Source organism: Pempheris klunzingeri, chromosome 1, assembly GCF_042242105.1.
Source record: "Pempheris klunzingeri isolate RE-2024b chromosome 1, fPemKlu1.hap1, whole genome shotgun sequence".
NCBI classification, from domain to species: Eukaryota; Metazoa; Chordata; class Actinopteri; order Acropomatiformes; family Pempheridae; genus Pempheris; species Pempheris klunzingeri.
In genome coordinates, this window is record NC_092012.1 from 20269128 (window position 1) to 20340813 (window position 71686).

General features: G+C 42.8%; 4 protein-coding genes across 5 annotated transcripts in view; 2 read left to right on the forward strand and 2 right to left on the reverse strand.

Moving 5' to 3' along the window:
• The window catches only part of ppm1g (protein phosphatase, Mg2+/Mn2+ dependent, 1G), a 9744-nt gene extending 7441 nt beyond the window's left edge, over positions 1–2303 (reverse strand). For both annotated transcript variants that reach the window (XM_070830960.1, XM_070830951.1), the window contains exons 1-6: positions 2177–2303; positions 1768–1904; positions 1088–1157; positions 693–778; positions 287–416; positions 1–105 (exon numbers count right to left, since the gene is read on the reverse strand). The exon at positions 1–105 is cut by the window's left edge and continues 7 nt beyond it. In XM_070830960.1, coding sequence (XP_070687061.1) covers positions 1–105; positions 287–416; positions 693–778; positions 1088–1157; positions 1768–1878 — 502 coding nt within the window. In that variant the 5' untranslated portion in view covers positions 1879–1904; positions 2177–2303. The remainder of the gene's footprint in view (positions 106–286; positions 417–692; positions 779–1087; positions 1158–1767; positions 1905–2176) is intronic.
• A 1757-nt stretch (positions 2304–4060) lies between these two features.
• Positions 4061–5203, forward strand: mis12 (MIS12 kinetochore complex component). The gene is made up of 2 exons (XM_070834331.1): positions 4061–4481; positions 4651–5203. Exons 1-2 carry the CDS (start codon positions 4062–4064, stop codon positions 4918–4920), a joined length of 690 nt encoding a protein of 229 aa, XP_070690432.1. The 5' UTR covers position 4061; the 3' UTR covers positions 4921–5203.
• A 17753-nt stretch (positions 5204–22956) lies between these two features.
• Positions 22957–31208, reverse strand: dld (deltaD). Its single transcript, XM_070832361.1, has 12 exons — positions 30954–31208; positions 30453–30758; positions 29668–29728; positions 28544–28801; positions 27040–27100; positions 26770–26900; positions 26481–26650; positions 26166–26382; positions 25883–26056; positions 25056–25782; positions 24688–24943; positions 22957–24573 (listed from the first exon to the last, which is right to left on the reverse strand). The coding sequence occupies exons 1-12, from the start codon at positions 31005–31007 to the stop codon at positions 24568–24570; spliced, it is 2421 nt and encodes an 806-aa protein (XP_070688462.1). The 5' UTR covers positions 31008–31208; the 3' UTR covers positions 22957–24567.
• Positions 31209–38293: 7085 nt separating this feature from the next.
• fam120b (family with sequence similarity 120 member B) lies at positions 38294–54969 on the forward strand. Its single transcript, XM_070834487.1, has 15 exons — positions 38294–38353; positions 38711–38848; positions 39722–39912; positions 40212–40345; positions 40461–40583; positions 40777–40968; positions 41252–41522; positions 41608–41791; positions 42009–42110; positions 42558–42730; positions 45199–45291; positions 48897–49103; positions 49320–49467; positions 53855–54152; positions 54243–54969. Exons 2-15 carry the CDS (start codon positions 38713–38715, stop codon positions 54271–54273), a joined length of 2283 nt encoding a protein of 760 aa, XP_070690588.1. The 5' UTR covers positions 38294–38353; positions 38711–38712; the 3' UTR covers positions 54274–54969.
• Positions 54970–71686: the final 16717 nt, after the last annotated feature.

Below are 71686 nucleotides of genomic sequence, written 5' to 3' on the forward strand. Positions count from 1 at the left end.
CAGCTGCATGCTTGACAGCGTTACGGTTCTGGCCATAGCGCACCAGCAGTTCCTCTATGGTCATTGTGGCTTCCTCATGGAGCAAAGCTGCCTCCTCTGTCTCCACTGAAATGAGGGAAGAAACATACTCATTCAGAAGCTGTCATTATTATAAGGATTTGACATCATGTTTTTAATCTAATAGGAGAGCACAAGCATGCACTTTAGAATGCCTTGTATTTGTTGTGTTCTCATAGCTTTGGGTTTTATTCCATTCTTTTTTTCATACTGTTTGGGGTGTACTCACAGTCGTCCTCCTCTGCCACCTTTTCAGTGGGTGGCTCCTCAGTGGGCCGTCCTGCAATCTGGATCAGCTCCTTAATGACGTCCTCTCTGGTTATTCTACCGTCGATGGCCAAGAAGGCATCCTCCAGAGCCTGGAAACAACATGTAAAAAGGTGCTTCAGCAGAAGTCAAGTGACATGGCGCAACACTGGGTTCAAGATTGATGCGATTCATGTTGCAGATCTGATCACAGGGTGTTAGTCAGTACTGTGGAACATAAGTGGTGACCACACTCTCACAATACATTCTCTAATTCAAACCAATTTGTAACTACACCACAGCTGAGGGGGGCACCATTATTCATAAGGCTCTCTGCTCTGTTAAACTAGTTGAAGACAGGTCATGCTGTGGCTCCTGTGGCCTTTTACCTTTTGCAGCTTGCCGTCTTTGTAGGTCTTCTGCTCCTTGATGATGTCAGGAAGGTACTTTGAACAGTACAGCGCCACCTCTTCACCTAAACGGAAATGGCAGGTCATATAAACTGTACTTAATGTGTACACATAGTTCTCAGTGGGGTGTGTAAAACAAAGATCAAAAAGGGGAAGAGTGGTTGTGTCTCTGGCTGCTGTTTGTGATGTCAAATGTGCACTTTGAGTGAAACTGTTTTGGGGAAGGGAATTGTTGTGCATTGTCAATGTTAGAATGAGGTTAACATTTCGCTAAGTCACAAAATCCTATTCAGCTAGTGTTTAAATAATCTAAATAGCACAATCCTACAAAACAATATAAGTAGAAGACTGTATGTGTTGTGAGTGTGTGTTACCTCCATGTCCATCATAAACTGAAAACATGGCTGTCTCCTCATCAAACTCTGGGATACAATTGTGAGCATCCTGTGACAACAGAAAAATGCACATTACCATTCAGACAACACGGCAGTTTGGTGGGATTAGAAATTAAAAGTGGAGACCAAAGTTTCCATTCTCCAGATACTGATGAGCCTTGAGTTATGATCACACAAGTCCTTCCATTTCTTGGCTGACTAAACTACTCACATGTATGCATTAAGTAACCCATTCTACCCATTGTTCTGTTGAGAGCTGGTGTAGAACAGCTAGCTGGCCGATACGGAAGCAAACGAGACAAAGACACGAGATCTGCAAATGCTGTCAGCCACAGTACTTTCTCCACAAGAGTCAAACAGCAGACACCAATTACATGCTCTTGAATGTTGCGGGGGATCGATTACAATGTAACTCCGCATGCTAAAAACACCCTGCGGATGAATGATGAATTTCACCCATGAGTGCAGCTGATCCTCGGGGGAAAAGCTAGTTTAAAGTGTGACGTACTCTGGAAGGACGCCAACCAGCTCCACAGAAAACAAACCTATACAGAGAAAAGTCTCATGTCCCTCTTTATTCCGCCGTCACCACCTGAGGCACATTTTCTCTTCGTGGCGTTAAAGAAACACAGCGTGCTGTCTTTCATTTTCCGCCTCACCTCCATGGAGACACGCCAGCCCTGCATGGCTGAGAACCCGTAGCTCATCTTGCTGTTGCCGCCATCAGAAGAGATCTTGGCCGTGTTCGGTTGCGACAGATAAGCCCCCATGGTTGTCGGTTTCTATGGCTTTACACCTGGAGAGAAGACGGAATATTTCAGCTTCACAAAAACGCACATACGCAATTAACCCGGTGCATTTGGTCACAGTTAAACTGCGTTTACCAGCCGGGCTAGTTACTGTTGCTAGCTAGCTAACGTTAGCAACACCACAACAAAAAGTAGACGCACCAGCTAGCTAACATCAGCATGCTAACAGGAGCGAACCCGGCTGAAGTTCCAGCCGTAACCTCTGCTCCCCGCCATGTTGTAAAAAGAGCGAACGCCACACGGCTGACGGTCCACTTACCTATTGTGACAGAGCAGGATGAGCTTATAGACGGGCCCCAGAGAGAGAGATTCACATAGGAAAGGTTACACGTGTGGAAGCAAAAGCCGCTATCAACATAGAGCAGAGAGAGGCACGAGCCGCGGAAGAAGAGAAGGCGCGCGCATGTCCCTTTCGTTCCCTCTAGGGGGCGTGTCCGACACATGACGTCACGGTGTTTAGTTAGTTAGTTAGTTCCATTGATTTACTATTACTTTAATGACTTACTTACTTTATTGTTACACTTTTTAAGTCAACGCACAAACCTATATGTACTGCATGACACGTACAAGTACTACAGGCGATGTATGAATCGTACAAGGACTGCATTAACATATATGTACTGCATGAAACATGCAGAGACTATAAAACATACAAGTATTGCATTAAACACACAGGTGCTGAGAAAATATACAGGTAATGCATGAAAATGACATGTGCTGCGCAAAACATATAGGGACTTCATAAACATACAGGTGCTGCATGAAACGTAAAGGTGCTGATTAAACAGACAGGTACTGCATAGAAAATACACATGCTGAATGAAACAAATAGGAAATAACCCCAGTTTTAACCTGTAAAACAAATACACCTGTTAAAAATAAAGTACATCCCCGTAGGCACTACACGTTGCGTGAAAATAAAGTCTAAACATCTGTCTTGATGCAGCACATTTACTTTTGGACTACTATCTCTGCACATAGCACATATTTTTATACTTCATACGTGAACTCTTGCTTCATACATGAACATATTTCACATATTCCTGCAAAAACTGCACAGCACTTTCATTCTACACTTGCTGTATTCTAAATGATTCTATGCTTCTATTTAATAGTAATGGAAACAGAAATAATAATTTCTTGACTTGCAGTGGGTGATTTTCTTCTTACTTTCTTATTTTGTCCTACTATGTCTAATGTTATGCACCAAAATATCAAAGCAAATTCCTTGTGTGAGAAGACTTGGCAATAAACCAATTCTGGTTCTGGTGATATTCTGTCTTTCATGTTGTCAACAGACCCTGTGGAAAGACCGAAACCAGCATTAAAATGTCCATAACAAGTCTGTGGAGCCAAAGCCTGATACAGCTTATTCCTGCCAAACTCCTAAAAACACATAAATGAGTGACGCAATGCAGTGGGTGAGATGTTTGTTCATTATAATAAAAATGGACACTGCAGGTTATTGAATTGTTGGTGCAGTGGGCCTAAATACCTGTTCACATAGCTGAAAGTAGCCTGTAACAAATGCACTATTTTTCTTTTAGAGTAATAATAGATTTTTATTTTCAGGAAGAATAAATGTTTTTGTTCCCGTGTGCCACAAACAGGAAGGAGGGGGAGGCTATTAGGACAAGGTGAGGGACACAACCTTGCCACATAGTATTCTGGTTATTTGTTTTGCATGGAAACCTCAAATTTGTTACTAAAAATCAGCCTACCATGTAAATATGTTGTCTCAAAATCATACACAGGTTTTATCCCACCAACCATTTTCCTCTGACATACAAGAGTCACATTTGTGTTCATTGCAGTTTTTTTAAGACACCCAGAAAATGTTGGTGCCCTGAATCTGCAGATTTAGTTCATTGAGTTTCTGAAAGATGTCACTGAGGTATGCAAGTCTCATGAGGAAGTTGTCATCATTAAACTTGTGGGGAAGTTCATTAGCCTCCTCCTCCAAGCCCCCCCTGTTATAACGCCACCGCCCCAGTTTGGGAACCACTGTATTAATGTAATATAGTGGGGTAGCTGTCCTAGTCACACTGTGTACCACTTGGCGGCGGTAATGAGCCATGTCGTTGTTTGTCAACGCATAAAATATATCACAAGAAGAAGAAAACAATCGACGTCATCGATTCAACATGGCGCGGGAAACCGGAGAAGAAATGGAGATGGAGGCCCGAGGAGAAGTCGGCGAAGAGGCGGGCTGTCTCTCTCCCGCTACTTTAAAACTGTACGAGACACAGTTTTTCGGCTTCACCCCGCAGACCTGTATGTTGCGGGTCTACAGCGCCTTCCAGGACTGTCTGTACGACATTTTACCCGTCGTGGAGAAGGTGTGTGTGAGGCAGCTAAGCAAAGGCGAGTCTGACGGGGCGGAGGAGCTGCTCCGGGCCCGGGCCCGGGAGTGCAGCCGGAAGCTGCAGCAGTTCCTCGAAGAGCGGTTCAAGCAGCTGTCGGAGCGGATGGAGGCGCTGCTGGTCAACCGCTGCTTCTCCGTGCCGCCAAATGTCCTGCTGCCCGAGGACAAGTCACACCACAACCACCGCCAAGACCTACAGGTGGGTGGAGGAGGAGAAGCCACTGTCATGAGAGTTAAACAGGAGCTCTGCAGCAGTGACAGAGCTACACATCCCACTGTTCACCAATATGGATGTGAACACTTCCAGATTAAAGCTGCTGTAGAAAACTAACCTGTCTGTGGTCTGTCTGTGTCCCTGCTCCATCCAGGAGGTGCTGAGGATGGAGTCATCCCTTGCTGACCTCCAGAGAACCTACGAAGCGGAAGTCTGTGCCAGACAGGCCCTGCTGGCTGAGCTTGAGGAGCAGAGGGAGGTGCAGAAACAGCTGGATGGGGTCCTGATGTGGGTCAGAGAGCTCCAGGCGGCCTGGGTGAAGGAAGGTAACGGCAGCTTCCATGAAAGTTTCCGGCTGGTGACGGAGTCCGTAAAGAAGCTTCAGGAGGCAGTCGGGGAGGTCTGCACCAAGGCGCCTCATTGACCTGAACTCAAACACTTTAGTGGTTTATTCTGCTTTTACTGTGACTGATGGAGAAAAGAGAATTCAGAAGACATCAGTAGCAGTAAGGTTGACATAAAACAGTTTCTAGCTTTCACCTTGTGTGTAGATACTCAATCACCAATGAGTTAATGCTCCAAACTATGTAAATATTGTGAAACATGCCAACATTACTGTTCCTCAAGCACGGGGTTTCTTTTGAGACCTTTTAGCCAAATTAAAAAGATTTTCTTGACAGTAAATTGATTAAGAATGATGTCAGAACATGTGCGTCAATGGCTTTGTGAATATTTATCATAATTTAATCCCAATAAAACATACCTTTTGAAAAGACAGAACAGTAATACTGACTAACAATGTGAATAACAGAAAGGATTGATGTGTTTCTGTGTCTGTTCTGAGGTGGTTCAAACTCAACTCCATTTTCTCAACTTTTTTGGTTGTATTTTGATGGTGGTAATGTCTTTGCCATGGCCACTGCACTGGACTGTTGAGGTGTCCTAAAGGTTCCCAGCAGAGGGCGCTCTCTGCATGTTCGCATCACTCACCCTGCACAATCCATTCTCACTAGGTGTGTGGGACTGTTGTGTTTGGATGACTGATACTCAGTGTGCTGAAACATACATGTAGATGCCAATTTATTCAGTACACAAAGCTTAAACTATTGCAGTCTAATGCAGGAGTCCTGCTTTAAATCTTCTCTATGTGAACGGTATAAGTTCAGATTTTGTTGAAACTGTTACAGTAAACTCTATGATCATTTTGTAGGATGTAGTTTGTGGTGCAGCTAACCTGTAGTAAGGTAGCGTTATTTAGCCGACCCTTATTGGGAAGGACAAAATAATATAATGCATTACAATTCAACAGCACCACAAACCTTAATGAACATTGCAGATATTGTAGGACAGTTGTATTATACAGTCTGTGATTAGACAGTTCGTTGTAGCCAGTTGGATCCAATAAGATGAATATAACATTTTAAGCAAATTACAGATGGTTGGTGTTGGAACTGTGCAAAAATCAAAGCATGTAACACTGATGGAACATATGGAGCACATTTAATTTGTCTCCAAAGCAGTTTTTAGTAAGAGTTTCCTTGAGGGTTTGTCCAATACCTTTTGAATTATTGTAGCAGTTATTTTGAATTCTAATTAACTGGTTAACTGCACGCACTTGGCCGTACATTGTGAAAAACCAGTTTGGGGTTTGATATGAAATTAGTAGTAACACCATAACTATTGGTTCATACTGTACAACATACGACACCACTCTTGACGGAAACCAACCAATGTCCGAAGAGTAATAATAAAACCTACAGTCACATGTCACAGGTGTAAACAATAAGATTAATGGCTGGATTCCATTTAGCTGCTTCAGTTTCAGGACTTGAATGGAGCACAGCCATGGTTAATGTTATCAATAACACCTGTGTCTTTAGTAATGTGACGAGTCAGATTGTCTGCTGTGAAAAAGGCCTAATGGCAAGTTATTGATGACTCGTGCTGGAGTGGTCTGAGGAGTTTGTGGATGTTGTGATGTTTTGCCGTTACTCTGCGGCACCATTCCAGTCTAACTCCAGTGAGTCCAAGCTGACTGCAGCTGCTGCCACCACCCACCACGAAGGAGCAGCATCTGCACATCACAATCATTTCATGTATCATCGTTTTATTTGACTTCAGTGATGTTTTTGTGCTGATCTCTTTAACTTTTCTCATCACTAACGATGGAAATAATTCTGGGTTTTTCCGTAGCTACATGAATGAGACCACTGGGGGGCGCTAGTGTTTTTTTTAAAAAAAGGATTTATCCATTTGTCTTGTGCAGTATGATGCATGTCTCCACTTCATCGTGGCTGTTTCAAAATGTATGTACAGAGGGGAAACAGCAGACTGAAAAATGACTTTTGAGAAACAATGAACCGTTAATTATTTTCTGAGTGGTAAAGTTACATTTATTTTCAGGCTGTAGAACTGAAAGATACTGTTACAACCTCCAAGCTCCTGCCTCAGATGGGCTAGTGAATATAAGTCTAATAGTATCAATAAAAACATGGTTTACAATCGATTTTCCACATCAAAAATAATCAAGCATGATCTTGATGGCCTCTGTTTAATAATCATGTGAGTAAAAATGCTCCATAAGCTTTTGGTGTAATTGGTAACTAGCTGGAGACGGAACCTGGTCGTTGTTGCTGATGTCAGATTCACAGCTCCAACAACAACAAGAGGTCCAGAGTAAACAGTAAACATTTGTTTAGAGAGCGAGAGTGTGTGTGTGTGTGTGTGTGTGCCACCTGTAGACCAGTGCCTCTTGAGCAACAAGAATAATGACCTTACAAATGCTGTAAGTGCATTTTGCTTGGAGCAGTTTTTTGTTTGTATTGCAGTTAAAATGACAAAAGAAGAAGGAATCACCATTTGCATTTGCTCATCAACCATTTGGTTGTAAAACCCATCCAGTCACTATGTAATACGGTTCTAAAGAGTGGTTTTTCTCTGCTGTTTGAAATGAGCCGAAGGGACAAAAACATTGTACTCAGTGTTGTGAGAACAATGAGGCACTGATATCATATTTCATATTTTTCCTTTGGCTTGGAAATATTATTTAAAAATCCAGCCCTGGAGCTTTGGATCAGACTGTGGTTTCTCTGATAGAGCTGTTTTTACACAGACAGCCTCCAAATGGTCTTTGCTGAATATATCATGCATCATGTCAGAATAAGAAGTTCACGGGGACTCTGTAAAAGTCTGACCTTCAGTTGTTGTGTGGTAAAACACTGTAGACTTTTCTAATCTGTCTGCTCTTACAATTGTCCTTCCACAAGTTTTGAACAGAACTTGAGAAATTATGTAAAGATGAATGTGATTTGACGACCCTGGTGCTAATGGGTAGAATACACTACCATAAAAACTGTTATCATAAACATACGTCTCAAGTAGATTGTTTAGGGAATATATTGTATCTTGGCATATACTATATATAAAACATGAATTTCCTACACTGAACACAACTTTTATTGATTACTGACCACTTTACCATTCACATGTCTACCCTTGGACCAGTGGAGCCGTTATGATGGGATGGCTGTTTTGCCTGTTTACTGTTGATTTGACCAATCAGAGACACTCAGGCACCTTGTATAATGTGTTTAAATTGATCTTATGAGGACAAAAAGGAAGGGAGTTGCAGAGTTGCAACAGTTTCTCTGGAGATTCTAACCCGAGGCTGTGGAGTATATTTAATGGAGATGACTCTCTTGCTTTCATGTCTTTGGCACTCAAAATGAATCTTGTCAGCTTCTGCTCAGAAGCTCCTCTTCTGTGTCTGTAGTAACTAGGTGTGTGAAAACAGCTGCCCTGTCTGAGTGTGAAGGTAAAATAAATTGTTAAAGTCTGCCCTCCTGGGGTGTGTGTGTGTGTCTGTAAAAACTCCACAGCCTATAAAAGATGTTGTCAAACACTGAAGACACAGCTGTATGCAGCTGTTTGCTGGCTGCACGCACATTAAGTCTGGATCCTGGTGGCAGAGAGAGAAAATAAAGTAATCTGAAAGAAAATGTAGGGTCTAATCAGCAGCAGAGTGAGCCAAACAAGTGTCAGCGAGTGTGTTTAGAAAGTGAAAGTGTTTGTGTTTGAGGGGAGACAGGAGGTCTAAGTGTCTTCATTTTCCAGCAGAGTGCCAAACTTTCACACTGCTGTCCTGAACACGGACCGAGGCTCTGACTCGCTGTCTACATGTGAAAACCATGTGTGTCCACATTTGTATTTTCATGCTGTTTTCCTAACCACCACCACTGGTGCTGAAACAATAAGCAAAAGAAAAATGTCTTCTGCCTCTTCTTTCACCCTGCAAACAGCAAAACTTAGCGTCTCAGCAAGCATCTGATGTAGTTGCCCAAGCCTGCCCCCCCCCCTCTGTAGGCCATGATCACCTGTACTATGTTTTAATACAGATAAACATCGTTTTTTAACACATAAATATAAATGTAGGTTTAAAACAATACCTGTGCTGTGTGATTGGCCATAATGACTTTTGAAATGAGTGATCACAGGTGATTGAGTTGTCTTCTTAACCTCACTGCCACACAGCCCTCAACCAGATGAAGGCCTTCAACCATAGTCCACTTAGTTGTCATTTCCAGAGCTTTTAAGTGCATCTCAACGGTCTTTCTCAGTGGATGGAGTTTACTTCTGTGTCAACATGTGGTCTGAGTTTGGAACTTTAAACAAACTAACTTTAAACTAACTAACTCAAACGTGTTTGAAACATATTAAGGCCCACACGATCATTTCTCAATAGCTCAATTTTCAAACTAAAATACACAGTCTGCTTTTTCTGGGCCATCCGCTCTGGAGATGCTGTCTTAAAGGTGCTCTGTGGGACTTTTTAAACACAGAAATGTTTCCAGTGTTTCTTACTGTGTGTCCTTGAAGTCTACCGAATGTGTTCCTCTAAAAACATTTGCAAAGCTGATTTATTTTTATATTTTAGTTTCTACATCGTTTGCATTCGTCTTAAGTAGCAAGCAGTCTTGTTTCACTACCTTTGTGGGCACATGTGTGAGTTACCACCAACAACTGGCCTGAAACTGGCAGCATGATTATTCATTAAGTCGCCCATGTGCTCATGCAGCCTCATGCTCTATACAAACAAAATGTGGCCCCACTCCTAAAAACATAGCTCCATGGTGCTACTCGTGGCCAAAAACAGCACAGGGTGCCTTTAAAGTCCAGCTTTGAGTGTGAAAAACATGGATTTAAAGCCTAAAAGGAGGGAAAATGTTCAAATGTATCCAGCATAGTGTTGACGTGCTCTGAGCTGCTGTGTGCCTTTGTGTAAAATGGTTCATATTTGTGTATCAGTGTGCTAAAGATTCGATCTGCGTGTGTGTTTGTGTTTGTGTGAGCTCATGTGTACCTGTAGGAATTTGTGTGAGGTGTGTGAGCGTGTGAACCTATATGTGTGTGTGTGAGTGAAGACAGCATATGGACAGTGCCCTCCCTTCCTGTTGGGAGGGGAACAACGTGGCTCTCTGTGAACCACAGCTTGACCTCTGACCTCTTAGGATCACACACACACAAAGAGAGAGACACACACACATAAACCCAGATACCTACACATATACGTCCACACTCAGCCGGCCAGCTGTCCCCACTGACTGACTGTCCCACACGAAGACGGAGCGGAGAGGAGGTGAGAGTGACAGTCAGGCGAGCAGACAGGATTGTTTTCTCAGGCTGTGAGAGTGAGTGTGGAATTCACTCAGGCTTTTTCTAAACCCACGTGTCGCCCAGCAGGGAAACCTACACACAGCAGCAGACCCTCTTCTTTTCCCATTTCTAACATTTCCTCCGACTGTAGGTCGCTGTGATGTCATGAGCAAAGAGGAAAGGAAGGAAAACCTCCTCACCTTAAACAGCTGTGAGAGATCACATCTACTGGCTGCAACCTGAAGCAGGCACCAAAAGTCTTCCTATTCTGTTACTTACTTTTATTTGGCTAATGTGCGGTCTTAACCCTCATTCGCTATGCCGTGCACATTTTAACCACATTCACAAAGCGTTTTCCAATCAGCGGCCCGTGTATGAAGCTGCTCTTGAGGGTGTGACAACATGATGTAATCAAAAGAACATGTTGTAGCTTTCTAGCTCGAGATAAACAATGATCATTGTTTCCTCATAACCCAAAATGTTGTCAATGTTTCTTTCATTAATTCCTTTTTTATTTCTTCTGTCTGCACATTCTGTGTGATGTTATTGTCTCTCAACGTGGCCTGTCAGTGGTGCAGTTTGGCAGCAGTCCTGCATCTGCATCACCAGATATAAGACCAGGAGGAGCAGCAGTAGAGACCTCAAAGTGACCTAAAACACTCTGCACATCTTTGTCAACGCTGCTAACTTTTCCACCTCAGCTGACAGTTAAGATTTACTCTGATTTACTTTTATCTTTGTCCGTCTTTGTTTTTTTTTTGTGTTTCTCATCAATTTTGTGTGTGTGAATGTTGAAAGCTGCAAGACAAGTTATTCATTGTTGTGTTTTTTTGTTGTTGTTGCTAATATCTATGAGATTTCTTGACAGTGTCATTGTTGTAAGAGTTTTGTGTATAAATCAACTGATTTTTTTTAGGTTGTTCTCTCTGGCATTGTGAATATTATTCCCTGATGTTATTACCCAGCCTGTTTATTCGCAATAAGCCATTGTTGCCTGAAACATAAAATGTATCGCTGCGTCTGTGGTGGAAGATTTCTCTCTAATATACCTTCCAGGCAGCATAGGGTACATTTTTATGTGCTTTAATAGATACAAAAACCACTAATAGTTTGGTAAGATAATAAACAAGATCTTTGCATGTGTGAAAATGTTGCAGATATTAATTCAACTTCCATCACTGACTCTTACTTCAGCCTCAGATCATTAACCACAGCATATCCCACACCATGTTTTCTGAACGTCGCGAAAAGTTAGTAAAAACCCATCTAAATGGAAATTCAAACACAAAAACATACCTCCCTCTGTTTGCACACGTATGTGCAGTTCAGCGACACATCAGCCAACGGCGGTGGTGCGATGTCAACCAAGAGGCTTTCAGCTGGTTTGATGGCATTGTTTGCTGTTTACAGAACAAACATGAAAAGACTGACTGTGCCAGTGAGTCAGGATGCTCAAAAACAGGTCAAACGCCTGTGATCACATGAGCGCCAAACCTCTGCATTTTTTTAGAAGCCCCTTTTCTTCGCCACAATGCAGCAACAGACCACCGACTTCAAGTTGACCCACTTTGAAGAGAAAGAAGCATCTATTTTGGGTGCTTGAAAACACCAGTTTAATGAGGACATAAAAACCGCTGTTAACATTTCAGATCTAGCCACAAGTGCTTTTTGCAACTTGAATTTTGCATCAGTGTGGTGCTCACAATACATGCTGGATAATGACTTTGCTTTCAAAGTGGTTGGATAATGCCTTGCTCAACAGCACCTGGATGGTAGATGCTGAGAGAGACCTGCTGAAAAATCTGAACCTGAAACCTTTTGGTTACAGTCAAGCTAACCGCAGCTGCTCCACACATCATCTGCTTATAGTTTCTCTGACTCTTTCTTTTATTGGGCCTGTTGGGTGTTCAAGTTGTACCCTACAGGAAGTTTTTCATTCAGAAAATTAAAAATGTAGACAAAACCTTTTCAGCCTCTAAGCAACAACAACACCAGCTGAAGAATACGTGTGAATCTGAATTTACCCACCTGAAAACATCTGGTCCCCCTCTTTCCCAGTTCACCTGATTTTTCCTCAATTTTTTTCTTCAGTGAATGACAGCTAAACGCAAAACAACAAAAAGAAAAGAAAGGTAGGAGGAAAGTTGCAGAGAAGGAGAAGAGAAGGAAAGGAAGGAGATGATGAAGTAAGAGGAAGAGGAAAAAGAGGTGAAGAGGAGCAGAGCAGCAGCTGGCAGGTGTCAGGAGTCACAAAGGACCATCTGTCCATCGAGTGCCATCTCCACACACACCACACACACAGACACACACACACACATGCTGCATTAAACCCTCTCCCTCACAACATGCCTCAACAGATCCGCTCATTTCCCCTCATCTGTCTATTTTTCTACGTTTAAAACTGCTTATTTTTACACTTTGTTCCTGTCCACTGACCGATTGGCTCACTGGGTTTCTGTCAGTTGGCTGTTTACAGTCACATGAAGGCTTTGAGTTCCAGTCCAGTGTCATTTGTGACTTTGACTCCACAGGTCTCCACCCCATCTCTGTAGCAGAGTCAGACTTTTTGTCTTTATAGTGACAGTCAGGAGGAGCCATCATGGTGACACAACAGAGGCTGTGTGGCAAAGATGGACTCTCAATGTGTGTGTGTGAGTGTGTGTTTGTTTGTGTGTGTGTGGTATGTTACTCCTCTGAACTCTGCAAACTCCATAGGTATTTATGTGACCGGCATGCATACAGGGACACACACACACACTGGGCTGCTCCCTGACCTTTCGCCTCAAACAATCTGTCTCCTGGGAGTTTTAAAGTGTGTGAGGAGCGCTGGAATGACACATGTTAAAACCTCCATACGTGCAATAACGACTATCTCAAGACTGAGTTGACAGCAGAGTGTGAGAGCGAGGAGGTGAGTTGGACATTATGGTTTACGGTGGTGTAACTCACAGACGATAACATGACTACACCACATGGCCTGAGGTATGTAGGCACCTGAACAGGCTGTTGAACATCTGATTCAAAAAAGAAAAAGAAAAACCTGGTCATTAATCTTCCACTATAACAGCCTTACTCCCCTGGTTTCAGGCTATCCAGAGGATTGTATAGTTTTTTATTTTGGTCTATTCTGTACATACAATCCTTTGCATGTCGTGGAAGAGGGATCCCTCTTTCCTCTCTCTCTGGGGCTTCTTCCATTTTCTTCCTTGTTGAAGGTTTTTTTTGGTTGTCTGCATACCTTTTGGCCATATAATATAACTGTGTATGTGACATTATGTCTTAATGTGCCCACTTCAACAGTAAAATCATCAGGTTCCTTCTTAACTCTCTTGCTTGACCTCTGCTTTCTATGTTTTCATGCCGTGCATCATGCCCAAAGGTCTCAGTTCTACTCAGTTTGTCAGTTTGGTGTACGACAGATAAATCAGCTGACTGCTAATCCACCTGGAGTCCTCACCCTGGAGTGTCATTTTGTGGTCAAATTCAGCCATACACACAGTGGATGATGTACTGGTCAGAGTACTCATAATATTTTCTGATAAAAAAGTAATTTCACCTCAGTAAGATTTTCCAGTTTGCTACAACAGGTAACAGAGAAACGTCTCAGCACTTCTGCTGAAGACCACATCTGAAATCTGTTGTTTTTCAGGGCAGGTCGAACACCATCAGGCTCTCTGTCACACCTACTAACCCACTCTGTGCTCTCCTTCTTTCATTCTCCCTCTCACTTCACCCCCCACCCCACCCCCACCCCTCACCTTCCTTCCCCATCCAGCAGACAGAGGGCGGATACTGGCAAGCACTTCCTCTCTCCATGAAGTTACTTCCTGTCTCTGGGAATCCGTTTCCTGTTCGCAGCTACTACAGCAGCACTAAGAGCATTCCTCAGGAGAGTCTCTATCACACACACACACACATTTACATTCAGTGGCTGAGATGCAGACTGGCCTGACTTATAGCTGACACTGTTTTCCTTTGACTCAGAGTCATAGGCTTGTGTTGGCTGAGGTTCCCCTCGTCAGCAGTCCTCGCTTGTGATTTGAATATGTTTGATTCGTAGTTACTCACAATGATGACTCCTTTGCTGTACGTAGGTTATCTTTGAAACAATCTTCAGGTGACAGAGAGCTGACTGGGACTTTATAGGGGAGGATTAGACACTCAAACATCACTTCATTTCACTTGTGGCACAGCCGGATGCTGCACAGGTAAGTGGGCCGGAGAGACCACAGTCCAGAGCGCTCAAGTCACAATCTGGTTTGAGGGAAAAGAGAAAATTAGAAGGACACAGAGAGAAAAACTGACAGTGAAGAGAATGAGTGAGGACAGAGAAAGAAAGATCGAAAAATAATAAACGGTTCTTGGCAGGAAACAGGCATGGTTTCCTGTACATACACACACACACACATACACACACGTTTCTAATCAGTGGCAGTATTATCTGGCCTTACAGGGGGGGAAGTGTTTATATTTGTCTAGTAGGTTGGACCACCTCACAGTGCTGAAAGTGACACACACACACACAATCACACACTAAAACGCACAAACATAATCAGCACAAATGTGCCCGTCAACAGATACTAACGCACACACACACACGCACAATAACAGATGCATACACAGACACATTATCAAAACACTCAAAATGTAAAGTAAATGCATACTGCATGTAAAATATAAACACTGTCATGAACACTCACACGGTCTTCCTCACATCAGGCTCCTCGGCGTGGTGGTGTGGCGACGGTGTGGTTGTTTCGACTGTTGCCTCAGAGTGAGAAGGCTCCTGGTTCGAACAGGCTGAGCAGAGCCTCTCTAAGTTGAGTTTGCATGTTCTCCCCGTGCTTGCCTGGATTTTCTCCAGGTACTCTGACTTCCTCCTACAGCCCCAAAACATGCAGGTTTGGTAAATTGATGAGTGTGAGCATGAATAAATATGTCTGTCAATGAGTCTAATTGAGTGATGTGTTGACAGGCTGTACCCCACCCCTCTCTCAGTGTCAGCTGGGATTGGCTGCAGCCCCCTAGTGACCCTTAAGGATAAGCGATACAGATAACGGATGGATGGATATCTGAGTTTAATTCATCCACGTGTACATAGTTGTTTGAATAGAGAGACAAGGAAAGCTGCACCCTGTGGACCTGACAAAATCCTCCCACCATAAAGAAAAGAATAAACACAGTTGCACTCATGGCTTCTGTTCCTTGGCATCCTTGTTGTCCTTTGATTAAAGATCCTATCTAAACACGTTTTATGATATATAAAATTCTGTGCACGAGATGTTTCCTACTTCACTTCTATTCTTGCTGTAGGTTGCACACTTGACTGTGATACGTATTAATGTTAAACTCAGATTTTGGCACAGAGAAGCTTTCCCCACGGTAGCAGATGAATGGGAAAACTAGTCTTCCAGTGTCAAACTCTAGTGTCACATTATTCTGCACAATGAAGGTTTAATATCCAAGTGAAGTAACAATCAACAAAACCAACATCAGATGCTCTCGTGGCAGCTGGCAGTGAATTCTGGTTTGAATTAGGAATTCTGATGATGCAACAACAAAAACTCTTCTTGCCTTTGTTTGCTCTCTTCCATGCATTTAAACGCAAAGATGTCACTTCAACAAAGATACATATTGTTATACAGAGATGTAGCCAAAACACATTATTTACATCTTTACTACAGAAGAATGCCTCTTTTCTGGCATCTAGTACATTAATGAAGGACTAATGTGTTCCATAGTAAATGACAACTGAATAAGACTTCACTGCAGTCATGCTTTACAGTGCTAGTTGATGCTAATCACATCCTCTCACATCCTGAATAAGATGGAGGGAATGTTTCTTAATCTATTAGCAAGATAACTGTTGTAATGTTAGCTACCACCAATAATAATCACCTTGAAGCAAGAATGTAAAATTGAACATAGACACAAACATTTGCATTGTGACAAGACATAGTGTTTGGATATTACCATGGTAACCATAAATCCAACACCAAACTTTGATGGAGAAACATTGTGTGAATATGGGACCAAGCCAAACTATTGTTTTTTTTGTTGCAACATAGAAAAGAAATATGGCGCATGTAAACTGGGAAATGAACTTGTTTTCATCAAGTGGAACAGACTGTACAAGCCAAGACCTTTGCAGGACAGTGATTAAATGTCAAAGCGCTGTAAATATGTTGTTAGAGGCAGTTGACATGATGTGTTTTGCCTGGTCTGCCTCACTGTCTGTAATCCCTGCCATGATCACATCTAGGATAGAGGTGAGTGTCCTCTTAGAGTTTACATGCCCCATCCAACGAGAAGACAAGTCATCATTTCTTTAAGTATTTGTGTGTGAGGAAACACACCCTACAGGAGGGTTTTTTAAGTCGGCTGCTGGTGTGTTTGTTCATTGTTGGTCCAGCCTCCTCTCTCCCATCTGCTGCTACTCATTAGCATGGAAACAGGACCGGGAGCGTTTTCACACATACACACACTGGCCATTAATCAACAAGTCAGACCAGGGTCCATTCCCACACATACACACCACACAGACGAAAACAAAGACCATACACACACAGACACAGTGCATAATCACAGAAACATCCCAGAGCACACTTTAGGAGATCTCGACCACACCTCTCGTCTCAGCAGATCAGACCTGGCAACTCAAATTATTGTCTATCAGTTCTGGCAACATAGTGATGTCTCAATTGCTTTTTACTTTAAGTGATGACTGTTCCCTTGTGACACCGTCAGAGAACACAGGCAGATTTGTTCCCATCAGCTGTTCCCTTTTTGTATCTTCATGGGATGAATTGGCACAAGTACTATTGTGTGAATTTGTTGTCTAATTTGTCTAGCCACTATGAATGGCCACATTGAAGAGGAGTGTATTCCCATGAACTGATTACCGGGTGTAGATGTGCGTGGTGTGTAAAGGCAAACCGTGTTGCGGACAGTGAAGAACCACTGACTCTGAAGTTAATATGATAACTGATTGTAGATGTAATACAATACAGGGAGTGATTAAAAAAGGAGGTGTATGAGGAAGAAAAACTGGTTAGAAAAAGCCAACACACAAAAGAAGCGCCTGGGTAAAATGGGTAAAACTAGAAACAATAGAAGCTGTAAAGTGATGTAGTTCTCACGTAATTTAAAAGCCTCCCCTCTCATCATCTAAAGTTATCTTTGAGTTAAGGCGCAACATTTAGCGCAACATTTTTTATTTTGGAAAGAAGCGACAAGATGAAATTGGAGATAATACATTTAAATGTATTTAAAACCAGTTTCAATCTTAGTCACTGAATTGTGCATGAACCCAAATGACTGAGGCAGAAAGAGACAGAGGTGCTGCAGCCTGACAGTAAAAGCTTTACCTATTACCAAGAAGAATATCCTGCAGGCTGAGGCAGTGGTTTTTATAGCTTCGCAGTTATTATTTGATCTTGAGTGTCACACACATATGACACACTGCTATTCCCATATTCCCAAAATATAAATACACTATTCAGTAAGTGTCAAAGTTGCGCAGTGTGAAAAAGTTCATCCAAGACGAAGCTTCTTAACCTCTAAAGCTTTGCAGGACCCATCTTTACACACTCATGTTTTATGGACATTCACAGGTTTCTATTTGATGGTTCAGCCAGGAGTTTAAATGTTCTACTCATTGTCAGCTTCAATCAAGTGTTTGAAGATACAGAATAAATACAAATGAATGACTCTTATAGAAAGAGAAATATTCCCTCATCTGGCATTTTGATGATAAGATGATTAAGAATCTTCCATAAGTGTTCAGCTTGTTTGAAATCTAGTCACCGTAAAGGTCAAGGCACAAGATTCCCATCATTTCTGTTGGTGGCAGAAGAAATACTTAAAAAGAAACTTCAATACTTACTTTTACTCAAGTAAGAATAATTTACATAAAGTTTACCTAAGTGACAGAAGTATTACCAGCAAAATGTAAAAGCACTCACAATGCAACACAGCCCCTTTAGAGTGTTAAAGCTCTTGAAAGAATATATGTATTTTTATGTAATGCACACTTGATAATAATAACAACTTATTATCATGTGCAACAAGATAAGCAACCTGAACTCCAGCCTGAGTTCAGTCACATAACTGACAGCACATCTGAGTGAATGCGGGGCCTTAAATCCACAGCAATGTATCGTTTTTAAGTTGATATGATTTGTATGGAAATGACTAAACTTATGATTATGTAACTATTGTCGTGAAATACATGCAGTGAAGTAAAAAGTTCCATATCTCCCTCTGAAACGTGGCGGTGTGTCAGCTGCCTGTGTGGAGTATTGTCATATACTGCAGTTATAATGTTATTTCTACATGCAAACGGACATTTAATTTCAAACTCAAGCATTTACAGGTTTTTACAGGAAATTTAGTGGAGAGCATTGGGAACCTTGTGGTTGTCGGGCAGAAGCCTCATCCCAAAAGTCTCAGGAAATATCCCACACCGCTGCACCAGAGAGACTCGACCACAATAGAGGAGTGCAAAGGTCTGACCGTCCTGCTGTGCTCAGTAGCATCACTTTGTCAAAGCAGGTGAAGCTGCTGTCTCTTCTTACCTGCTTCTAAAGAGCTGAATACAAATCCAACTCATCAAAGAGAGAGAGATAGAGAGACATCTGCTGTCTCTCTCTCTCTCTCCCCTCCTGTGTGGCAACATCTGCTTCCTCCGCTGCTCTTTCCCATCATGCAGTGGGCGTGTCCTTTGTGTTGCCCCTCAGCTTCATTGTTCTAGCCAATCATTGTCCTCGCCAGGCTGTTCCCACGATGCACCAGTAATGACCAGAAGGCGCTGATGGTAGCTGGTGTCTCTGAAGGAATGGCTCTGTCTTTACAACCGCTTTAACCCCCTGGGAGAAATGACAATAAACAACATTAAACCAAAAACAATGATCCAACATCTTCTTAAAGAGAGAGAAATGTGCAGTGTTTTGATTGTGTGGACCTCCAACTACACAAACCTACGTGCTAAGCAGAAAATACACGTACATTAACGTTTAGGAATTTAATAGAGTCATGTTTACAGATATTAACAGAGTCAGTGGAGAGAGACAATTGGGGAAAGAGGAAGAAAGAGGGGGAGAGAGACCAAGTGAAAGAGAGAGATGGAGCTCTGGGAAAAGATCAGAGCCTGGTCCCTGGGGAGCTGCGACAGATGAAGTAGCTGAATAAGCTGTCTGTCATTGTGTGACTCGGGCCGCTGTGGTCACTTCGTTTGTTCAAACTCAACAATGGAGGATGGCTGAGAGAGAAATCTCTGTTTTCCCACAAGATTTAGCCCAAAATCACTAGTCAGTGATGCTTTCTGTGTTTGTGTGGGGATTTGTCCTGGTGACAAATTGAAATGCTAAAAGGCAGAGTGAAGAGTGGAGTAAAGTCAGTGAGTCACTGCTATGATGCTGTTTCTTCTGCCATGACACACACTGCAAACCAGCAAAAAGGTCACAACAGGAGGTGAAGAAAACACTTACAATGTACTTTGTGTTTGAACAAATCAATTTACTTGTAGAAAAGACTATCAAGCATTTACGTTATGTATTCATATATTCAAATTTTAAATCAAAAACTTTATTTATATAAAACCACACAGAAGTCAGAAACGAAGACGATGAATCAAGATTCCTACAACATGACAAGTGTCTTGAAATAAAAAGAATTAAAAAAATTAAATTAAATGTGTGAATACCTCGGATACTATTACAGGTAACATTATTGTGTTACATATTATATACACAGTATAGCCAGAAAAAAAGTACTAATAAGTGAACAACTATAGTACAAATTTTAAAAAAAGGTTATTAATGACCTATTTATACTTTGTTTGATCAAACATTACTCAGAGAAATTTTACTTTGAGGTGTGCTTGGAGAGAATGTCATACAACATCATTTCCTAGATGGTTGTTTTGGTCTTAAGCACCGATACAAACATACAATTCTGCCTCTTTTCTGGCATCCACACTGACGAAGGACGACTGTGTTCCTTAAGAAACAACACCTGAATAAGACTTCACTGCAGTCATGCTTTACGGTGATATCTAGTTGATGTTTGATTCAAATCTCAGTGTGAGCTACAAACAGTTACTTGATGTATCTTTTAGTCATCACTATTGAGCTCACATCCTCAGCAACATGAGAAGATGGAGGGAAGCAAGATGATTACAGTGATGTGAGTTAGCTCACTTCAGTCTAGAAAGCATAATAAAGTTGTGTAAAACACCATTTATTCAACCACTGATAACAGTTAACTCATGAGGTTAATTACATAAAAGTTCATATTTGCACATGACAACAAACTCCAGGCCTCTAGGCCTCTTGACCCCCCCCCCCCCCTGAAATGCTGAAATGACACGAAATGCGTGGTTGAGGAAGACGGGGAACAACTGGACTAAAACCCAGGACGTTGTGGTCCGTGGTCAGCACCTTAAACCCCCTCAGTCATGAGGGTGCCCTAGTTTCTAGTAGCAAAGCATGGTTGTGTGTGTGTGTGTGTGTGTGTGTGTGTGTGACAGGTGACCAGTGTGTAGACAAAAGAAGGGTCAGTGGCCAAGTGTGAGCTCTTTTCTTCCCCCCTTGTTCCCCACTTCCCAGCAATCTCTCTCACACACACACATACATACACACACGCACACACACACACACACACACACACACACACACACACACACACACACACTCACAAACTGATGGACATTGACATGCATGCTTACATACATGAACACACACACACACACACACACACATACACACACACATTCAAACAGCTCTGTGAGAGGAGAGGCGAGGAGAAGAGAGGAGGGTGTGAATGGACAGATTAATCAGATTATAGCAGAGACACACTTAAACAGCCTGTTCTCTGGATTAGCTACGGTCCTGCCTACTCCCTGTCAGAATGAAAAGTGTGTGAGAGGAGAGAAAGAGGGGGGAAACTTTAAGAGACAATATATTGTCCGATGCAAATGTATAATTTGTGTATTTGTGTATATTCAATATTCAATATTTTGTGCTGCTTTTGATATTGGTGGTATTATACATCAGTCATGTTGGTGTCACAACATCACGGAGTTTCTAGATCCTGTTATGTAGATTATTGTACAACTTAAATATCAGTAAGAGCTATGAAGAAGACGGAAACTGGCTAAACAAGAGTTCAGCCACTTTTCTTTATAGAGGACTATAGAAAAGAAAACCACAACCATGTGAATATATGACTGATCTAATACACTCTTACATATATTTTGCCATGAAGAGGTTTCGATTTCCCCATCAAAAGTTCAAAGAGTGCTGTTCTTTATGTGCAGCGGTGCAGCATATGGCAGCCAGTGACCAGGGCTTTGTCTGACTATTGACACCAGAGAGATGCGGAGAGGGAGGATGTGAGTGTGTGCGACTGTTCGGGGCCGGAGGACAGCCTAACAACAACAAAGGACCAGCTTTAAGCCTGTCTCCTGTGATTTTCCAACTCAGCGAAAACCTATTGTGGCACTGAAAAAAAGTTAAGTTAAAAAGCTTAGCATGGTATGTGCTAACAACTGCCTGCCGCTTGTGTAATACAAGCAAATACTTTTGAGCAGTCACAGTCGCAGTCTTTGGAAGGGCAACAGTCTCTGTGTCTACGACCAGCGGGCAGGTCACTGCTGCAACATGTTGTCCGTAAAATCAGCAGCCATGTGGAGGAAACTTGACTTTTATATAAAGTGACTCTGAATGAATCTATGAAGAATGAATAGATAAACTTACTACTTTCTTTTATTTTTTTCCCTCATTATGTGACTCTAACTTTCATGCAAGGCCATGACCTGTGTGTGTGTGTGTGTGTGTGTGTGTGTGTGTGTGTGTGTGTTAATGTACTCCATGTTGACACTTAATACAGTTGGTTCTCTGTAACTGCAGTGAATTTCTGATCATCTGTCATCCAATTTCACCGTCTTGTGTGCGTGTGTGTTTATATGAGACTGCGAACCAGATGAGTTTCTTTGATGACTACTTCTACACTCCCATTGGTATCTAAATACACACACACACACACACACACACAGGGTAGCCAGGCAGGGGCAACCGGGACTATATCCAGACTGGTGGTTTCTCTCTCTGGCTATAAATACCCCTCTGCTTAAAACAAGATCACACGCACTCCAGTGCTGAAACTCATGGACACACTCACTAAAAAAACACTCATTCACAAACACATCAAGACACAGACTAATATAAATACACACATGCAATCATGCACACTTGGACACACACACACACACACACACACACACACACACACACACACACACATACACACACACTCTCTCTCTTTTTCACACACACAAATACTCACACACAAAGAGATGGCTCTGGCCTCAGAGGAGGCTAGCTAAGCGGTCTATGATTATGGGGTGTGTCTTTGTCTCATTTAGTGGTTCCACAAGGAGACAGTCTTCTGCTGCGTCAGACGAACACACACACACACACACACACACACACACATGCAAATACCAACACACTATCACTTAACGACAAATCCCTCTGCTCAGATTTGTTAGATTGCTCTTTAAGGGAAACTGCAAACATAAAAATGGTTGTAAATGAAGCCATTTTTTGATCATGTTTAACTTCTCTGTGTTCTGTGATGATGCAAACCTCCCTCTGCCACCCCCTCAATACAGATACAAGCATTAGTTGTGCACACTACATGTGAACCCCCACTAGTGTAAGGTGAAGCCACTACGCAAGGCAAAGTAACCACATATAAATATAAATATTACATCACTCAACACCAGATGTGCTATATTTCATTCCTCTTTTATTTTGGAAAAATATTGCGCTGTTTTCCAGTAATAAAAATGACAGGCTCTGTACATACGACTCTTCTCTTAAATACAACACAGTCACAGGGGTCTCAAGTGCCTAACTCATACATACATACATACATACATACTTACATACATACATTATCTGCCAAATAAAAACAATTCAACTTAAATTACAACAGGTTTAACAAAAAAATCACAACAGAACGGAACACAAATAATTACATAAATTAAAAGAATACATCTTTCTTTAGATAACAAATAAAATAAAAACAAATGATCCTAACCAATGGCAGGCAGGGTGATGGTGTCCTTCAATTGGCTAATAGTGGAAGACTGGGAGTGAAGGGAGTGGGAGTGGGCAGTGCATACATTTGACACCACACACTGGCATCAGCTCTTCTGTACACTCATACACACACACACACTCACACACACACCTCCATAGTGCAATGAGGTCTTGGCAGTTAAGACTAGTCATTTATAACTCAGCTTACTTGGAAACACAACATCAACATCAGAGGTCAATTTTGTACTAAGCAACTTTTTTGGGTAATTTTATTAATAAATTGAGGCTTAAGGAGCTGCCAGGAAAAATCTACATAACTGAATAACTACACTTCCCTCATGTTTGTCTGATTTGCTCCACTGTCTTTTGCTCATTCTCTCATGCTGATTGTTGTGTTTCATAAGTTGCCCTGCCCAAAACATTGCCCTGTGTAACACAACCTTCAGGGGTCAGGGGGCCAGTATGGCCCAACAGGATCCATGTTGGATCGATCTGCAGTCACTACTGGAGTCATCAGTTCTCTATTTTCTGCTGAGAACCAGCTCAGCCAACAATGTCTCTGTCAGTGCTGCAGGGTTCAAGATGCACGGCTGCTGGAGAAGTCCCACTGTTTTAAATTTGGTTTGGTTTTGTCAGGAAAGCCGAATTGCGATTTTTTGAATGAATTCTTAACAGGACAGCAGCAGCAGTACTAATGATGTACAGGGATTTATACTGTTTTCTACGATTTCATCCTTTACCCTGCAGCACTGCACAGAACATGAACTGTCCAATATCCACGACAGCTTTTACACTGCATTGTAAAACCACAGCATATAACAGTACTACAACAGTACGTCAAAAGATCTCAGTACTCCAAAGGTACTACACGGTTCATTCAATCAGTACTCCACAGTACTACAATATCATCGGTCAACATCCAAGTCAATACTCCATAGTTTCTCAGGAGAAAAGAGTTCATCCTGGCATGAGCAGTAACCATTCGACTGCATGAGTACTCATTCAGCACTGTTTCTGTACAAAGTTTGTACTGGTGCTACCACTGTCTTCTGGTACTTCATCAGCGTGTGAAAAATGTCCAGTATTCATCCAAAGTACTACTGTAGTACTAAGTCCTTGCCAAGTCTGTACTGACTCCACGCTGGCTCAGTAGCACCCTGGCTCAAAGTCCTCCGGTAAATCCGGGAACAGCAGCAAACAGCAGGAGTAAAACCTCCTGGAGACAAGCTGAGCTCTACTGCTCAGGGCTGGTGTGTGTGGACCACCGTCAACCAGAGGAATTCTGGTCCGAGCTGATCTGGTCTGGACTGGTATCATACCTGTGAAACACAAAGAAAAAGTCGGTGTTTAGTGTGATTTTACATGTGTGTTAGGGGAAGTTACAGTTATTCTGTGTATTTGCCAGGCAGATAATCCTATTTGTGTGAACTCACCTCTGTAGCGATGATACATTCATCTTTTTGGTCCGACATGACGTAGACGGACTGGTATTTGGTGTCGGTGGTACACTGGTACCTGCTGTCACTGGGACTATTGTATTCAACATCACTGGTTGACTGGTATTTAAGATCACTGGTTGACTGGTATTGAAGATCACTTGCTGCGTGATAGTTCAACTCGCTGCATGACTGATATTTTGCTTCGCTGCAGCATGGTGACTCCTCTTCTTGTTTCTTCTCTGATGCGTCACTGATGAAGAAGAACACAAACAGGTTCAGAACAGAATCACTTCATGGTTGCATTGCTCAGTAGCTGAGTTTAAGATTTCCAAGCAGTGTACATATTTCAAACAGCTACATACCTGTTTTGCCTCTTCCTGTATCCTTCCTCAGAGTCAGACTCATCCAGCATTTCACATTTAACCTCTGGCTCATCGCGCTCCTCTTCTTTACACAGCGACAGCTCCTCAGGCCGGAGCTCATGGACCAGGTTGTACTCCACACTAGGGTAGCGAGTCTTAAAGCCGTTCTTTTCTGATCCGTTGAGCCCGCTGATTCCACTCAGACCACCCAGTGACCCAGCGAGGTCCGAATGGTAATCCGCCTTCTTGTTGGTGTTTTTAATTGATGTTGTCATCAAAGTGCCCAGTTCCTTGTCACTGCGGAGACAATTGTTGGTGGTGGTCAGGTTGTTCATGGTCTCGTGGCTGTCACTGTGGACACTGTCACCATGGTGACTGTGCCGTTCCTGCAGTTTGACCCGAATGTAGACCACCAGCACTGAGCAGCCGATCAGTATCACAAGAACGAGGAAGATGCCGGCACACACAGCTGTCCAGGGGAATCCACTGTCATCATCCTCGTTGTCTCCAACATTTTCACTCACTGGGGAAGAATATCGATCTGGTCCATCCACCACCGGCGGACCCCTGGGGACCTCTGGTAAGAGGAACTGGCAGTTGTGACCGCCATAGCCGGGCACACAGGCGCACACATAGCGACCGTTACGTTCATGGCAAGTGGCTCCATTGTGGCAGGGGTTGTGATGGCAGCGGGAGATGGGCGAAGTGCAGTTTTCGCCAGTATATCCTGCAGAAGAAGCAGAGTTTAAGAGTCTAGAACAAAACTAAAATATAATAACTACGTAACAATGAATAATGCAGAAGACATATCTATATTACTGTCTTACCTGGAGGGCAGGTACAGGTGTAGTCGTTCGCTCCCTCCTGACATGTCCCACCATTCTGACAAGGGAAGGACAGACAGTATCCAGAGATACTGCTGGTGTCCTCACAGTTAGGACCGGAAAATCCCTCAGGACACTGACAGAGGTAGGAATTCACCAGATCCACACATTCTGCACCTGCAGAGGGATCGAGACAAAGACTGAGGATTAGTCTCCAGATATTTTAATTCTGGGTTTAGTTTTAATTGTTGTGCAGGTAAACTCACACACACAGAAGACAACGTACCGTTTAAACAGGGGTTGGAGGAGCAGTGGTCAATTTTCTTCTCACAGTTGAAGCCAGCGTATCCCATCGGGCACTGACAGAAGTATCCACCTTCAGGGTTGTCAGCGCAGCGCCCGCCGTTGAAGCAAGGCCCATCAGCACAGGTATTGGCACTTAACTCACAGTTGTTGCCATAGAAACCAGGTGGGCAGGTGCACTTATAGCCGTTATCGTTGTCCTATATTGAAAATGAAATAAACAATGGGTACTGGTTACACACAGGCTTGTTGCCATAAATATACTTGATTTTATCACCTTATCTTGAGTGATACTCACAGTGCAGCTGCCTCCGTTGCGACAGGGGTTTCCAGAACATTCGTTGACCTGGATCTCACAGCTGGCACCAGTGTACCCGGGCAGACAGGAGCAAGTGTAGCTGCCCTGGCCGGTGTTAGTACAGGTGGCTCCATTAAGACAGGGCTTATGGTGTGTACAGTAGTTCAGATCTGAAAACATCCACCAAGAAACAACATTTAGAAACAATGCTGGTTAACATGGAATTAAGTGGAGTGATTCAGTTTGGGGGAGGGTCCCAACGAAGTGGTAAATCTCTCGCTAGACTCACCCTGGTTGCAGAAGAGCCCACCCCATCCCTCCTGACAGTTACATTGCCAGGGCTGTTGGCAGGTGCCATGGAGGCAGCCTGGGTAACGGATACAGTCGTCACAGTAACGCCCACTGAAGCCCACGCGACACCTGGGAACACAACATTCATTAAATGCTGCTCATGACAAAAACATAACAGAGAAAATGATCAGAAAAAGTTGCGTTGCGTAGAGATGCTACATTAATCTATTTATGATCAATCTAAGCAATTCCTGGATTTCAAACTTACTTGCACTCTCCAGGTTTATCACAGAAGCCGTGTTCTTCATCACAGCCAGGAAGACAGATTGCTGCAGGGAGGAAGCAAATAGTGACAGGTGAATCATGGGAAATCCAGTGTTGGAAACATGTGTTTGTCCTCCATTAGTCTCCCATTCTTTTCAAACTGCTGCCTGTCTGGTTGGCGCCCTGACCTTTTTAACTGTTTGCCTGTCTTTCAGTCAATCTGGTGGCCTGCGTGTCTTTCCAACTTGTTTACCTGTCTGTCTGTCTACAGTCTCTTTCATTCTCCCTTTCTGATTGAGGCTGAACCAGATTGAGGCTCATGTATCGTGACCAAACCATGCTGCAAAAGTGAGAGAAATCTTGAGCTAGTCAGGTTCATCAGGTCATTCCTGACCACTGGCTAAAATCTCTTGGTCTCTTCAATGCTGCAAACGTTGCTGAAAATGTTTCACAGCTCACAGGGCGCTATGGCAGCTTTGGTCACCAAACAGAGGAACCAGCCAACAAGCCCTCTCCTTTAACATGGTTGGTCTCCAACACAAAAGCGTCCCACACAAAGCCCCCTTTCTCCCCTTGACTGTGGGTCAGAAGTCCCTTTTCTCACCCTTGGCCCCTCTCCTCCTCTCCCCTCCTACTTCTGATTCCCCTCTCCACTGTTCCTCTTCCATCAACCTATCCCCTGTCTTCTCCTCCTCTCTTCTTCCTCTCCTCTTCTACATTCTCCTTTTCCCTCCTCTGCTCCTCCCGTCTCTCCTCACTCCCCCCCTCCTCCCCCCAGGGCCAGCTGGTCTGTGTGGAGCTAACCACCAGACAGCTGCTCCATTGTCTCCTCTCACCGAGCAGCTGCCCCCTCCACAACAATACACAACCCCACTCGGCCAATCACCAGCCCGAGCCACAACAATACAGGACCCCCACTTGGCCAATCGGGGAGGAGGTTTGGGGCTAGGAGGCCCCAGTGGTCTAATGGAAGGCACGCGGCGTGTGAATTACTGAGGAGCCACTGCGGCTCATTAGAATGGAGGCCTCTGGTGCTATGGGATAACTAACTGACGCCTGTTGCACACGGGCCCCGCATTAGGAGGTGGAAAACAGTCCCTGAACAATAAAGACAGGCAAATGATTAACTTTGAAATGTGGTTTAGAAACTTTTCGGAAAGTCTCATGTTAGTTTACAGCTCCTTAGTTTTGACAGTTATATAATCATTGTAAGCTGATAGTGATTCCCCTCCAAGTCAAACTAATGTAAAGCATGCATTATTATTGCTCATGTATCAGAGCAGTGTTGTGAAATCAGACATTCTGTGTAAACATCAGCACCTACTAACGATTACGCTGCTCCTTCAGCTTATCACAAGCAGCTGTCAGTGTATTTAAATATTAACTAGTGTACCACTACAACGATGAACCACTGTTTTCTCTCTCCCTTTTATCCCCCATTTATGACATTTCCTCACATTGCTCTATACAGCCTAAATAGTGCTGGAATAATGAGCAAACCCACTTACGTTCAGTGCAGTACTGTCCCTTCCAGCCAGAGTTGCATATGATCTCCCCCCGCTCGCCGCAGGTGAAGTGGCCAAAAGCATCATCTCGTGGCCGGCAGAAGACAGAGCAGCCGTCGCCGTAGTAGTGTTCATCACACAGAAAGCGGTAGGAGTAACGCAGCTCAGTTCTGCCAGCTGTCTGCATATCCTTGGACCACTCTTCTCCCACAGTGAGGTGACGCTGAGTGGTGATCCTGCTGATCAGACGCTCCGGGTTGTCTGCAAAAGTCAAGGAATGTTAGTACCATTACCACGATGCTAACAGTGTGATGTTCTGCAGAAAAGTCATCAGTATGGTGCATAAAGGGTGTTATGAGAGCAAATAAGAAGGGATGACACCCTGTCAGTGTCATATAATATTAGTTTTTATCTCATTTGCTTACTAGATTTTGGATCTTTGTATTCTTTTCATAATATTTTGTTTTAGGGAGATGGTTTACCACCAGAAAATACTTTTTTATTGTTCTACGGCAGTAAAGTAGTGGATGCTGCTACCTGAATAAAAACTCCTCTTAAAATATGACTTGTGCCTTTTAGAGACAGAGTGTAGTTACATCTGGTGACTGCCAGATTTCTCATTATCTCCAGCACCACCAACAGAGACACACGCACTCCCTTGCTGTGGTCAGTTAGTCATCTTTAGTGCGGTGATAAGAGCAGGACATAAAGATAACAACAGCAAATATCCCATTAAGGAGGCAAATCTTAGCTGGCACCTACAAAAACTGTGGGTGGCCTTCTCCCTATGTAGTGGTGTGTGTGTCACATAGAGAATGTCTTTAAATCAAGTTATATATCATCAAATCTGCAGGTTTTATGAGTTAAAAGTTGTGTTAATGATTGACATTTCAGTTTAGTGTAATGAAATATATGGAAGATCTCTGTATGTAGGAAATAAGTGTATATAATTTGACCTTGATAAGAGTGTCAGCATAATGCTCTAGAACTAAAACACCCATCAGGCTTGTGTGTGTCCAACCTCTGAGCACTAAGTGAAAAAAATGCTACTGAGAGAAAACAAGGCCACTATTAGCCTTCTGGCCTGTGTTTCAGTTACACTGCTGCCTTCTCTGGCTGCCACCCACCTGTTGTCAGGTCGTCCAGGGAGTCAGTGTGCAGAGCTTCAATGATCAGTGAAAACGTCCCCTGAGGAGAGACAGAGAGAGAGTCAACAGCTGCTCAGCCTGGAGGCCTCCCTCCCTCCGCAGAGCAGCGCCGGGCCATTAGGAGGCCTCCCAATAAACTTCACAGCCTAATTCCCGTGTTGATTAGGGGCCTAATAAGGGCTACTACCTGCTCCCTTTTCACACCCCTGCTACTATCACACTCTGACACCGCCGTAAAACCAAACGAGGCGGAATTTCACGCTGCGCTGCCAATGATGTGCCAACTCAGAGGATGTTAAATTTCCCACCACGCCTGGTCGGAGGAGAGAAGCGTTTGGTGAAAACACCCCCCCCCCTCCACAGACACACACACACACACACACACACACACACACACACACACCCTCCTCCCCTCCCCGTTTTATCCCACCAAAGAGCACAGAAATACTACAATAGCCCCTCTCACACAGTGCTGACAAAGACCCTCACAAGTGTTGGGTTTGGGAGCATCTGTTGCGTTTTGCACTCTTCAAAGCTAATATGTCCCACAGGACGAAGTCTATGATAACTTCACAGCCTGCTCATGGTTTTCATTCCTTCTTAAAAATGTGGCATTCATCATAACACGGACACATATTACACCAAAACTATATATAAAACGCAGACAGAGTTAACACCTTTCAATGATCTCGCAAGAAAATTGCAGTGGGGTCCATGGGGGCCATAGATATATTATTCCAAATAAGATGCCTACAAACACTCACCGGCCATGTGAAGCCGAAGGGGAAGTGGATGGGGTTGGTGAAGCTGTCCGCGTTGGTCTCCGGCACCTGGAAGGAGTTGGAGCCGAGGACGGGAGTCACAGCACCCCCGTAGGTGCAGGGGGGCTCTGGGGAGACGTTGGCCTGGTAGTGCTTCAGACAAACCCGAAAGAAAGTCTTGCACTCGCACTGCTGATGTTGGCCCTGCGACTGAGCAGAGCCTCCGGGGCAGCAGTTGGCGTTCCCCGCTACCCCCTTCTTGTTGAGAAACTCCTGCAGCTTCAGCTCAAACACTCCGGAGCACAAAACCTATAACACACACAAACACACACACACACACACACACACACACAATTAGCCCAGTTTGTTAGAGACAGGTAACTTCAGCATGTGTTTGGAAATATCAGCATATTCCAGAAAACTTTTTCAGCCACAAACGTGCGCAAACACACACCGTGCGTAATAACATCCTTTAATATGATCATGTGCTGTTCTTGAACCTACCTGGCAGGTGAGTAGGGAGAGGGTGACAACCAGGAGCAGACACAGGCGTCCCATTGTGTTGACAGCCCTTCAGCAAGCAGTGAAAGCTCCACAGGTCCGTGTAGCCCGGCTCAAACAATCATGGAGAAAGTTGTAAAAGCTTTCCGTTATGTCAGAGTCAAGGTGAACTGTTGACGCGCAGGAGGAAAGATGAGGAGAAACTCTTCCTTTGATGTATCTGTCTTCTGCACCTCTATTTTCCCATACGAGGCACGAGTTTTTGAAAGAAGGGGAAAAAAGTTCAGTGTAAAGTAATCCTCGGCAGAAGGATCCTCTTGGAGAAGCGTGAATGAAATCCCCGATGGAAATATGAGAGAGTTAATTCCAATCAACCGCTGTAGGAGAAAGAGGCAGCTATCTGTAGCCTTGTTTATTTTCCCACTTGATTGATAATGATATGCTGATCCTAAGCCTCCGTCTCTCTCTGCCTCTCTCAGTGGAACAGTGCGTATGTCTGATGGGTCTCCAACCCTGCACAGGGTTTTATACCGGGCCAGCAGGCGAAGGGTAATAAGATGCAAATGAGCCCCTCTGCTCCTCTTCTTCCCCTCCCTCCACCGCCACCACAAGTCCGCCCCGGGGCCATCACAAAGAAAGAGGAGGGGGGGGGGGGTGCACACAACTTTTCTAAACCCGCCCCCCCTTCGCTCTTTCTCTCAAAGGGCCAGACCAAATGGCTAGTGAGCTGTTAAATGTGCAACAACCTCTTGCTTCCCCTGATGCCTCCCTCCTCCACAACACAACACACAGGGCCCATTTACATTCCGACAAATTCTTTAACCTCCACACGAAATCCTCCACATCGCAGCATCAAGTGATTTATATTCGCAGCAGCCAGTCCGACGGTGGCTCCTCATATTTGGGGTTATGGCAAAGCCTTGGCTGGCCCGCTCCCTGCGCGGCCAGCCGGCAGCCAGCCGCCCCAACAGCGTTACAACGACCATCTGCTCCGCCACATTCCTATGGTGTTACCCCTGCCGTGGTTTTCACATGTTCACACCCCCAAAACAAGTCGATCTGTTCCCATTACCTTATCTTAATATCATGGTTACATGTCCGACAACATACCTCTCCAAGTCCGTCTCCATATACTCTTCATAAAATCATATATGATATGGAGCGGCTATACATCCTAACGCACTGGTTCACTGGTAAATAAGATATGTCAGGCAGGGCATTTGATTGATCAATTCCTGTTTTTTCTCTTAAAATAATCATACTAATATCACTTAATAACGTGTCTTTCGTGCCTAGAGTAAGGCTACGCGCATACACTTACGGCTCATCACACATCCCATAAATCTGTTCATAGTCATCACTTCCCATATCCCCTTTAACTGTCTTCACTTATTGCCATATCTGATATTATGAACCACTTTGAATGGACCAAGACCAGTTTTATGTGCTTGCAGATAAAATGCAGGAAAAACTCTGGAAAAACCAAGTGCGTAAATACGCACCAAGTTGCGCACACGCTGGCTGCAGGCCAACACACCTAAACCTTTTTTCACTGCATCCCTTACTTGCTCTTTGGTAGGGGCAGTAAAAAAGACTTGGTGGTGTGGCACTCGCGTGGCTGTCATTAAGGGACTTTGTGAGGAGAAGGAGGGGGGGGGATGAGGAGGAGGGGAGGCATAGAGGGAGTAAAGTTTTTTTCTTTGTGCTTTCAGCTGTATGGTAATTGGGACGGCAGCACCTGCTCTCCCACAATAATACAACACCAGAGAGAGAGAGAGAGGGAGAGAGAGAGAGATCGCGGTCGGTTGCATAAACAGTAATCTTACAGTGTGTTTCATAATAAAAAAAAGAATCACATTTCCTGCATACAATCACAGACAAAAAAAACATCATAGACTACAACTACGGCTACCGTGGACACAACACAAGTCCCTCAAAGTATTGTCTGTGAGGGCTTTAATGAGAACACAACACTGACTGCACACACGGACCCACTGTCTCATTTGCATATGTGTGAGCATCCGCACAAAAATGTGGGGAAGAATTCGCACTTGTTGGCAGGATGTTATTGGGAGCTTATCTCTGGCTGTGAGGTAACAGAAGATGTTGGTCTATCTATCTATCTATCTATCTATCTGAGGGCCTCTTTTCTGAATGATTTCTTTATTAATGTACTGAAGCAGGGAGTGAAGCCCACTCCTAAATGAGTGGCTATAATGCAGCATACTACACAGCCTCTAATGTTTACACATATGAGCACACACAAGCATGGAGTGGGGGGCGGGTGGGGGTGCTGGTGTGTGTGTGTGTGTGTGTGTGTGTGTGTGTGGGGGGGGGGGGTATGGGTCTTAATTAACAACTCCAATTGAAGTTGCTCCCTCTGCACAAAATCTCTGTTTTGGTCAGCTGTTGTCCCCAAACAAGGCCTTCATTCACACTCCACAGCCAACTTCTCCTCATGCACAACTTGAAGTCTATCATGTCAACACTCGGAGAGCTGATGCAGAGCAGTGTGCAGGGGTGCCGTTGTCCTATCATTGCATAAGTTTGATGACCCCGCTTGGCTGTAACTCCCCCCTGGGTCAGCCTACAGAGAAATGAGAAGCTTATGTCTAATGTGGTTGCGTGTCCATGATGTGCTCTTTACACCCCTTGAGGCTGATTGAGGGGCCTTTAACCCTGAGCTTTAACACTATTATCCCTGCCTGCCACAGTCTTTCCACATACCCGTATGTGTGTTTAGGTATAGGACGCTGCTCCGAGCTGCTCATTTCATTTAACCAGTTGATTTCAGCCCCCATCTCAATAGCATACAATGCTCCTATGTGGCGTGGCGGAAAATCCCTCTCTTGAAGCCTTTTATTTACACTCATCCCGACTTTGAGAGGTCCCCGGTGCTCTTTCTCTACCTCTCTGTATTAGGCCAATATACTATCAGTCATTCATCACCATGACGTGGCACACATTTTCCGATTACGCCAGCAAAGCGTGACTGAAAGGCATGGTGAGATAGAAAGTGCCCCCCCCCCTCCTTCATCAGCATCAAAACGACATTTTCTCCTAAAACATAATTTATGCCAGGAGATTCTCTAATTGTGTCTTGAGGAAACACCAGAAAGTAGGAGCTCCTCCCATCTGAACCCTATTTAAGTGTGTGTGTGTGTGTGTGTGCGTGTGTGCGCGCGTGTGTGTGCGAGGTTAAAAAATTGTTTAACTGGAGGCCGATTGTTTAACTGAAGTGCTCTCCTATTGTCTATATGTGTGTACGTGAAACTGCGTGTGCGCGCGTGTGTCGGTCCGTGTGTGTGTGTGTGTGTGTGTGTATGTGTGTGTGAGAGACCAGGAGCTCTGTGACACGCAGGGGGACAACAAAGGAAGAGGTCTCGCGCCCCGCCGCCCATTCATCCCTTTCTCTCGCGAAGTAATTCCCATTGATTCTTATTGAACGGCGAGTCGCGAGCCCCTCGGGGGAGAAACCGTGTGATTTGTGAAGGGTCGCGAGGACAAGACACGCCCCTCGCCGAGCCCCGGCCATCTGCTCCTGAAAAACCACAACACCAGCCAACTACCAAATGGTTTCCCTCATCTCTATCTCTCCACAAAGCCTCTTCATTTCTCCTTTTACATCCCCACCTTCTTCCTCCTCACTCTATTAATCAATTCCTTCCCTCTATCCCTCCTTCCTCCACCCCTCACCCCTTTATTTCTCTCTCTCCATCCTCTGATTTACAGGCCAAATGCCTTTGTAGGTGAAGCTACTGCTTACTTGATGGGACCCTGGGCCAAATCACAGTGGAGGCATGCAGAGGGTGTGAGGTGGCCATATGGCCTGTGAGTGTGTGTGTGTGTGTGTGTGTGTGCCAAGAAATGGATGGATGGCCATCGTGGGAACCTCTACAATATTGCAATCACAAACACACATGAAAACTCACGCACGTGTACACACACACACACAGAGTTGCATATAGCATGGCACTCTTTGGCCTGGTCAGTTAAAGGAATCAAAGTTCACAGGGACTCTGGACCGTACCACTGGAGCCAGAACACATGTAACTCCTTCTGTGCTGAGTTCCCACATGAACGACAAGAATACTGCTTTTGATTAGCTGCAGCGGTCACTACGATTTTTAATTTGTGCCCTGGTTTAAAGGTTTTAAGAACAGCTGAATAGCGACCAATATTCAATTAGACTAATAAAGTGTGCCGGTATGTTATTTCATTAGTCATCCATTGTGCATCCATTCTAGATAGATAGATAGATAGATAGATAGATAGACAGACAGGTGCTGATGCGGTGAGGAACTTTCCACTGCTGATTATAATGATAAAGGGAGAGTCGTGTGGCCAAGCTGCTGGTTTGATGGATAAGACTCCCCCAGCAACAACAACAACAACAACAACACTGTGATGTCAGAAACTCGAGACTCACGTGCCCCCTCCCCATCTGAGACACAAAGACCTGAGGCTGCCTGCCTACCATCCCAGTCAGGAATGTAGCAACTTACACCACCTGTTAGCCTCAGCGTGTGAGACAAACCTATGGTACAGCAGTGTAACAGATCATATATGTCACTGTGACAGCTCAGTACGCCTTCCTGACCCTTTATTTAACCTCTTTATGAGAGATAGGAAGTCCACTGACATCTCATATGCTCAGAACAGCTTTAATAGTAAATAAAACATTTTTTTCACATTGACCCCACATATTCTGTGCATGCCACACATCTGCTTGTTAAGAGCTTTGCCCTTATGTTAATATTGAGTAAAGCTGAAACAATTAGGCAATTTATTTTTATTATTTTGATAATTGTTTGCTGTTTCACTTTGTGTTTTCTGACACTGAATTGAATATTTAGCATTTTAGATTGTTGTTTGAAGACATCAACTTTGTCTTAAGCAATTACGATGGCCATTTTGCACTATTTTCTTACATTTTTAAGACGAGTAAGTCAGATTAATTGAAAATGAGTAGCAGCCCTGATACTGTGTGAAGTACTAAAATTCAGATGATTAGTTTTAGAGCCACACCGTTACACTGAATGGAACAGTTGTAGATGTTTTGCATGTTGTTTTACATGTTTCCCTGTAATTTAGCATGAAATATCTGGTTTAATGTTTAATGTACTTAAAACAAACACACAAACAAACAAAAACCTCTGCATTTTGAACAAATCGCACACACCATACTCCCTGAGATCCCTGCCCTGTGGCGCCCCGGGGGTCCTTGGCCTTTAGTTTGAAAACCAGTGGCCTCCAGCAGCAGGATTAGCCAGGCCAGCTGCCCAGAGAGACCCTGGGCGCTGGACGCTGACACCAGGCCTGACCCCAGGGTAGCTACTATCAGGGACACTGAGGGGATTTGGACAGCACTTAGCGTGTATATGTGTGTGTGTGTGTGTGTGTGTGTGTGTGTGTGTGTGTGTGTGTATTGTTCATTCAGTTGGACAACTGTTGAGCCAGTACAGATTTGTGCAGAGGTGTTCTTTGTATATGTGTGTGCGTGCTTGTATGGTCAATTCTTTCCGGGGGTTAACTGCTGATCCAGTACAAATGGGTGGTGTTGGGGGGTAGGGATGAGGGCAGTCGTGTGCTCCTGGAACATCTGCCTCTGTTTCTCCTGAGTCAAGCTTTGGTCAGGAGTGGGGAGGGGGTGGGGGGACTCAAAGGGGAGGAGATTGAAGAGTCAGCGTATAGGAGGAGGTGGAAGTTGAAAGGATCCAACGTGAATAGACAACAGACCAAAACACTGACTGTTGAAAATTGAATGCAGGATTATATAAACCCCTTCCCACTTGTGGGCTTTTGTGTTCACATATAGAGCATATATGAATACATGGTATAGTACATGTACTGTATATGTATGCACATACATGCATTCTATGCATGTTTTTCATGGGTGCCCTGAAAAAGTCCAGGCTGTGAAAACGTTTCCCTTCTACAATAAAGACAAGTATTGACAACTCATGCAGGGTCCAAAAATTTTGATCCTGGTTCTGATCGAACCAGGTCTGAACATTGACCTGAACAACAGCTTGATAGGGTACACACTCTATGTGCTTGATAAAATGATAATGAAAGCACAATTTCATTTTCATATACAGCACAGCGTCCTGATTCCAGACCTTTGAATTGACATCCATGTCTCTGATTTTTTCCGCAGTTCAAATAAAGTGAAAATGAAAAAGGACTACAATACAACATATTTGTTGCAACTCCAAACCTCAGTTAATACAAGTTCCTTTATAGAGTTAATAAGCTCTCTCTGTCCACATGCACTATATCATCATTGTCATGCCCCCTGGCTCTGTACACCAGTTCAGTCCTCTCTGCACTTCATTACAGACTAAATCATAATTAATAGGTCAAATGGTGGATAAGAAGATTTTGTTGCCCAAACTGGAAAGATATAATCCATTTAGCAATGATTCAATCTGTTGACAGATCACTCACAGCCATGCTACAGGACAACTACTCACTGATTTAAGACACCTAGTCTCCTTTTCTGTAGCGCTGATTTCTCATCAGTCCTGATCAACAACCTTGATATAAACATTATAACGCCCAGTAACCTACTTATATACCACTAAATGCAGAGAAAAGCATCCGAAAGGCGATCCTAACCTATAGACTTGAAATAGAACTTGGTTCATTACAGCCATTGGTGTTTTTGGCCAAGTTCTGTCTAAAACCAATATGATTATGTGGTCTTCATGAGTCCAGTGGTCATAACTCTCAAGTGCAATTATGGGGTGGGTGTGGGGGGCAGGTTTACAACACAGCTCCTCCCTACTTGAAGATCAGTTGAGTGGGAGGGGTGGATTGTCCTGACCGTCCACAGAGCATCTGGCCGAGGAACGACAGATGCTGACAGCTGGACTGACATCCAGCATATGTCCTTTTCTTTATTCCTGCTCCACTCAGACAAAAGAGTGGAAGGGACGGGGTGCTTTGTGTTGAGAAGGTAGACCTAATAGATTGTGACTTCAGAAAAGAGTCCCCATTCTCCAGGAGAGCCCGGAGAGCAATTAGCCAGTCTCTGATCCCTGCCTGGGGAGTTATTATGGGAGGACTGAGCCCACAGAAACCTCAATGGTCCATTCACATTCATGCCACGTATAGATGCTTATTTTTCTCCTCAGCATCAGCACAAATATGATCTAACCTTGCAGAAATATTTGTGTTTCAGGGATACATTTTATTTTGGGGTCTGAATTGTCTTTTATATTTGCATTAATCACACAGAAAACGTGATGTGGCCACTACTGCACTGTGATAGTGGGCTCCATGCGACCAGCACGTGCGCTTTGTTTTGCAGCGTGATGACGTGATACGTACACCACAGGAAGTAATTAAGTAAACACACCACACAGATAAACACTGCGCATTTACACCGAGACTTTAAAGTAAGTGTTTGCCATGCGAAGCAATGCGAAGTTGCAACAGTATTTTCATTTACTTAAGTTAGTTTGCGTTGTTTTGCACGGACAGGAAACGCTGCACCCTGGGAATGAATAAGTGTAGCGGCTATAAGCTAAGCTAACTGTTAGCATTCCGGTGTGTCCTCATTGAACTGTGAACGGAATAACATGACCAGAAGTGTGACACCGAAACAGCCTCACTCATGAAATGCTTAAAATTTAAGATGTTACGAACACGTGAAACTAAAGTCCAATAAACAGCTTAATTTAGCGTCATTCTGAGTGACCTAAAAGTTCCTCCAGTGAACTCACTGTCAGTGTCTCTGTGTTTCTTTTCTGTAGAAATGGGTGTGAAGGGTCTTGAAGGCTTCATGGAGCGCTGCTGTCCAGAAGCCTGTGTGACGGTGAACCTGAGAGAAATGGCCAGACAGCATGTAGCCAACATCCAGCAAGGCTGCACAGCCACAGCAGCCACTAGCAGTTGAGTTTATTTCAGCAGTGTGAGCATGGATGTGTCCTTAAACTGACCCAGTCCACATTTTTGTCCACTTCACTCTTGTTTAGTCAGGGGAAGTCCTGAGCACACAAGTAAATAAGTAACCAAACGTTTTATTTTTATGGCACCTTTATGGCTTCACAGGTGCACATTGTGTACAACACAATAAAATACAACAACAATTTCAGGAAACGGCCAAGCATAGAGTGCTAAAACAAAATCTAAAAAGATTTGACAGGCGTATTCATCAGACTCTTTGCTCCACTAATGCAAGTATACTCTGTACACCTGTCCAAAGTACTTGTTTCAGGTCTTGTCACAATAATACGAGTACGAGTGTTCATACAGCCACTTACATTATTACTAAGATTACTGTTATTTTTGCTATAAGTGATTGATAGCAAATGTACAAATGGCACATCATTTTTAGATATTTAGATAATGCAATGAGTGTGAAAACACACATGTAACTATCATGTCCCAGTGATGAGCCAAAAATGTAACAATGAATTTTAATTTCCAACAGAGATAAAAGTTCAGGACATTTGACTTTTTAAATGTAATATTCAAGAAATTTTGATGAAAGTGTATAACAGTCCAACAGGTCATTTAGGAAATGTGATATTCAGGTAATAGGCAAAAATGCTGCATTTGAGGATCAACAGCATATTGTTCTTGTTCTCAATGTAACTCATGATATAAATATTTAAGAAAGGAAAAGCTGCAAATCAAAGCTGTAAACCAAAAAATTGAGAAAAATTTGTTGCTTATTACTGGAGATGTGTGTTTTGTCAGTGTGGGTTTGCGTGCCTGCATGGCCTGCTCTCTATTACATTTGTATTTTCACTCTCATTTAGGCCCCACGCTCGTTGTGGATGGTATGGCTTGCCTGCGCCACTGGTACTCATGTAAGGACTGGTTGTGTGGGGGACAGTGGAGGGAGTACATGGATGTGCTAAAGAGCTGGGTGGAGGCCTTCACTGTGGCAGGCATCAGACTGGTCTTCTTCTTTGATGGGGTGGTGGAGGAGCAGAAAAGACAAACATGGGTGAAGAAAGAAACTGTAAATCTGTGGTGTTCAAATATTTTTTTTACAAAGCATTTTTAAATTGTTCTTGTCCAATTGCCAGTCCACTATTGTATTTAGTTACAGAGTTAATTGTCAGATCATTTTCTGTAGTACTACAGCGTAGATATTACTAATGTTATTGATGTCCATAATGAGTTTATTTTAAACACAAGCATGGTGTATTATATGTCTGAACTTGCAGAGCCTGGAACTTCCTCAGCTGATCTACGAAGTTTAAACAGTCTCAACCTCCTGTAAACGTCCTCTCCTGTCCGCAGGTTAAAAGGAGGCGCAGAGTGAATGGGGAGATTTCTAAGATATTTCGGCATGTGAAGGCACATGGAGAGCAGCCTGGTAGAGATCTCTTTTGTCTGCCTTCTGGTCTGGCAACATTCACATGCTTTGCTCTCAGGTCAGCATTTATATCTGCTCTGATACTAAGGTTAATAGCTTATTTGGCTGTGGTTTACTAGATGTGCTAGGTGTGCTTTGTTCTGATATCAGATTTATTATTCTGTTGCTCACAGGTCATTGGGTCAGGTAGTGTTTCGCTCAGTACAGGAGGCTGATTATGAAATTGCCAACTATGCTCTTCAGCATAACAGTATGGGAATTCTGGGACAGGACTCAGACTTCATCATATACAACAGGTTTGTTGAAATTATTATATCATGCTTTTGGACTGTTTGATTTTAAAGATACTCTTGCTGCAGCATGCCTTGCGCTACAGTGTCCACAGTTAAAATTCTGAATTTGATGATATACTTGGGGATATTATGTTGAGAAGTAATGGAACATGTGGATAAACTGTCTGATTTGAACATATAGTTTTATCTTTTAAAGTGTCCCCTACTTGTCTGTGGCAAAGCTGCGGATTGACAGACTCACCACTGTGCTGTACGACCGACAGAAGCTCTGCCGAACCATCGGATTAACTGTGAACCAGCTACCACCGCTGGCCTGTCTCCTAGGCAACGACGTGGTGTCAGAGGAGCAGATGCAGCACATCAGGAGCAATGCCATGGCAGCATACAGGTGTGTGGGCTGTTATTTGGGGGGTTTACTCTTTCTTCATATTTCATTTTAATTTATGAAGATTGAAATAGAATTTTCATTGTTATCCTCCTCTAAATACATGTTACCTTTATGATTGACTATGTTTAATTATAAGATAACGATATAAAAAGATTTCAAATAGTTTTCCAAGCCAAACTAATCTTTAAAAAACATTCATCTTGTTTAGGCATTTGAAGTTGAGCTGACTTAGTTTAAGTCCAGATGTGGACATTACATGAAAACAGTTTTTATTGTTTCCCAGGATAAACAATCCCACCCCACACTCTGGTGCTCCTCAGGGGCAGATGGTGCTAGCCGTATCCCTCCTTGTGAGCTCCTTGTGGGGCAGAGAGGAGGAAGACTCTGGGTTTATCCCTCCGTCTCTGAATCTGTCAGCTCCTCGCAGGGAGCTACTGAAGAAAGGGATTTGCTCTTACTTACTGCCTAAACAGCAATCTGTCCAGCAACTGGACATCTCTGTGCTACCCTCTAGCCCTGCCTTTGAGAAACATGTTAGCCCAGAAATATTAAAGGTACGTTCTGCACCTCATTCTGTCTGTTCTGTTTCGAGAGTATCAAATGCCACAGTGGCTTAATGTGTTTTGTGGTTCTCCCCAGGCCTGTAGAGAGAGGCATGTCGCAGCAGAGGATTTCATGGTTTACAGTGTTTTGTGTGAAGGAGTCATTGAATGTAGCAACACTCTGGAGGATGAAGAGGACGCTGAATTGCTGCCTCAGGCCCTCGTCTACAAGCCCTGCAGACAACACATCTATGGGCTACTGCTGCCTCATGGGCATGATTGTAGGACAGCTTACTGGATGGGTCCCACACACATACACACATTTAAGATCATCAACACACACATACACAGATGCACGTTTACTCTGGAAACACCAGACACACAGTCAGGAAACCACATATCCAAGACAAACACACTTGCAAATTTAGATACCCACAAGTGTTTTGTCTTTTGTTAAATCAGTCCTAGTCCAACATTGACTTTTTTGTTTGTTTTCAGGCAGCAGCGCAGACCTTCCAGCGATCAGGGAATGGTTCGTCTACCCTGGAAACCCTCTGAGGGAACCTGACGTGGTCCATCCTGTCTCAGTCAGCCTCCCATGTACTGAATCTGCCAGTTTCTTTATGTACTGATGTCTGTATTGTTTGGCTCGGGTTAGGACAGAAATCTGATTTCAATCTAGTTATGCCAGTTGTTGCCAGTTAAGGATGTTGAGATGAGAGTTTTTCCACACAGCTGTCTCTTGAGTTTTACTTGCTAGGATGATGATACATTGTGCCAGTTTTTATGTCTGCGATGCTCCAGATATGCAACAACAACCAGAATAACAACAACAAAATGAGTCTTGGTTTTTTCAAGTGTTTCTTAGGAATGATGTTTTTCTCTGCAAATAAATTAGTCTTAGACTAATCTCTTAGACATCAGAGGCCGTCAGAATGACGTCCTACTGTTTATACTTAATACATCAAGTCAATTGTTACAATTCATGCAGTGTTTTTCCAGCCAAAGAAAAGTCCCACAGTATTTTTTCTTTGTTTGAATGTGTAGGTGGTCAGCCCAGTCTGGGCTTGTTATGGTTCGGCACTGGTCCAGAAGTTTCTGCTCTCCGTCTGACGTCCTTCCTTTCAATTTTTGACTGCCTGGAGATCTCCCAGCTGTTTGGAGCTATTGAAGACTCTCTCCTGGCTGCCCTCTGCCTGGTCTCTTACATAGTCCTCCAGGTAGTCAACTTTGTCTTGTTTCTTTGACAATACAGTCAGAAGAAGGTTATTCACTAAATTCAAATTAATATTTAGGAGAGTATCTATTGAAGAAAAATCAAGTTCATTAAACAGGGAAAGGTGTAAACATGTCTGACTATGTGTCATCCTCCAGGAAAGGCAAACTGAAAACCCCATTCAGTCTAATGCTCTGATTCTGGGACTTATTTATTATCTTATATCTTATCAACCGTGTTAATGTGTCATGTGTGTCAAGTGATTTTCTCTGATGTTCTACTGATATTTAGTCCACTAGAACCTTTTCTTGACTCATGTTTGGTGTTCCAGTTGCAAAAAACATCATTAATGATGGATGCTTTTGAAAATGATGACATCTGCAGTGTGATCGAAACAACTGCCTCGGTTTCATCGGCATGGCTGCATACATGGTTTAGCCTTCAATGAATATGTTAAGCCGTCGAGCACAATGGAATCAGTTTGTATTTAGGCATTTCTGTCAAGATAATGTCAGTGTGTGGGCAGTAAAGCTACACCTGGTGATTTATGTAAACGGTTAATGAAAGACCACATGTATTTTGTGACAATTAAACACACAAGTCAGCTTTTGATTTGGGATTTACATCTATAACATATACAACAATTACAACTCTTTTGTTAACTCGTGGTTTGAAGTTAAACATCACTTGTTGATAGTGTGTTCTGTGTTGTTTTGTCATGCCTTGATGGAAGCCACTATCACTCACTGAATGCCCAGTTTAGCCACAGACACTGGTCTTTGTAACATCAACAACTGCTCTGATAACCACCCAGGGGCTTTGAATATCTTAAGAGCCACTTCTCAGTTCACCTTACTACAACTGTGTCCGTGTTTTGGCTGTAAATTTTAAACTAGAAACGCTTGGGCTGTTTGTAGTCTTGTTGTAATACTTTGTTTTCAATTTGAGATTTTCCAACACCATAATCGCTTTTCAAAGTATGTGAAAGAAGCAGAGATTTGTGACTTTTGGTTTGTACATGTTGCATTGACGTCACTGATTAAGCTTTAACAAACAAATACCACAGAGTCACATCCCCTGGATAAATGTACATGCGTCATTTTACAGCAGCCAAACAGAAATTATTGCTTAGATTCATTTATCAACTCAGTAACAAACATGCCTTTAAACCCTATTTAAACCCTAAGAAAGTCATGTCTTCAGAGGAATTAATCTCGATTTGAGTTTTCAAAATAATGCTTCAGCTCAATCACAACACATTGTGTCACTTTGTATGGAATATTGTATGGAATAAGTCAGATTAGTTTCTTGAGGAAGTGCCCTCTACAGTGTCTATGCTGTTTTTATAATCCACAACTAATCCAGGACGAGTGCCTTTTTTTTTATGCGTATGCTCTCCTAAAGGGGTTTGCTATCGATTTAGCATTGCTGTAGTACTGTCAGGCTCATGATTAACATGAGACTTTTTTTACTGATTTTATTTCACACCTTCCTCCTTGTCAAAACCTGGTGCCTATATTACCTACAATGCAACAGGCTCTGAATAATGTTTTCTCACATGCACTACAACTCTTCAACTACCTCAACTATTTCAAATGCAGTAGCACTCAACAACAGTTAACAGACTTTGACGTGTAACAATGGTGGAGTAGCCCTTTAATAGCAAAAGCAGCCTCTTATTCACATTGTCCTGTCTTTGCTAAATAACGTTTAGCTTCTTTTGCGATCCTAAGAATTTGTTAATGATATACACTAATCTGGCATTTAGTTGAAAAACAGTGCAGTGTCCTCTCCCACTGTATCCTCATGACTGTTCATTCAGAGAGTCATTACAACCAAAACTGTAGCTAACGATGAAAACATTTGAACAGTTTACTATGAAGGAATGATGCTTTTTTTTAAACTCCAAGGCACAAAGGACAGAGAAGATGATTGGAGAGAGTCAAACATACAAGCACAAACCAGATAAATAGGATGTTAACCCTACATCTGCCTTCACAACATACTCTGACCTTATAGCACAGTGTTAAGACAGACAGGTGAACAGTAAAAGACACAAAGATCAACAGGCAGCCTTTCAGACAGATGCAGATTTTTATGCAGACAGACGGACACTTCAGTCAGTCATTTAAATGGATGAAGGACCAACAGACAGACAGAAGAGCAGCTTGTTAGACAAACCGTTAGATGAGTGGACAAGACGGGCTGACAGACAACAGTAGCTGCTGTTGTCTGATCACTGCTGCATTCGCATTCCCTCGTCACTCTTCCATTTAAATAGCTTCAGGGTTTGTTTGTTTTGTACACACTACTGGGCAGCCTTGTTTCTGCATTCAGCATTGTTTCTTTCTCTGTTCAATTGTTGCACAGAGAGCAGACAAAACAAACTGACCCACACGGAAGACACACTGTGATGTGACTGAAAATGCTAACCATATATTTTCCTCTGCATGTGTGTGTGTGTGCTCTCAGGTACAGACTTTGTCTCAAGAGGACGTGGATGCTTATTTGAGTCAGGCTGTGTGTCTGAGACTAAAATCCCCCCAGGAGCTTCAGCAGATCAAGGTCAGTTTAAAGCACAAACACACACATACTGCATAGAAGGCCTTTTGATTTTGATTTATACTGATTTCACACCAAAAATAGCCAAACTTTTTTTTTTTTAAAGCAAGAGTAAAGTGTTCTGAGTGTTCTGCTTTCTCTAAAATTGTAGAGTTTCCTGATGCAAAAAGAGAATGTGCCCTCACAGTTTACAGTAAACAAGGTCTTCTTGTGACAAACGCAGCTCAGAAAATGTTTCCAATAATAGAAAGTGAGGATGACAATCGGAACAAAACGCAAATAAGCTACTGATTCAGTCTCAAGAAAAACAAACAAGCAAAAACTAATTGTGAAATGGCACAAATGGAGAATTTTGTTTTCTATATTTCCAAAAGTCAAATGTTTAGAATTAGTTCAGAATTACATTACATTTTGTAGAATAAAAGAAAAAATAATGTATACACATATATTTACAGACATATATATAGAGAGACATAACCTGAGAGCTGATAATTTATAATTAATGTAATTCAATATACCACTGTCACAACTGAAATAGTTAATATCTGTGAACTGTTTTGCAGTTGTTATAGCTGATAACTCTGCTCTTGTCTACAGGGGAAATTAGAGCCAAATATGATTTTCAGATTGTAGAAAAAGCGTCACTGTGATTAGCTTGTTACCTGACAGTATTTTAAAGGATTACTTTAACTGTGCTGTATTGGAGTGAAAAACCAATTAAAACTGCCTACAGATGTTGGCGGAACCTGAAACTCTGACTGACCAGTGCAGAAGTTCTGATGCCCAGCGATGAAGTCAGAATATATGTGTTTAGACAGAAAATTAATAATAACTGGACAACTCCAGTATTTTTAAACCCATTTTTACATATTTTGGGTTGTGAAATGACTGATGTGTTCAAAATTTTGGAAACTGGTCTAGTAGACTTGGGTCGTGCAGCGGAAACGGTGGTGAACCGGCTGTAGGGGCTGCAATGTAATCCTTCAGGGAAATTGCACCAGATCAAAGTAGGTCCACTAAAAGAGCTTGTAGTTCTTGCTGACAGGCTCATACTGTTATTCCAAGTGTCTGACAACATTACGGAAAGGATCCCTACAGAGATAGGCCTGGAAGAACCTTTTTGTTTAACCAGAAACAGCCGTTGTACTGAGCTATTCAAGCACAGCAGACTACACTCAACAGTAAAAAAAGAGAAAAAACGTAATTTTACCCCGCAGAACATGGGAGTGGCTAGTTTGTTTGTATTGTTGTGTGTTACAAAAATATTGTGTTGCACACCTTGAATAACAATCTGAGCCTGTCAGTGGCAAAAACAAAGAGTTTTAGTGGACATACTTTGATCGGACTTAATTACCCCAAAGGATTGCATTACAGCCATTGTAGCTTGTTTGCTGCCTGCTTTCAGCTCCCATGCTCCCATGCTTAGCCATATTTGGTAACTTAAGCGGGAGTTCAAAATGCTGCCCCTTGCCTCACCATGAGGCAGTAGAACTATGAGATTTCTCCAAGCCAATCAGCGACAATCAGGCTACATGACAACCTTCATTGACCTTCATTTTCACCATAAAATTGAATTTTTTTTTGAAAAACTCACAAAAGTAAAAAAAGTCTTGTAATGACCACCGGTAATGGTCTAGGGTTGAAATTTTGAATTTCTAAGTATTTCAATGAGTGCCCTATAAAGGGTTAACATATCCTGTTTCCAGTTTTTTCAATGTGAGGATTTACTTTCTTTTCTCAGTGTTTCATCACCCTTAATTGAGGTTTTGGACTGTTAAAACAGTTAATCTGAAGATGTCACCTTGAGCTCTAGGAAGCATTAATGGTCTTTACTAAATGGCTGATTGAATGATGATTGAAGTGCCTCTGAAATCAGCATGGCAGCATCATTACTTCTGTCTTCTCAGTTCTCAGCGAGCTCTCTTGGTCCGACTCGTGAGCTCTCACAGATCATCAGATCAGAGAGTCAGCTGTGCTTTTCCATTCTCTGGGAAAACGGCTGCACTGTTCGCTGCTTTGTAGCCCCATTTATTTTTACTGCTTAATTACCATACTTGTGTCTAGTAATTTGTATTTTTGCTGCTCGTCTGTTTTCTACACAATAATTAGGGCTGGGCGTTGATTTGAATACGCTGTCTGGGAGAGGTTCCGAGCTGCAGGAGGGGGGGGGTAACTGAGTGACTAGTGTATGGATTAAGTACACACACACAAACTAAACACACGAGTATATTCACATATACACCCAGATGTGTATGTGTGTGTATGTACGGACAGAATGTAGATTTACACAAACAGGATAATCATGCTCACCTCAGACTGACTTTTTTCTACATTGTTCCTTAAAAACGAAGGTTTTTTGAAATAAAAATTCAAATAGTCTGTGTGCATGAGTGTGTGTTCAACTGAGTGAAAATGAGTCACACCATCTGTGTGTATATCTGTCTGTGTTTAGGAGAAAGGGGTTGTGGGTAGGTTTTTGGGATGCATCAATTTCGTTGCAACATTCCTCCTCATGGGACTGTGATTGTGGCGTGTGTGTATGTGTGACAGACAGAGAGTGTGCTGGCGACAGCCGCCTGTCTGTCCTGGCTGACGCTCACCACATGGAGCTATTTACACCAAGCACACTCCGCCCCGCTGGACACACACATACACACACACACGCACGTCTTTGTCTCTCTCACTTTGAGTGTTCTCATGTTTTTCGACTTTTTACACTCGACCACTTTCCCCTATTCTGCCTGTCTTCATGTAGCTCTTTATCTCTTTTTTCTCTCTCTCTTTGTGTCGGTTCGTTTGTGTGTGCGCCTTCAGGCTTTTGTGTTTCTGTCCAGTGGTTCATTGTCTTCAGAAGGTGAAGCTGTGTTTGACTGGAAGCAGGTGGCAGGCAGGGCTTTTATGTGTGTGTGTGTGTGTGTGTGTGTGTGTGTGTGTGTGTGTGTGTGTGTGTACGTGCATGTGTGTACAAGTAATCACTGTTATCAGTGCTATCTGCCAGAGGACAGGTGAGAGCTGAGAGCACACACACAGACACCCACACAGAGAACATCTGCCTGCTGTCGTTACAGTCTACTTAGTCTCTGCTTCTTCATCATCCTTATCTTCTTTTTCTTCACTGCTCTCCTCCAGTTTCCTCTTTCTTCTCTCTCTCTGTTGCAGACTTGTCTGGACTTTGTCAGAAGCAACACAAACTTCTTCCTGTTTAACCTTTGATTGATCAAGTCAAGCTATCATAACTGAATCCATTGCAAAAAACAAATAAAACAGCTTTACTGTCTCATCTGTCTACAGACCTATCTATTTTTCTCTGAGCCTTATTCTGGCTATTACATGTAGCCACTGAGTTTGAGATAAGATTTTACCTTTATAGAGTAGGGTAGATTTTTTTTTAATCAAATAAAGACTATTAATGATAATAATGTAAATGATTACAATATGTATTCATTACATCACTAAATGAACCAGCTAAGTCTCTGTGTGATGGAGTGACCGGCTGTGTGGTCAGCCACTGTCGGCGGTGGAGGATCTGTTCTTTGCCGTGCTTGCCATGATAAAGATGTACTACCAACCAATTGTAAAACCAAACTGTGTCCTTCCTCCGCTCTCAGCTGCCTTTCCTCTGCAGTCGTGCGGTGCAGCTGGGATCTCTCTATGTCCGAGGACTGGGCCACCTGCTGGGTGCTAACTGTGCCAGCGGCTGCCCGCTGCCCAGCGCTGCCCTGATGCCTTGGCACAGCTTCGATGGACGGCTGTTCCACTCAAAGTACCTGCTGGCACATAGCGGCGCAGAGACAACTGTGCTGCTGGACAGCAATGTGAGTGGAGACAGAAAAACAAAAAGGGGAATGTGTGTGTGTGTTTGTGTGTGTGTGTGTTTGTCAAGATTTTGAGGTGAAAAAAAAGTGACAAAGTTGTCTTCTGTTGCAGCTACTTGTGTGATTTTCGATGTTATTTTGACCCTGTATGAACAGCATGGTTTTAAAATGAGTCTTAATCGTGTAGTCCGTGTTATTGCCTGCCTCTCTTTCCAGTCGTCCTGCTTGTCTCTGTTTCTCTGCCTGAGAGAGAAACTTACAGAAACGTGCAGAGAGCGAGGCAGAGTCCTACAGTCCAGACCCAACAGACCAGAACAGAGTCTGAAAACCACACCAGGACCCAGATACAGAGAAAGACACGCAGGTGAGACATCTGTGTGACGGGCATGACTTTATAGATACACTCTGCGCCTTTACTACTTCAGCCATCTGCCTCTCAGATTGTTTCAGTACATGTGAATACTTTCTGTCAACTTGAGAGGGGCGTTATCTACAGGCTCACAATGCATGGTCAAAGAGTTTTTAAATTTCAGTTTCAAAAAATGATGAATACTTTAAGTACTGACATCAGCAAGTTCATATGTTTTGATTAATAGATTTATAGTTTATAGGTTTCCATTTGTTGGGATGCTGTGTGTTGGATGCCTGTTAAGCTTTCTCCTTCCTTTCTTCGCATTCACTCTGCCTTCTGTCTGTTGTTTTGGGTATCATAATTATGCTGCCATTTTGGCCAGGACTCTTTGGAAAAAGAGTGTTTGATCTTGAGACCATCCTGGTTAAATAAAGGTCAGAGAGAGAAAAACGTTTTGACCTGAGTTAAGAAATGTTATGGTGAATCTAGGGCGCCCTGGTGGCCTAGTGGTTAAGATACATACCATGTAACCTCAGTGTGCTTGGTGTAGATCTGGCTGTGGACTTTTGTTATATCCCTCTTTCTCCTCCCAAGTTTCATGTCTGTTTCTGTGCTGTAAACTCTCCAATAACCAGACAAAATGCCCCAAAACAAACACAAAATTGATGCCATGATATCTGTCTTATTTTCAGGCTGCAGTAGTTCAGTCTTTATGTCTTAGAGCTGGTCTTTGTTTCCAGAAACACACTGTAGCTAGTATGAAAAATGATGAAAATACTCCTAGAGCCAAACAGAGAAGCAACATTTTAATCTGACAGTTCATCTGTGGTTGTAGTTCTCTGGTGCCCCTCAAGGAACCACATTACCCAGAGGGCCGTGCTGTAACGAGCTCCATGTGTGCTGCGGCCTTTACGCATGCCACCATGTGCACGCATACACACACATACACATGTGCACGCTTGGATCGGAGACTTGCTTTGTCAGTGCACTAGTAATAGTAGGTTTCTGTTTATAGGCTGAGAGAGCTCTATTTTAAGACACAAAACAAGACTAACTGATTACAGACTTCTCTCCTCTGTCTCTCCCCTCTTTTTGCTCCCCTTCCCCTCACTCTGTCCCTTCTGTCTAACTCTTGAACCTTTTTTTGTTCACTCTCTCTGTTTCTTTTTTATTTCTAACTGTTGCACTCTCTTGTTCTGCGTGCAGAGCATTCACTCTCTGAACACCTTTCAGTCTTATTACACACATATTTTCAAACATATTCTCCCTCTTACATACCGCTGGTATGTTAATGTGTTACTTTGGCCTGTCTGTATATGATGCTCTTCACTGTCCTGTGCACACGGTGCAAGTTGAGCTCCCTGCTGGTACAGGACTTATCTGTAGACTCCATCCTGCTCAGTGGTCAATCTCAGTAGATGAAGCAGCAGTAACTTATGAAATGTGAACCCGTAGTTTCTTTTCAGCCCTGTGACTTATAAACCTTTTGGGACCATTTCTCTGCGTGCCATGTTGGCGCAAAGCCTCCGAATTGCGCCAAACTGTCTGCTTTTTGCCCAAGGCAACCCTTGTGGGTCTCATGAGGATGTTTCTGGTTTTATAGATGGAAGGCTATACACTCTTTATACCTCAGTGTTTCATTTTTGCCAGACGCAGACACCAATCATTACTACGGAACTGTGGGGATATGGACTGTGTGTGTTTGTGTATATGTGAGAGAGAGAGAGAGAGAGAGAGAGAGAGAGAGAGAGAGGCAGAGCGTATGTGTGTGCGTGAGAGTAGTGGTGGCGCTATGTGGTATCATTGAGGGCCCGGTTTGGTTTTTGTTTGGAATCAGGCCTGATGTTTAGTCTCCTCAGCAAATATCTCCTCTGCCTGCCTGCCCTTGCAATTACACTCCAACAGTGAATCCAGTGTAGTGCTCTCCCATGTCTCTTCAGTTTTCTTCTGTCCAAAAAGACAAAAAGCAAATTAAAGCATACTGTACTCACATTTGTTATGGAGTACATTTTACTGTGGCTGACAGTAATGATGTCCCTCTGTTCTCTCCTCCAATCTGTCCTCTGATATTGTTCATTTTCATGAACACACATGAAAAACGAACCCTGCAAAGCAGCTGGATTCATAAGATCACCATCACGCAAGAATCCATCTTGTCAGGCTCCAAGTCATGTGCTTGTGGCTGAACCACAGTGGTTTGGAACAATTAGCATATGCTATGGGCGGGGTTTAGGTGTGATGACAGTGAGAAGCATCTGTTGGTTTGAAAACAGCAAGAAAAGAGAAGAGCATCAGTGCAGATGCTGCTGAAGCAAAAGTTCTATCTGAACTGGAGAGGAGTTCTTCACTGAAAGAAGAACAGAGAACGGCACCTCTCCTGACCGGCTTTGACAAGAGCTTTAACTACGTCATCTGGTTAGTTGATCTGATTGGTTGAGTGTTTGACGGTGATGAACAGATGGTTCATCCAATCACCTGCCAAGTATTTTTTGCCCCTTTACAAACAGTTTCCATAGGCAGGTGGTTGTGTGTAACAAACCATTTGCAGCGTCTGGTTAATTTAACTCCTCTGATATAGGAACAACCTATTCTCTCTAATCTCAAACCTTATTTATCTCCTGCTTTTCATTTTAGTCTGAATCTCGATCGAACCTTTTCATCCCAACCACATAAATAGACCTTAACAAACTTGTGGCCTGACTGACACATCCACTTATGCATGTCATGCTTTCATGTGCTGCTTTCAGTACTTTCACACTCAGCGAATGGATTGATGGTGGGATGGTGGCCTGATTTGGCCTAGCAGGCTACAGTTCCCTTTTGGCAAGGTCTAAAGTTGGACTTAGTGTTTCCTTTCAAGTGCTTTGTAACTTGACTTAAAGTCTGCCACATCTGTCAAAGCTCCTTAAGTGAAAAGCATGTCGTAAGTTTTTTTCTGGATGTGAGGATAGATTTGAGCTTGAACAAGTAGAGGGGAAACATTCAGCTTTTTCTGTCAGTTAATTCATTTTAGAACCAATAGTAGAGCAAAGGTCACAGGCTACCATAAATATAGATAATATGTTTCATCTGAGTTGGGTTTCTTACTTGCTAGATGACAAGGAGATCTGCAAGCATTCAGCATCGTGAGGCTTTTCTCTTTCTTTGAATGATTTGGTTTTCGAAACTGGCGGCGTTTGTCAGACTTGATGAGTATGTATGTCCGCTGTGATATGGCATGTGTGTTTTTTTTGGCTGTTCTGTGGGCAGCCTTGAAATAATTGCGGACAGACTTTAAAGGCAAGCTATGTGTGTGTGTGTGTGTGTGTGTGTGTGTGTGTGTGTGTGTGTGTGTGTACGTGCGTGTGTGTGTGTGTGTGTGTGTGTGTGTGTGTGTTTGTTTGAGAAAGAGAGGTGGGGGGAGCAATTGTTAATACTTTTTGCAGAGTGGGGCATTCAACCAAGATGAATGCCCCAAGATTGTTGAATTTAAAAGTGCTGCTGAAGAAGATCAAACCTAACTTTTCACTCTCCAGTTATATTAGTCCGGATTAATGACGGCCAGTGTAGGGCCATTATTCAGCAGAAATAATGTGATCCCCGTGTACTGTATACAGAATGTAAGAAACAGCACAACTGAATAAAAAAAAAAATATTATTAAGGCACGTGAGAGCTTGGTTTAAGTCTGAATTAATGACAACGTTAGATATGTGCATAATAACAGGGATCAAATGTGGAAGGAGCCATTCTTAGTGATGAACCTATAGAGAGTTATCAGCAGACTCTTCTGAGCTTTACAGTGTCTTTCAGCTCATTGTTTTGGTTTTCTTGACCACAACTTTTCAATAGATCACTCCCATCAGCAGACCTTTTGGCTGCAGCAGGCGGCTGTTTATTGCAAACATTCGATAAACCCACTTTGCACTAAAGCAGACCAGCAGACACACACAGTTGGCGACTAGCTGGTGAACATGGTGGAGCATTTGGCAGCTAATGAGTCAGACCAATTAAGGTGGACAGAAACTTGACTTCAAATGAATGTTAAAGTTGCTCCATAACCGGTGGATGTGTAAAAAGGAAACTATTGTTAACAATCGACTTAAAATGTGATGCTGCCTTCAAGTGCCCCCCGAAAAAGCAGTTTATGCAGTTTTAAAGCACCAAAAAAGGGAAACAAGTATTGTTTTAACCAGAGTCAACTGCTTCATTAGGATGTCCATCTCCATTATGTGCACCTCAAACAAACCAGTGGGACAAATACAGAAATCTGCAATGCGAATGAACTAAAATTGATTAAATGTTAGCCATCAATAGCCTGTTCATGTGGGACATATTATATTAATTATATTAATATATTAATATTAATTGTACGAAAATCTGAGATTCCTGTCTTTTAAATATTACATCTCTCACTTTCAGATCAGCTTCCAAGTGATGATGAGAACTGGAGGGACAGAGGAAAGACGACAGGAGGCCATGGACATGGAGGACAATGGAGGGAGAGAGGGGAGGCAAGAGGAGGCCGAAGCCACTACGAGAACAGAGAGGAACTGTGGGAGACAGAAGGCCACAGAGCGGGAGGGATGAGAGGAGGCCAACATTTTCACCCTCATTCTTATTCTTACTACCACGATGGACCTCAGAACACGAGCCATCCTCCAAGACAGCCCAGAGGCCGATCGTACCGACACAGAGGGAGATGCCAGCTGGCTCCAAGGTGACACCAGTGTGAAACTAAAACGTCTTCTCTAATGGTTCTTCTTTTCTTATCCGTCTCATAACGTCATGTTGTATCTTCTCCTCTCAGATGGTCGCAGCCTCCTGCACCAGGAACATAACTCGACCCTGAACAGAGAGGAGAGAGGAGGAGGATTAGAGGGGAGTGTTTGAGGAGTTAAGAGGATGGGAAAGACATGATGAAAAGAGAGAGGGGAATCAAATTTCTCTGAACAAACTGATTAGTGAATTATCCGTCAGGAATGTTTGTCTAAAGGATGTGGTAGGTAGAGGAATGGGGATCAAGAGGAGGCAGAATGAAAACATTGGGAATACATCATTTAATTTGCCAGTTTAACTCAAATTTGGCTTTTTGTGCATCTCTAAAGAATCCTGCAGGCATACTTCTAAAGCCAGGCATATGAAAGCCTCTCCTTTATCTCAACTTCCCTGTCTCACTGTGACAGAAAATGGACAGTACGCATCAGCACTTACCAAACAAACAGAAATGAGCCACTTCAAACATGCACTGAGAAGTGGATCAATGCTTAATCCTCAAGCCTGTTTTACCGCTTATCTGTGACAATAAAAGGGCAAAGATCTTAAAAGCTGTGTGTATCCAGTGGCATAATCCTTTTAAAGGAATGATTTAACTTGAGAAAGAGTAATGCTGCTATCAAATATCAGCCGAAATAGGGCATCAGCAGAGATTTATATTTTTCCATTTGTGGCATGTCAAAAACAAAGGCAACTTCTACTTTACATCATTCGCAAAAAAATGTGAGTTTCCTGTAATGGATACTAATAGAGAAAAAACGTTATGGTTTAAACTGTTTTATCCTGGGTTTACAAATAAACTGTCTCCATACTGATCTGTTCCCGAAAATCATATCGTATTGTATCATAGAGACCTTGAGTTGCATAAATTTCTTCCCAAATCAGCAGAAGTTTTTTGTGGTGCATCTAAAATGTGTAATGTGTGTGGCACATCGTTGTAACAACACAGGAGCATTGCACACAGTTTGTGTAAGAGTGATATCAAAACTCTGATATTATTTTCACCTGAATCATTTAAACATATATATTATTTGTTGTCACAACCAGATTCCAACATTTGACTCAACAACATATTTGAAACATTGCTGCATCTTGGTAAAGTTGACATTGAGAGTAGTGACCGTGTGTGTGTGAAAAGTGCTGTGGCATCTGTGTGTGTGTGTGTGTGTGTGTGTGTGTGTTGGGTTGATGAGGAATGTATAACCTGTACCGTCAGGCTGACTGTCTTCCTGTAGCACCGTGAATGTTGTAAAGCCCACCAGAGAGGAAAAGGATGCAGAGAAAGTTCCACAGCCTGAGTGCTCTCATTCCCATCTGTGTGTGTGTGTGTGTGTGTGTGTTTGCCTACAAGCAGAGCACCAACTTAAATATTTAGATAAAACAGTTTAAAACCATCATCATATACAGCCAGTGCTAGATGTATGTAAACTTGTAGTTGTACTTTTAATTAAAATTGTCAGCAAAAGAAATGTATGTTAAATTCACACTGAGCTACTCAGGTTGTCATAGCGACCTTTACAGAGACATGACTCAAGGTCGTTTTCACATGTCGGCGACATGCACAACTGGCGGAGTATATTAACAGAGAGCAGTGCGTCTGTGAAGGGGTCTGTTGATTCACTGCTGAGGGTCTGACTTAGAGAAGATTTTATCTTCATGCTGAAGCTTTAAAGGGTTAGAGGGACGAGGCTCAGCCCAGTGATTATTAGAGTCGTGCAAAGCTTTTCTAAGGGGATGTGACCACAGCCTCCACTCCCTGTGTTTTCTCTCAGTCCAGAGGCAACAGATCCTCAGAAGAAACAACAGAGCGCGCGCGTGTGTGTTTTTGGGTTTCGTAGCTGTGGTGAATGCACTGGGTGTGGGTGTGTACGTGAGGAGGGGTGAGGAGGGTGGGGCACGCAACACACACACATAACTTGGGTCCAGTTGCCCCTTCTACATAATAACAATAACAGGAGGAGGGATGTTTTCTGTGGTGAAGAGGAAGCGAGGGATAGAGGGTTAAAAAGAGAGGATGAGGGAAAAAACAACATGGAAGACGGAAATGAAGGAGTGTAAAGGAGAGAGGAGAAGTAAGCGCTGAGAGGAAGAAAACGAGGAGCAAAAGGAAACGCACCAGAGGAATGGAAGGAGAGGTGGAAGACTAAGAATAGAGAAAATAACAGAAAACAGGATGAGAGAGTGGAGAAAAGAGAGGGGTGGATGTAGAGGAGAGGAAAGAGTAAGACTAAAGAGTTAAGAACACAAGCAATTTGAGTTGGTAGTCTTGCCTCAACCACAGGAAACCCTGTTGGCTGCCCGACAGATCAGCTTCCTGCGTGTGTGTGTGTGTGGTGGAGGTCTGGGCGTGGTCCTTCCAGCAGCAGGGAGACAAACAGTCAAACCCCCTTTGGAGGCCTCCTCCCTCTCTATGTCTTATCTAAACGTTCTGAGGCTTTTTCCTGACAAAGTCATCAAACCAGGCACCCGCCAGTGTAACCCAGCCGGACTGAGGGGATTTGGTTTAAACCCTTGCGGTGTCCAGTGGTGGCCACAATGGGTGGCGCCTAAATGGATCCCATCTTGACCACAAAACCACTTTAACAAACTTCACCTGAAGCAAAAAAGCAGAGTTAAACTTCTACGATCCCACACTTACCTGTGGACAGGTGTAGCATGGTTAGACTGTGGGAGGTCTTTTGGATGTGATAGTATAGTTTAATGGTGCATTCTGATTGAAAGCAAAGAGAATCTTCACTTTGCTTTATTCATTTTCAATTCTCAGCACAAACAGCCAATCTAGAAACAGGCTTTAGCCATATTTGTTATATATACATACTCCTGCACGAGCCAAGAACAGCAATGGCAGAGATTAAAAGTTAAAGTATTACGATGAAAAGTTATCATATTAGCTTTAATGTCTTTTGTGTAGAATCTCTTGGGTGGATTTTTGCGAAGCTCCCCAGAGGATGATTCCTAATGACTTGTGCGGTCCCCTGACTTCTCTCCGGGGCCACCAATGGGTCAAAGTTTATCCACGTTTACTAGATGGAGTGCCACGAAATAGGCCAGTTGCTTCCTCTTCCACATGGTCACGAAGATCCGCAGGATGTAAATCTGGCCAGATTTACGAGGGTCTGTTGGAACCCTGTGTGAACTGTTTGCATAACAAGCACTCTGACTGCAAATGTGCTAGAATAACAAACTGGATGCTGTATGTATGTACTGTATTCCCTGTGGACCAATTCTTGTTTTTTGTCATACTTTTTCATGTTGTTCAGCCAATCATGTCTTATTGTCGAGGCATAGCCAGGACAAAAGTCTGTCCAGTACTTTAGTTTATGGCTAAATATTTGCAAAACGGAGGCTTGCAATACTTTTGTTTTGTGCTAATAAGCACATCTTAGCATGCTGACACACTAAACTAAGATGAGCATGGTAAGCAGTATAGCTTAGCATCAGCATCTAAGGAATATCAGTGTGAGCATGCTGACGTCAGTATTTAGCCAAAAGCACCACTGTGCCTAAGTGCAGCCCCACAGAGGAGCTAGCATGATTGTAGAGTGCTTAGTCTTATTAAAAGGAGGGCTGTCAGTAAGTGGTGTATGAGGTGGATGATGCTCCCTTGTTTGTTCAGATTCTGAGCAGCATCCAATTACAGCGTCTTGGGAGAAAATGTGCGAGGAGACACGACTTTACCTCAACCACAACACTACTCGTTAACACGGGGAAACTGCCACCAAACCAGCTGTTATAGAGACTAATTGTTGTTATCACATGGTGAATAACGTGCTCTAGTAAGTTAAGGGGTACCTTCAGATTAAAGTGTTGTTATGTAAAAACACCCAGTTGGTGTTTTCACTTTGTTACATACAGGCTGAGCTTTAGGATCACAGAGGAAAAGAAATTATACAGGTTTAGAAATGCTGCTGCAAATCATTCTTGGGGTCCTTTTTGTCTAAATGAACGGCTGTATTTATGCCTCTTTATTCATTATTTATCCATCCAAACAGTTGATGCATTCAGAAAAACATGTAAAGAAGAAGGCCTGTTTGTTTTCTTGGTCGACTCGCTGTGTGTGTGTGTGTGTGTGTGTGTGTGTGCGTGTGTGTGTGTGCGTGTGTGTGTGTGTGTATGCACGCACAAAGAAAGAATCTTGGCGACAGAAGCGGCTCTGTTATTTTGTTGTTGTTTTAGTCGATTTTACAGAGGCACGCACCAAAGTGACACAGACGTCCAAAAATACACCGAGCCATAGTGACCAAATATAACCCTTCTGTATTTACAGCATGTCTATAAATACAAACGTCTTTCTTTAGCTGAGGCCAAAACACAGAGGGAACAACTCCCAGACTGCTGGGAGTGAGTGTGTGTGTGTGTGTGTGTGTGTGAGAGAGAGAGTAACCACTCCTGGCATATCCTCGTGCCTAATGCAGTAGTTTGTGGAATTGGACACAGAGGGCAAAAGAGGAGTTCATTTAAAAATGAGAGGCTTCACTTTCAGATACTTCATTCTTGAAAATAGTTATTATTCATATGGTAATCATTCATCCACATACTTACAACTCCTTTCCAAAGTCTCTTCCTTTGAATCAATCAATCAATCAGACTTTATCTATATAGTGCCAATTCATAACAGCGTTAACACATCATAACAACTCTTTAATGAAGAGAGAGACCCAGAAATTCAGGAATTCAAAATTAAGGATTCAAGAATCCCCACATGAGCAGCATCAGATATTCTATTAGGCAACAGTGGCAGGAAGAACTCCCCTTTAACGGGAAGAAACCTCGTCCTCGGTCAGAGAGATAGGGGGGGGTGCACAACAAACCACAACCAGAATAGCATTATGGTAACAGTGAATGCCACTACCAGGAAGTATACCTCCATCGTTGGACACAAAAAGAGGGAATTTCATAGAAAAATGCTCCCACTTTCATGGACCAGCTTAGCTGACTGACAGTATGGGAAAGAGGAATAGTTACAGTGATCAGTAACTCTTTCAACATGAATATCATTTGTTTAATCCATACACAAACAGATGCTTGAAAACAACAATTGGTGGTTTTAAGAGTATTTTCTGCTCTATTTCTATCCTGAATGACAGCCAGGAGCAGTGACTTCCTGCAGTCTTGTCGTCAGGTGAGGAAGCTGTTTCCTTTTTTTTAATTAGCGCTCATGTAAATGCTTTGTGGGATTGATTAGCTAGGTTGAATTCATACAGAAAGAACATTTTGGGCTCTGGAAACTGCAGCTGCTTTTCCGATTGAGCACAACGCTTGACTGAAAATAATGATAGGCAATAAGATGATAAATTGGTGGGGTAACTTTCTTGTATGGGTGTGTAATTTTCTAATAATTCTCTCAGAGGTTTCCTGGAAATAAGTACATAAATTGGCAGTTATTATTAGTAAAATTGTACATTTTTGTGAAAGAAATGTTCAATGCAAACCCAAGTAAGTGTTATTGGAAACTCTATGCTCCATATTTGACAGTCAGAAATCATACGTGACCCCACAGCACAGGGGTGTGGCCTTTTTCTCCTCCACCATGTCAACATCAGCACACAGAGCCACTGTCTGGTTCTGGTGCTCAGTCGCAGCTCTTCGTCACTCCATCCCTCTTCTCCTCCAATCAGCTCCCTTCCTTTTCTCACCCTCCTTTAACTCTCTCCACCTCCACCCACCCCTCCCTCGCTCTTTTGCTTTTTGCCTATCTCCATCTCTCCCCTTCCCAACCTCTCCCCTCCTCCTCTCCTCCTCTGTCTGTCTGTCCGTGAATGAATGCTCTCTGACTAGTGGAACATATGCTGCTGGTTGTTCAATACCCTCCCTCTGAGCGGGGGCGCATCCATGTGTGTGTGTGTGTGTGTGTGTGTGTGTGTGTGTGTGAATGAGACGGAGTGTTGTGGGTGTGTGTTTGTGTGTCTGTTCTTGTGTGAATGCAAGTGTGTGTGTGTGTGTGTGTGTGTGTGTGTGTGTGTGTGTGTGTGTGTGTGTGTGTGTGTGTGTGTTCATTGAAACATATGCCTCCTGTTGCACATCGGCCATCTGTTCCTTGAATGGACTGATGGAGTGCTGCTGTAACCATGGCGATAGGCCATTCAGTCAAATAGCCCATCAAACAACCCCTGGCTCTGTGTGTGTGTGTGTGTGTGTGTGTTTGTATGTGTTTATGTTTAGGAATTGACTGGCAGAGTGGAGGAATTCCCACATGTTGATGAAATGAGGTTGACCTTCCAAGATGACCTGCTCCTACGTTATCCCATTTCTCCTTTGGTCTCCACATTCACACAGATTTTTTTTATACTGTAGCTGACTGAGGACATTGTCTCCAGGAGACCTACTAACCCAGACAGAGCATTTACACACCAGGAAGAAAACAGTGATTGACAGAGATGGAAATAATGATAAGCCATTTTTGAAATTCGAAGGGAGAGAAACAAAAGATAAAACTGAAATTGAGTATTATATTAATATTAGTTTCAATTTAAACTATTACAATAAGAAGTAGTTTATGCCTTTACAATAATTATAGATAATTAAGAATAAAGGAGAAGACACTGGTGTTATTGAAGACTTTAGTTTTCCTTCACTTTAATCCAAAATAAAATGTTGTCTCATCTGGATTCTTTTGGATACTTACTTAAACAGTTAAGATCAATGTAAAGTTACGTATACAAGTGATTTCATTTATAATTCACAAAAACAGATAACTGTATCATGAGCTTACACACACACACACACACACACACACACACACACACACACAGCAGCAGGGCAACAGTGAAAATGAATATTGAGTTTCAACTGTTTCTAACCACTGGTCTATTCATCTGCACCCTCAGTCAGACCATTCAGCAGCCCCACCCTCACACACACACACACTCACTGGCCCCACCTACCCAGTACACACACACACACACACACACCCTACTCCACCCAGTGCAGTGGTCTGCTGGCCATATGTCAGCCCATCTCCTCTGAGACACCTCTCCTGGGACCCCCACTCCTTTTGTATATGTGTCTGTGTGTGTTCTGTAATGTGTTTGCCATCTCCTCTAACCATCTACAGAGTCTCTCTAGCAACAAACTGGCTCAAGCAATGTCCACGCAAGACATTTACTTAAATGTATTAAATCTGAGGTAAACACAGAGCAAACAATGGGGAGTGGGGTCAGCAAAGAAAGCTGCGCATGGGCGTTGAGGGTGCGAACCAAAAGAAGGTGTTTCAGGGTGGAAAGAGGAGAGAGAAGGTGGCCCCCAAACCAAAAACCTAGTCAAAGTCAAAGACAATAAACCAATATAAAAATGGAAATGTCTCACATTTAAACACATAGTCTGTTTAAATTCCCAGTGCATTGATGGGATCTTTGGGAAAGACTCTTACCAACAATGAGCCAAACCTCCAACCACCGAAGCTCATCTTACCAGATCCAGTCCTCCACCCACCAACCTTGGATCCTGGGAGCAATTTAAGGGTGAGAAGAATACTAAAAAAAGAGACGCATGTGAATTAGTAAAAAGTCACATGGCAAAACAAATTGGTGCTTGACAGTTTCCGAGTGTTTGCAGTTAATATCCAAGTGAGTGAAAACAGCACCCATCTGAAACCCAAAAGGTTCCTCTGAACTCACTAGCCAACCAACATGTATTGAGACACAAAACACAAAGAGGTGACCAAGCTTCAACAAAGCTCACACAAACAAAACCAACCAAAGCTTGAGCTGTAGCTGTGTAACTTTAGCATGTGGAGGTTCCTCACTGCCATTACATTAGTTCCTCACTCAGCACTGCAGCCATGTGGGTAAAGGGGCTAAACTCACCAGACACGTACCTTTATTCCCCAATAAAGGGGTTGGCAAGACAGTTAAAGGACCAATGCTGCTACCCTCCAACATCCACTAAAACAAACTGGTCTGGTTTCTCTGACATAAACTATTTTCTGCTGTGAGTTTCAGAATTAAAAACAGTAGATGTGTTTTAATGTGAACCTGCTGAAACCAGCAGGCCCCTGTGGCTTGTCTGCCTGCAGGGCATCACTGACGCTAATTTCCTGAGACATGATGGTAAACTCCGAATTTGGGTTGTAGAGTGCTGTGATTGTGGCGTCTGTGTGTGTGTGTTTGCTTCTGTCTGTCTGACTGTCTATAGACACATTAATGTGAACACAATAACTCAAGAACAACAGAAGAATAAAACAACTTTCCCACCAAGCAGTGCTGCCCGGACCCAAATGATCTCTTCTCGTAAATATGGAGGGTGTTTTCCTGAAGGTGGAGCCAAAGCCATCAGAGTTCCAACCCCTGATATTGTTTTAATTTGAGTTAAGGGTGCACACTCTCAGACTGTCGCTTCTGGAAGAAGCAACACATTTCATGTTTCATTTCAAATATTTCTGTCACATTTCATGTGCAACACATGAAATGTGACAGAAATATTTGTGTTTAGAATAAAAAAGCAGAAGAAGAGAAGTTCAGAGTCGTTCAATTCCAGCTGCACAGTTTGTTTCCCAGAGGAAAATGTAGTGGTGCATTGGGGGGAGTTTTAGCATCCACACTGCTCATCATTTTGGATAACTGCACAACTTGTTAGGGATTAAACCCCAACTCACTCATTAACCAACCAACTGTCTAAAGCACAGCTATGGCATGAGCATTGAGAGGTGACTGAAAGAATGAGTTTGTTGGTACAAGTAGCCAAAGTGAGTTTCCTTTACAAGCCGCTGTCTGTCTCTCGTGCATCTGATGGAACAGATAAACCTCTATTTTAAACAATGACGCTTTCAAGACAGGCTGTGTGACATCACACATTTCTTTTGTGTGTGAACGCAGCCGGAGTGTATTTTCTTCTATGTTATACGTGTAATCTAAGTGATTGTGTGAGGGGCTCTGAGGGTATGCTCTACCTGAACGCATCCTGCAGAGACACAGATGGAGCTCTGGAGCTGCTGCTGCTCTGCTGATGTTCTGCTCACAGCTTTGTAGAGACAGGGTGAGGGACTCAAACATCTGCATGCAGCTCAGTTGCTGTTTCTCCTCGGTAAAAGGTGTCAGGATGAGATTGTTGGGCATCTGAGTAGGATGCCTCCATGTGAAGGTATTCTGTGCATGTGGAAGGAGAGGCTGACCCCGAGCACATTAGAGGGATTACATATCCCATCTGTCCTGTGAACTCCTCTGCATCCTTTACATTGTGCTGCAGAATGTGGTTAAAGAAGAGGCCATCTGGGCCTCCTCCGCCTGCAGTAAATGGATGGGGGCTCCTCTCAGTTTTAATTTTAATGCTGTTAGGAGATGTTTTATAGAAACTGTGTGTGTGTGTGTAGAGACATCTTTAAGGGAACAATCAGCTTGTGGGTAGTATAGCAGTAAAACACACACACAGGGATCCCCCTCTAATACAGCAGTATGGGACCAACTGGAGCATCCTGGTTGTTTGGCAGCTGAAAATCATTCCATGTTGTGGTGTTTTGTGTGAGTCCAAATTATGATCTTGGTTTAATGTCAACCACCTAAATTCTTTCCCATTTTGTTGGTCTCTCACCACTGTCTCCACTATCAGACATGCCTTACATATACTGTTACATTTTCCATAAGTAATACTTGTGTTGTTATTAGTGTTAATGTTGATTTGTTGTCATTGAGAAGAGTCATGGCATGTATTCCTCACCCCACAAGACAAGAGACAATTGTTTCCTGATTCATAAGATTCAAAACTTTGAGAGGAGAAGAATTTACGGTCTTGTTTCACCCGTCAGCAACAGAGGAGCAAATAGACATTTGACTTCTCATTGTTTTAGTCAGCCTGTTTGCCTGTTTGGTGGCGATGTGACTGTGAGTCACACTTTGTTAGTGGATGAAGGAGACCTGAAGAAAGCAGCGGTAAAGCATGCAGTTCGCTTGCCTCCCTCAGTATGTGTGTCCGGATGTAAGTGTGTGCAATCACCAGAGAATCAGTTGCAGCAGTAGGATATTTCACAAAATATCCTATTTTCCACAAAATGCTGAAACAGTTTCAGTTACTAATGCTTTAGAGATCAGTTATACGCCATTGATGGGAACAACTTTGGGGTTCACCTTTTGGAAAAAAATATTTGGTGTTTATCCTTTTCGGACATGACACTTAGCTACGACCAGGAAGATGACTCCAACAGATTGTTCAGCCACGAGCATCCATGTATCTGTTTATTTATTATAAAACTCATAAAAATAAAAATCATAAAAGGTGCCTCAGTAGAAAATGGTACCAAAAACATATCTTATCACTTAAACATGGAGGCGTCTAGCTTTGCATAAGGTTTTCAGTGATGTCGGAAATCTTTGACAGTTAAAGGAGTACTTCCAAGACTCACTGTTGAAAACAGGTAAGGGAGCAAACCAGAGATATCATCTTTTTCATTACATGCATTATTACCCACAATGCAACTCGACCTCTGGTCAGAGATTTGGTGTGTTCTTCTAGTAGCGGCGAATGTAGCCTCCAGCCTCAAGCAGGGATGAGGAGCAGGCCAGAGAGGTCTGGCAAGCTCACATCTTTCTAAGTTCAAAAACCCCTTAAATTTTTAACTTTTAAATGTTCAACCTCAACCCCCGTCGACTCAAGTGACATCAATGGAGGTGATTTATCGAACCGAAGTCTGACAGAACAAGAAAATTGGAGGGAGACGAATCACATGCTCATACATATTTTGAATAAATCAGTTTACATAATCTGTCTGAACTGCCTTCGTGTTTACACCATGACCTGAGACTGTTACTTTTTCTAAAAGTCAAATTTGAGCATATGCAAACTAACTTCAGACTAACATTTGAACAGAAGCCATACCACATATATGGATGATGTGTGGGTCTGAGGCACAGGGATACACTGACTGTCACATAAGCATGTTTGGCCATCACATGTTAGTGTCTGACCCCCCCCCCCATAGAGTCTTTACATTTTCCTGAATGGTGTGAACAACTGCACTCTATGTGTGGATTGTGGATCTCCAGACCTCCGTGATCTCAGTGAGCACAGACTGAGGCCTGATTCTGAAGCGTCTCCTTTTTGTGTCTTGGCTCTGTTTGGAGCATTTGTAAACTTATCTTGGTTGACAGATGATGAACACAATGTATCTCTGTGTATGTGGGGGGTGTAATATTGTGCAACAACAATTGAATCATAGAAAATATTCAGCAAACACAGCATTACTGACCACAGTATTGTCAACTAGTTATGGTTAACCAAGACGTCTCTCTGCATTCTGTATGTAAGCATGCAAGCTATGGTCGTGAAGCACATCTGGTTGTGTGTGTTTGGGAGCGTTTTAGCTGCGAACTCTTCTGGCCTCAGACCACTTTCCAACTTTGTTGTTTATTTCTCTCTTCTTCTCTTGAGGTCTTCTTTTGTTTTGTTTTCTCTTCTCTGAGATCATTCTCACCACTTTCTCTCTTTTTTCATCCCCTCTACTTCTTTCACTTCAGTCTTTATTAAGCAGATCTGTGTGGGATTTTTGTGGAATTTTGTGCAGTTGTACGGTCCTCAGAGCCGTGCAGAGACATCTGTCCCTCCTCCCTCCAACTATAAATACAAGTCTTTAGTTCTGCTGAGAGCAAAGAGTTTTAGATAATTTATTCTCCGCTGGGTCAAGACAGGAATGTTTGTCTATGTGTACCTGTCTGTCTGTTAGTATATTATTGGTCAGACATCCACAAAAACCCATGAGGTCTTACACACACATGTTATAACATTCAAATCCTGCACACACACACACACACACACACACACACACACACATGCAGTGCAGTATAATCCTAATTCTTCACACATACTTCACTTTAGCTCAGCAGTTCTACCTGTGTTTACTTTGTTTTTGTGAACTTCCTGACACAGTGAGCCACAGTGTGTGCGTGCAGTTTGCACTGACACAGTGACTCCTTCCATCTGCAGCTATTTTGTGTTCATCCTACTGATGAAAGAAACACCCATTGTTCTGTCTCTTACTATGAGACAGACATCTTCACAGATGTCTGTGGGTTTTGCCCCTGCAATTGTAATCCACAATATAAGCAAATACATGAGTACATGAGTGTGGTGGGTAGTATCTTTTGACAACAGTGGAAAAATAACTCAAATGTGTAACCTAATGTCTAATATTAGGTCTGAGCCTAACTTACAGTAACAGTAAGTAATAGTATAGCTGTGAGTTTTAGCAGGAGAGTGTAGTATTTATTGAAGAATGGGCTCTTTGAGAGTCGTAAAGCTCCTATAATAAATATTTTGATGGATCAAGCTTTGTATGTGGGGCAGGGAGCTCAGAAAAAGTTCATGCATGTTGAGATCATAATGATCTAACTCCTAGTACTGTAGGTAATAGGAGTTTATCATGTCCGTGGTCCCACTAGGTTAGTATCCACTACATATGCTGAGGTCTGAATTGTGACAATGCAGCCATATTCAACAGGCTTATTATAATATTATAATTTCCATGTAAATCATTATCTTGCAGAGTAACTTGCAATAAATAATTTAAAAAATATATAGTGCACTATATTTAAAATATCATAGAAATATCAAGTCCTGCACATGGAAGTACAGATAAGCATCAGTACCTCACAACTGTTTATCCCAGCTCATTGGCCCAGTGGTTCTTTACAGTGTCTGAGTATCTGGCTTCATCACATTTGCCCACTTTTTAAAGCATCACTAGTTTAGGAACAATGTGCAGTGATCGTCACCACTTAATCCAACCAGATATGAGTTTGTGTTGTTCAATAAAAGTAGTAAATCTGAGCCCTTCATCTTAAACGCAGTGCAAAAAACCTGAGATTGTAGAAAAAAATCCACAAGACCTCGGATTTGAATTACAAAGATCTTCTTCTACATATTTCGTGAACCTAAATTGGATCATCTCTTTATGAGCACTATTTGTTCTGTGGACTGCAGTGTGGTCACATTCCTTTTTATTTTCCTGAGCCCTACAAGATCAGAGGAAGAACAGCACACATGGATTCTGTTTTGCTGCGGATTCTCCCTTTAACTAGATCATCAGTAGCAAGCTCATGCTGTCCCCCCCCCCTGCTGCTGGAAACTACCGTGCCTGTTCCACTTCTCAATGGCATTCCTGTGTTAATGCATGAATCATGACACTTTGAGCCTGTGCTTCTCTTTCTTCCTTTCCCTCGCTCTCATTCATACCGTTCTCTGTCACTCTCTTTCTCTCCGTAACGGTTTAACCCTCCACAGATGACTTTGTGTAGGGACTTCCTCTGAAGTGCTGATGGGTCACACGCATGACGAGCAGGTTAACAAGCAGGCAGGTTTGGGAGGTGGGGATAGGGGGTCATGGTCAAAGGTCAGGATAACAGGGAAATCCCAGAGCTCAATGCAGGGCCACTCATCCTCCTGTGGGTCTAGATCTGCTGTATCGGCACCTCGTACACACTACCTCTGTAACAGGTGACACAGGAATGCCTGCTGCTGATCACTTCTTCTACCTTCAACATAGAGTGTTTACAACTACAATACATATGGCTTATGACCAGTATCCCTGTGTGTGCCATACTGTGAGCAACAGGTGGTTTTTTAATACAACAGAGACGACTCGGTAAATGGCGTGCATCGCTTCTAATACAGAAATGCAAGAATGCAAAAAAGCAGCTTGTCGCTGTGACTTTTTTTGTCTGTGTTGGATTAGGGAGATCTTCTGTATATGAATGCTTCTGCTCAATGTCTTCAATTGGTTGACACTGTTTACCATGCTTCTCTGAGATTCATTACCAATTTTAAAGTGTTGACACACACTGTGGGTTACAGGAGGATCGGTCATTGGTATACTTTCATATATAAGGCAACACTCGGACTACTGCCTACCTACATTTGTACCTAAATTGCACGGAGAAGTGCTGATCCTTACTTTTTCCTTATCATTTCTTGCACTCTGTTCCATATGCCGTTGGGCAAAAAGGCTTTTGTCCACTCTGCACCTTTTCCATGGAATATGTTGCAGAAAGACTGGAAACTAACAGTTAATCTCATTGAGCGCTTTTAAATCCAAACTGAGAGTTCTTGAGGTCGACTCCACAATATTCTCGCTTTTTCACAATCTGCTTCTAAGTTTAATGTTTTTTTCTTTTCAGTTGTCTTTTGTCTTTTGTATTTTAACTGTGTGATTTTGCTGCTGTCTGTCTTGGCCAGGACTCCCTTGAAAAAGAGGTTCTTAATCTCAATGGGATTCTCCTGGTTAAATAAAGGTTAAAGAAAAAAAGAAAAGAAAAAAGAGAAGTGTAAAGTGGATATAAATAGTGTGTGAATAAAAGACCACATAATACATACACACAGAATTTAGACATAGAAAATGAGCTGAGATAAAGCACAAGTGTTTTCAAAGAAGGTTTAAAATGCTTCAGTTAATTATTTCAGAGAAAGTCCTTTATCTGGGAACTGTGTCGTCTTATTTCTGCTGCCAGTCTGTCTTCGTGGTAGCAATCAGCTGGGTTGTGCAGTGACTGCAGTACTCCCTTAAACACAATGTGCATGATCGAAAGTGCATCATGTCAGGGGGAAAAAAAAAGAGGAAAAGCAGTTTAACTGATCTTTTAAAGTCACACCACAGTGGCGTCTTCCTTTGTGTAAATCACAATCATGGCTGTAAATGCCTGACTGGAAACTCTTTGATCACAGTGAAAATGAATGAGAGAGAGAGAGTAGAGAGAGAGAGAGGGGGTATGTCTACATGTCTACATTTCACTGGTGAGGTGCACTCTAGGCGGTGTTGCCAGGTCATCTTTTTCGAACTGGACTCGTGGGCACCTTTGGTGTAATTTGGAAGACAACACTGACTGCAGACTAAATGCTTCACTGCGCAGAATCCACTATAAGCAGCACTACAACACTATAGCACACAGTACTCCTGTTTTTTTTTATTTTTTACAATGGCATCCATGCCAGGTGAGGGGGCTTCCAGCCATTATAGGATGGTGTATAACTTTATCAAAGAGAATCAGAGAAAACAGGAAACAAACCCCGTGACACTACAGACTACTTACAGGGGATGGAAAGTTCTGTTGGTAACCTGTGGGCAAAGAAAACATTAGAGCTGCTTTTCGGTTGCAAACCCATCATTTTCAAATGCATTTTTTGGAAAAAATATTTCTGCAGGGTCTGACAACTGCTCCCAACACACACACAAACACACCACACACATTGTGCCTGTGTGGTTGGGGGGAACAGCACAGTAAAAAAGCTGATGGCTCTTCAGCAGTTACATGCCGCCTCATCCTGCTCTTTGATAAGCACAGCCACTTCCCTTTAGCATGGGAATGACAAACACACATACTCTCAATCACACTTGATCTCCATCATACATTTATCCTTCGTGGTTGTGTACAAACTAAGCTGGAAGTTTTGAAAATGCATCATCTTGTTAATAACGTACAAAAACTGGAGCAAAGTGCACTTCCAGCTCTCTGTCACCTCGACCTCCTTCTGCTAACGTTCATTTTGAAAGTCAATATACTGATAACCACTACATAGTGAATGCCAAACACACAGCATTGGTCTGTATTAATATTCATGTTGGCAGAAGGCTTTGCAAGCCTAAAAGAATGATTTCATTTTGGTGGACAGATTGCTGTATTGACACACAAAATCAATGATTTAGTGGGAGACCCACAGAAAAGTAGCAGAGCTGTGACCAATTCATTAACAGATGCTGGCTGTGATGCACGCTGTTGTTTGCAGAGTAGAAAGGGGCAAAAGATGAAGAGATTTAGCTGTTTTTCTATTGTTCAGATGTGCCAGTGTGGACGGCAAACTTGTCAGACACAGCCTGAAAATACCAGTGTGGATGAAAGCCATTTCTACATGTTAGCAACATTTTCAGATTCACCCGCCTCAGTCTTAACCGTATAATTTTGCATGTGCGAAAGAGATAAAGAGATCAAGAGCTAATGAGAGAGGAAAAACGGCACACTGTGCTCACACCCAGAAGATGAGTAAGATGCTGAGCAAGACACAAGAAAGGAAGAGAGAACTCTCACAGAATCCTTAAATAGTACAAATGAGTCCCAGTCTCTCTTTAACATGTATCTGACAAAAGGAACAGGATGTGTTTGTGTCCATGTGCGTGTGTGTGTGTGTCTGTGTGTGTGTGTATATGCATGTGTGTGTGCTGATGGGTGAGAGAGAGGCAGCAATAGTGTTTAAAAGGCACAGTGTCAGTGTTCAAACAAGCCACTTGTCACTTTGGGCCAATTTTGAGACTGAAATTATGAACAGGTTTAGATGTGAGATGTCCCACAACAAAACAAAACCGTCTGGTGTGAATTTGGCCTTAGAAAATCTGAAGAACATACACACCATCTCCTCTTAAGTGGTGTAACCCTGATGATCCTGCCTTTAGCTGTGTCCGTGGGCGTGTGTGTGTGATCAAACATTTTCCACAGAAACAAACAGCAGTGAAACAACACGACGGCGAGCTACTCGATTGAAAACGCAGGCATGTTTTTTACATCACTGCAAAATAACCATTTAACATGTGGGCATGTTTGTGAGGAAACACAAACATGCACGGCTGTCACAGTGAATGGATCATTCCTGCGGTTTTGATTTTTTTTTATTGCAGCAAGGAAGGACTCGCATACAGACAACAAGAAGGAGTCTAGATTTTAAATATCTCTATGTGTTACATTACAGGCTATACAGACAGAGGTAAAAAAAAAAAAAGTACATTGAGTGCAAATGCACAAATGTTCGAGTTCATGTTGAGCAGAACAGAATGGTGGATGCACGATGAGTCACCCTATCAATGGGTCACTCTACAGGTGCACCTAATCAATGATCGAGGACTTGATTAAACACACAAGCAGCCAATTACCAGCAGGTCAGGTCATCACAAACGCATTACAACTACATGATTCCACAGCATCAACACAGACGCACACACATACTGATGTATTTACATATCAATGGTAGTTTTCACATGGGGACCCACTGATGTAGGAAGAAAGATAGAGTCACAGAAAACAGGTCATATCTAGTTCTTTATCTAAGTCACAGGAGTGAAGCATTTTAGGGTAGAGGACATACCTGCATTCACACTGGAGTGAAATCTGATCCACATTTCTGCCACGACAATCAGGAATCATCATGTCAGTGCCACAGAGTGCCAAATCAAATAGAATGATCTGTCTGTGTTGATGCAATAGAATTATTTTATATTGATGTGTTGATGAGCACACAAAACAGATCATCCATTAGGTGCACCTGTAGAGTAACTCACATATAGGGTGACTCGTCATGCCTCACTGTGCACTGAGGAACCTTTGCAGATTTTATCATTGTCGGTACATTCCTGCAATGTAACACAGAAATGTTTATAACCCAGAGTCTAGTCTGGATTCCTTTTCTTCTCTCTGTGTGAGAGGAGGACAAAGGAGAGAACTACATCTGATCTCTTAGCCCATTAGCTATGACTCTCTTAGCTTAATGCCAAACATTTTCCACAACTTCTACTTG

What these genes read in the sequence shown, in the direction of transcription:
- mis12 (XM_070834331.1), top strand. Translation starts at nt 4,062, where the DNA reads ATGGCGCGGGAAACCGGAGAAGAAATGGAGATGGAGGCCCGAGGAGAA. An exon ending in ACCACCGCCAAGACCTACAG is followed by an intron (nt 4,482 to 4,650) that starts GTGGGTGGAGGA and finishes TGCTCCATCCAG; the next exon opens with GAGGTGCTGAGGATGGAGTC.
- fam120b (XM_070834487.1), top strand. Translation starts at nt 38,713, where the DNA reads ATGGGTGTGAAGGGTCTTGAAGGCTTCATGGAGCGCTGCTGTCCAGAA. An exon ending in AGCCACAGCAGCCACTAGCA is followed by an intron (nt 38,849 to 39,721) that starts GTTGAGTTTATT and finishes ACTCTCATTTAG; the next exon opens with GCCCCACGCTCGTTGTGGAT. An exon ending in ATACAGAGAAAGACACGCAG is followed by an intron (nt 49,468 to 53,854) that starts GTGAGACATCTG and finishes TCTCACTTTCAG; the next exon opens with ATCAGCTTCCAAGTGATGAT.
- dld (XM_070832361.1), bottom strand. Translation starts at nt 31,007, where the DNA reads ATGGGACGCCTGTGTCTGCTCCTGGTTGTCACCCTCTCCCTACTCACC. An exon ending in GATAAACCTGGAGAGTGCAA is followed by an intron (nt 26,901 to 27,039) that starts GTAAGTTTGAAA and finishes TTGTGTTCCCAG; the next exon opens with GTGTCGCGTGGGCTTCAGTG. An exon ending in CACCTGTACCTGCCCTCCAG is followed by an intron (nt 25,783 to 25,882) that starts GTAAGACAGTAA and finishes CTTCTTCTGCAG; the next exon opens with GATATACTGGCGAAAACTGC.